The sequence below is a fragment of the Triturus cristatus genome, chromosome 8, assembly GCF_964204655.1.
Source record: "Triturus cristatus chromosome 8, aTriCri1.1, whole genome shotgun sequence".
Lineage (NCBI taxonomy): Eukaryota > Metazoa > Chordata > Amphibia > Caudata > Salamandridae > Triturus > Triturus cristatus.
In genome coordinates, this window is record NC_140591.1 from 153,481,577 (window position 1) to 153,553,665 (window position 72,089).

General features: G+C 43.9%; 1 long non-coding RNA gene across 1 annotated transcript; it reads left to right on the plus strand.

Annotated features, from left to right (window-relative positions):
- Window positions 1-42,422: 42,422 nt before the first annotated feature.
- Window positions 42,423-44,207, plus strand: LOC146801729 (uncharacterized). Its single transcript, XR_014967648.1, has 2 exons — window positions 42,423-43,061; window positions 43,773-44,207. It is a non-coding gene; the product is annotated as an uncharacterized LOC146801729 (long non-coding RNA).
- The last annotated feature ends 27,882 nt before the right edge of the window (window positions 44,208-72,089 follow it).

Consider the following 72,089-nt stretch of genomic DNA (forward strand, 5'->3'; position numbering starts at 1 on the left):
CTGGGTGACTGACTACACTCCAGCAAGGGCAACCAGCCTTAGTGATGCTGAATGTATTTGCATTACTCACTGCAACCTCAAACCCCACTCGGTTGTGAATACTGTGCATGATTCCACAGGATAAGCAGCTGGGTGTGTGCTAAGAGTCTGCTTCTGCATAAAAAAATAGCTCCCCCTTTCCATCTAATGCAACTGTAAAATTACCAGAGCAATACGCAATAAATCTCTGCCTGTAATTCCTCTTTGCACACAGAGTCATGTTTTCATATTAGTCAGAAAACTAAATTTCTTTGCCAATTTGAAAGCACACTTACTACTCTTTTTTTTGGCAAGTGATAAGTACTTTTACAGTCTGACACATTTTGAATCCACTTTTCATATTCTGAAAAAAGCACATGTCCAAACAGCTTTTTGAGACCAAGAACATGTGTAACCTGGGTGACTGACTACACTCCAGCAAGGGCAACCAGCCTTAGTGATGCTGAATGTATTTGCATTACTCACTGCAACCTCAAACCCCACTCGGTTGTGAATACTGTGCATGATTCCACAGGATAAGCAGCTGGGTGTGTGCTAAGAGTCTGCTTCTGCATAAAAAAATAGCTCCCCCTTTCCATCTAATGCAACTGTAAAATTACCAGAGCAATACGCAATAAATCTCTGCCTGTAATTCCTCTTTGCACACAGAGTCATGTTTTCATATTAGTCAGAAAACGAAATTTCTTTGCCAATTTGAAAGCACACTTACTACTCTTTTTTTTTGCAAGTGATAAGTACTTTTACAGTCTGACACATTTTGAATCCACTTTTCAGATTCTTAAAAAAGCACATGTCCAAACAGCTTTTTGAGACCAAGAACATGTGTAACCTAGGTGACTGACTACACTCCAGCAAGGGCAACCAGCCTTACTGATGCTGAATGTATTTGCATTACTGACTGCAACCTCAAACCCCACTCGGTTGTGAATACTGTGCATGATTCCACAGGATAAGCAGCTGGGTGTGTGCTAAGAGTCTGCTTCTGCATAAAAAAATAGCTCCCCCTTTCCAACTAATGCAACTGTAAAATTACCAGAGCAATACGCAATAAATCTCTGCCTGTAATTCCTCCTTGCACACAGAGTCATGTTTTCATATTAGTCAGAAAACGAAATTTCTTTGCCAATTTGAAAGCACACTTACTACTCTTTTTTTTGCCAGTGATAAGTACTTTTACAGTCTGACACATTTTGAATCCACTTTTCATATTCTGAAAAAAGCACATGTCCAAACAGCTTTTTGAGACCAAGAACATGTGTAACCTGGGTGACTGACTACACTCCAGCAAGGGCAACCAGCCTTAGTGATGAATGTATTTGCATTACTCACTGCAACCTCAAACCCCACTCGGTTGTGAATACTGTGCATGATTCCACAGGATAAGCAGCTGGGTGTGTGCTAAGAGTCTGCTTCTGCATAAAAAAATAGCTCCCCCTTTCCATCTAATGCAAATGTAAAATCACCAGAGCAATACCAAACAGCTTTCTGAGACCAGCAACATGTGTAACCTGGGTGACTGACTACACTCCAGCAAGGGCAACCAGCCTTAGTGATGCTGAATGTATTTGCATTACTCACTGCAACCTCAAACCCCACTCGGTTGTGAATACTGTGCATGATTCCACAGGATAAGCAGCTGGGTGTGTGCTAAGAGTCTGCTTCTGCATAAAAAATAGCTCCCCCTTTCCATCTAATGCAACTGTAAAATTACCAGAGCAATACGCAATAAATCTCTGCCTGTAATTCCTCTTTGCACACAGAGTCATGTTTTCATATTAGTCAGAAAACGAAATTTCTTTGCCAATTTGAAAGCACACTTACTACTCTTTTTTTTGGCAAGTGATAAGTACTTTTACAGTCTGACACATTTTGAATCCACTTTTCAGATTCTCAAAAAAGCACATGTCCAAACAGCTTTTTCAGACCAGAAACATGTGTAACCTGGGTGACTGACTACACTCCAGCAAGGGCAACCAGCCTTAGTGATGCTGAATGTATTTGCATTACTGACTGCAACCTCAAACCCCACTCGGTTGTGAATACTGTGCATGATTCCACAGGATAAGCAGCTGGGTGTGTGCTAAGAGTCTGCTTCTGCATAAAAAAATAGCTCCCCCTTTCCTACTAATGCAACTGTAAAATTACCAGAGTAATACGCAATAAATCTCTGTCTATAATTCCTCTTTGCACACAGAGTCATGTTTTCATATTAGTCAGAAAACGAAGTTTCTTTGCCAATTTGAAAGCACACTTACTACTCTTTTTTTTTGCAAGTGATAAGTACTTTTACAGTCTGACACATTTTGAATCCACTTTTCATATTCTGAAAAAAACACATGTCCAAACAGCTTTTTGAGACCAGAAACATGTGTAACCTGGGTGACTGACTACACTCCAGCAAGGGCAACTAGCCTTAGTGATGCTGAATGTATTTGCATTACTCACTGCAACCTCAAACCCCACTAGGTTGTGAATACTGTGCATGATTCCGCAGGATAAGCAGCTGGGTGTGTGCTAAGAGTCTGCTTCTGCATAAAAAAATAGCTCCCCCTTTCCATCTAATGCAAATGTAAAATCACCAGAGCAATACCAAACAGCTTTCTGAGACCAGCAACATGTGTAACCTGGGTGACTGACTACACTCCAGCAAGGGCAACCAGCCTTAGTGATGCTGAATGTATTTGCATTACTGACTGGAACCTCAAACCCTAAAAGTATTCCTTATTTATACCAGTACACCTTAATTTATGGTGAAAACATAGTCCATATTATTTTACATGTTCCTCACATTTAAATTTCTCCCAAAACACAAAATGATAAACACAACTTCAACAAAAGGAATTCCAATTCTATTATTCATTTCTTAATTTACCATATACATCCCCTCTCAAACTCTTAACTCACCTTTAATATTAGTTAGTTGTGAAAGAAATGTGGCACTCAAACAGCAGATTATCAGAGCCAGGATGTCTGTTCTGTACACCTCTCTCCTCTCAGCAGAACCAGATAATGGCAAAGTTTCCCTCTCTTTTTCCACACATATACATGTTAGTTTCAAATCTCAGTGCTTCCCCCTTTTTTTCAAATGTAATCACACATTTCTATTGGTTGAAAACCAACCCTTTTCCAACAGTACCCTTCCCCCAACTTGACTTCAGCCTAGTACCCTTCCCCCAACTTGACTTCTGCCTGCTACCATAGCAACTGCTCTTGAAACACTGCTGTGTAGAGTTAGGTCAGAAGTTCACCACACAATGTTTCATTTCCAAAGAGCAGGAGTGCTTGACTTTACAAACCTAACAGCAAATCCATAGTACTGTTCTATGGTAACACATTTTTCTGTACCAATACAAAACATGCTTCTATAAATTTACACATACAGCCTAGTTTTTAGTGTAGAATGGTATGAAACAGCCAATCAGTTCTTTTTTTTAAATAAAATATGTATGCCTCCATTTCCAAACTGTCTTTCATTTCTTTTTACCATTCTACTGAATTACACCTCCTGAGTGCACCCCGATCTACTTGGAAGATGTTCACAGTGTTGGTTGTAGGACACAGCTATGTCTTCTGGAGTGAAAAGTATGCAGAGAAAACAGGTATGGTGAGAGACCTTGCTTTGCCAAATGTAGACATTAAATGGATTGGTCAGAGAGGGTTAAAGTGGCACCAATTGATGCCATTGGTGAAATCCTTCATGCAAATCCAACACCCTGACCTCATAATAGTGCACTGTGGTGGCAATGACCTAGGCACTTTGACTGGGGTAGGTCTGGAAATGCTTATGAAGGACACCTTTAAACAACTGTTTTCACTTTTCCCTAAAACTGCCTTTGTGTATTCTAACATATGCCAAAGGCAAAAATGGAACTGGTCCAATCAATTTTGTCCGCAGATTGACAAAGCAAGAAAGCACGTCAACAAATCTGTTTCTGCTTTCCTCCGAGACTATGGTATGGGTTCCATTTACAACAACAACTTGCGTTACGACATGCAAGACATTTATAGAGGAGATGGTGTACACTTCACTGATGAAGGGAACAGAGTCTTCCTCTTGAACCTTAGACTCTGCGTCGGTACTTACTTGTAGGTACCACTAAAAAATCAAATCACTTCATAAACACAACGGCTCTTTTTAGAGCCCCCTAATATCTAAACACTTAAATCTGAATTTTATTTCTTTTTTTATTATTTTTTTCTACCGTACGCGTACGGTAACCTTACGGTAAGCTTACCGTACGCGTACCCCGCGATTTTTTTTAAAAATTAATTAATGTTTTTTTTGTACTTTTCTGTCCTTCTTTGACCCCCTTTCAAATGTTAGGGGGTCTGTAACTCTCTTCCCTGCCCCCTTTTCAAGTTATCACCCTTTTTTTTCTGAGTGAAACACACAAAATGGCGGCCGCCGCTTCCTGGTTTCGACCGATTCGAATGTTTACTAAGATCTAACAGCCAATCAGAATCGCGCTCGCGCACGTCATCGTACGCGTACGGTAAGCTTACGGTAAGCTTACGGTAAGCGCACCGTAAGCTGGCTCAGATATATATATTGATTTAAATGCTATTTTCTCAGGAACTACTGAACAGATTTACACCAGACCTACAAAAGGCACTTCCTTAACCTGAGGACTACCTCTCTGCCAAATTTCTAGTAACTCTGTTCAGCCGTTCGGGCTGTAGCTGTGTCTAAAGGTCCTATGGAAAAATGCATGGGAAAAACGCGTTTTGGGACCCCCCTTTTATCTCAGCCCCCGCTTGACGAATCCCCCCGAGACTTTCAGGGTAGGAGCGGAGCGTAGCGCCCCATTAGTTTTGAAAATTTCGCGAGGATTCGTCGACCGGCGCCAAAGTTATTCCAAATAGAATGTTGCGGTTTTCCTATGGAAACAGGGTCCTGAGGACAGATTGTGCGCTTCGTTGTGAAAAGTTAGCTTTTACATTTTGTTGTAACTATAACACCCCTGAAACCTATGGTTTTTTCAGTGAATTTCTGAGGTTTTTTAAATGCTAATTCCTATCTATAACGTGCCTGAAACCTATGTTTTTTTCTGTGAATATATATATATATATATATGTATATATATATATCAACGCTCGGTGGGTTGCCCAACATTCGAACCGCACTCAGACGCGGAGCCGCTTTCTCCCAAAAAGCATTTATTAGTATGGACAGCTTAATTATCCAGAAAAATGAAGCATATGACCGCTGCCTTACGCGTTTCAACAACTGTCTTCTTCAGAGGCTTTAGTGGTCAAAGAGAGCATGACGTTCTACATCTTTCTTATCAGCCATATCGTACGCCATCATTCAGACGCTCTGTATGAGCAGTACGTGAGGTTTCTGGGAGATGTAGCTCGTTATTATGTCCCAAATGGGTGCTCTCTGTTAATAGTCTGCCATATCAAAGTTCTCAATGAGCCCCAGAAAACGAAGTTGCTCTCATCCTTTCGGCCCACGTTCCACTAACCGAGCCCTGTATTCATAGAGCTCCGTGGCCCCCTGATCCTGGGGTGGTGCAGGCTCAGCGGCAGGACGGCCGCTTAATATCAACGCTCGGTGGGATGTCCAACATTCGAGCCGCACTCAGACGCTGAGCCGCTTTCTCCCAAAAAGCATTTATTATTATGAACAGCTTAATTATCCAGAAAAATGAAGCATATGACCGCTGCCTTACGTGTTTCAACAACTGTCTTCTTCAGAGGCTTTAGCGGTCAAAGAGAGCATGACGTTCTACATCTTCCTTATCAGCCATATCGTATGCCGTCATTCGGACGCTCTGTATGAGCAGTACGTGAGGTTTCTGGGAGATGTAGTTCGTTATTATGTCCCAAATGGATGCTCTCTGTTAATAGTCTGCCATATCAAAGCTCTCAATGAGCCCCAGAAAACGAAGTTGCTCTCATCCTTTCGGCCCACGTTCCACTAACCGAGCCCTGTATTCATAGAGCTCCGTGGCCCCCTGATCCTGGGGTGGTGCAGGCTCAGCGGCAGGACGGCCGCTTAATATCAACGCTCGGTGGGATGTCCAACATTCGATCAGGGGGCCACGGCTATGCCTTTACAAGCCAGTGCATCGGATCGAAACTCTGTGAGACAGTCTGTCGGCACGATCCGCTACACTACCGAAACACCACTGCACTACCCTAAATCCTAAAACACTATTTCCAGCACAAACCTTCAAACACTACAAAAACACACTGCACTACTCTAAATCCTAAAACACTACCCGCAGCACAATCACCTACAGTACACAAACACCACTGTAGTACCCTAAACCATAAAACAGTACCAGTCCTTCGGCTCGCAGCTGTACATGTGCGAGCCAGTCCGTTAGGTCATAGGTGTATCTCTGCTAGCAGGGCAGTTGGCCCGTTGCTGTCCCATTGCGAGTTAGACCCAAGCTCTCCCTCTGCGAGCCAGCACGCTGCTGTGGGTTTGCGAGCGGATGGCCAGTAGCTCTCCTTGTGTGAGGTGAGCCCACGGGCCTCAGCTCTCCCTCTGCGAGCCTGCCCTTCAGCCTGCAGGTCTCTCTGTTGTAGCCGGATCGCAGCTGCGAACCGATATTGGCATTATAAGGCGGCTCTAAAAAGAGCCCTTGTGTTTATTAGTTGGAGCTATATATAAGTGTGGATACACAGCTTCAGGTTATTCAGAAAAACTTGATTTCCCTCATCTGTGAAGTGTACTCCATCACTTCTGTAGATATGAGCCATATCAAAACGTATGTTGTTGTTGTAGATGGACCCCATTCTATGGTCTCTGAGGTATGCAGACACAGCTTTGTTAACATTCTTCCTATATTTTTGAATCTGCGGACAAAATTGGTTTGACCATTTCCACTTCTGTCTTTGGCATATATTGGAATATACAAAGACAGTTTGAAGGAAAAGCACCATCAGTTGTCTAGAGGTGTCCTTCATAAGCATTTCCAAACCTATGCCAGTCAATGTGCCTAGGTCGTTTCCACCACAGTGCACAATCATGAGGTCAGGGTGTTGGAGATGCAAACAGGTTTTAACCAAAGGCAACAATTGGTGCCACTTCAATCCTCTCTGTCCAAAACATTTAATGTCCACATTTTGTAAACCTAGGTCTCTGTTCTGCATACCTCTTGCACCAGAAAACCTAGCTATGTCCTACGATCCACACTAGCATTTTGAAGGTATGGCTAGGAGGTATGGATAGATGTCTGTAGCTCATGCAGTCCATTTGTAGAATAAGAGATATGTTTAAAGATGGGGAAATACTTTTTTTGCCCATACAAAACGATAACTGATTGGGAGATGAAAAGCATTGTTTTTTAAAAGTAGGGTGCACATTCGTTTTGTGTAAAAGCATTTTTGTGATTGAAAAGAAAAAGCAGTTTAAACGTGGAGTACATATCATAGGATAAAATTTGCTCAACTCAACCACACCTGCTACTTGCATTTGGAAGGCACTGTTCGAACTTAAAACAATCGTGAACTTTTAACCTGCATGTGCCGTTAAATGTTCGATAAAATGTTGCAAAAAAATATCGTTAGGTTTAAAACAATTGATGAACTTTTAACCCGCACGTGTTGTAGAATGTTCTAGAAACTGTGTTGATAGAATACGTTGCACTTCTGACTTCCATGTGTCCTTGAATATTAAAACAACTGTTTATATGGAAAATTCAAAAATAACCAATAGAGAGAAGTTTTGCAATCTAAAAGAATCAAGGAACTATTCTAATTTGTTTTTTACATGTATTTATGTGTAGAGAAACAAAATTATATACACAACAGCACCAGGAAGAGGAACAAGCAGGGAGTGGGGGGACGGGGGAGATGGGCACAATGCCACACATGCACAATTAAGTACAGCACAACTACAGACAAACCATGGCCAAAATGAAACACACCAACAAGTAGCACAAGTCACACAACCCGCTAACATCACACCACTGAACAAGCATAGAGGTGAAAACCACAGTGCCTGAAAGGGAGAAGGGTGAACAAAACCTCATATGAAGGGACATCTCACACACAATGCAGCACACACACATAGGAAGCAGAGCACACCAACATCCAACACACTGTTGTCCAAACACAAACATTCGCACAATCGAACACAGGACACAAATGCACTCGCCTGTGGAGGATAAACGTACAAAAGCGTCAGAACGAAACAGGCACATGAGAATGCATAAGTACAAACCAACAATCCAGATGGGGTAGCAATTCACGTATGGCAGGCAGCCAGAGAGTCCGTGACACACATATTGGCATACAAATGAAGACACAACACATTTGGAGACAAGTAAAAATATGAAAACTTTATAAAAAGTGTGTGTCAGTATGGCCAAGAGTAGTGCCACGATATGCAGACAAATGCAGCAGCATGCCTGAATAAGGAACGTAGGAAAACATCCATGTTCACCTCGGGGTAGTCCATCACCAACACACGTCAGTGTCAAGCAGCGTTGGTTGTCCATGCCTCGGACATGAGTCGACGGCAATGCAGCCATGTCCACTGTCATCTTGGGACATGTGACCAGATGCACAACGTGCAATGAAGTGGCAGGACACGTGCAATGTGGCACATCGAGTCGTGGTTGCAGGTACCTTGTCACTCGTCCATGAACGCGAGTGCAGCTGCGTAAGCCACTATCTCTAATGAGTGATGGTTGGCCACAATATTTGACATGTCGTCGACGTAATCCATCAGCTGACCGGGACAGATGTGCTGACTCCAACCACTGTACGCAATGTGCACCAAAGCAGAATCAGGGAGTTGGTCAATTTGCTCACTGCATACTACCACATGTGCAATCTCTCAGGCCCTGTTCCCAACATGCATGCCAAACATCCATGCATGCCATAAATGGGCATCAGCAGGACACTCATGGTCGTGAGCCAACAGGGGGCACACATATCCGTCGTAATCCATGTCAGCTACCCACACGTTGGAGAGGCACACGTCCATGCACCACTCGGATAGGCACGTGCGACATTGCAACACAGGTTGAACGCAGGTGACGTTTGCAATGCGGAAGCTCAGCCGGTAAGTGATCCGCAGCACTGCCAAAGGCAGTGCACCCAAGAGACGCAGCAGACGTGCAAGGTATAGGTGGATGTTAATGGAGTCGACCATGTGTTCGGGATTCCCGCCATTGCGTCAGTGGCTCTGTTTGCAGCTGCACTGGCTTGACGTGTGCCAGTCTTGTGGATGAAATGCCACAGCTTGGTGCAATGAGCCAGGTCTGTGTGCAATGGGTACAGGGCAGGGGTGTGGTGGGAGTACGTGTGAAGGCAATTTCACACACGCTAACTACGACTAAGGACTTTTGAGTGTGGGATGTGTACTCGTTGTTCTCAATTCAATTCAATTCAATTAAGCTTTATTCGGTGCAAATTAATGACCATAAAAGCACAATACACAGGCATGATAAGAAAAAATACAAGGGCAGATTATAGTAGACATAACAATACATTAAAACAATAAATTAATTAATACTAATTAAAAAAAAAGGGAGCAATAGCACCCATTGTTAAAAACACATACTTTTCCTGGAATTGATGCATTTGTTTAAAAAGGTTGCAGTATAAAAACAAATATCCGCAGATTGCAAATTAAAAATTAGTTTCATTGCTTGCTCAACTGAACGTGTTCCATATTTAACAAACTTTGGTTTGAGAAGGGCAATGCGAAAATTAGAATACAATTTACAGAATAGCATAAAGTGCAATGTGCTTTGCATGGAGATCCCGTCACATCTACAGGGCCCAGATGGATGTTTTTTCATTGTTGGATGGCCCACCAAATGGTGCGCCATTCCAAATCTGAGTCTTGTTAACACAAATTTATGCGACGGTCTTGTGACCAAGGTTAAATAGACAGGAAATCCATCCGTAGATAAATATCTGTTATAAAACGTGACAGTGGACAGAGTTCCATCGGCAACAGCCCTCTTTCTCTCTATAAAGGCCAGAAAAACCCTTTTTAACTCGACTTTGGGGATCAGTGAAACTGCTTTGGGATCATTTACAATGTTCAGGTTAAAAATATCTGAAAAACACACAATAATGTATTTGATCCAGGGTATTGCTACAAATTTGTCTAGTTTCAAACAGTCCTGGATAATAGATCTAGTAAAAGACTTCTCATCCTTCAGCCAAATAGACCGCCAGGTCATCAAAGGCCTAAGGGATAAAAGGTCAAGTAGGTGGTTGACAGATAATTCTCGATGACTCAGAGCATTGGAGGCCGATGCGGGCAAGCATAAAAGTTTTTTAAGAAATCTTTTTCTTCCAGCTGCAGATTGTGGGCGCAACAATGACCCCAAATTCCTGCCCCATATAATGCAATTGTTATACATCTGGCCTGATAAATTTTAAGCATGTCCCCGGTCCTACGGTCCCCAACTTTAGCGGCAAATCTAAAGATGCCGTGGGCATTTCTAGCCATTTTGTTGCGTATGTTATTGAATTCATAAGTCCACTTCTTATCACTAGAGAAGGTAATACCTAGATAACAGAATTTATCCACTTGTTGCACCTTTACATTATCAATAAAATACCCTTTTATGGTCTGTTTTGGATTCTTGGGACCACAGGTCATGGTATACGTTTTCCCTTTGTTAATAACTAATTTCCTATCTTTAATAAAGGATGCAAAGCTATCCATCAACCGCTGCAATCCTACAGGAGTTCTGGATAACAATACAGCGTCATCGGCGTATAACAACACCGGCACTGAGACACCATTGATCCTAGGAGCATCTGCGTTCACTTCCTTTAAAATTGCATCAACTCCATTAATAACTAAAATGAATAAAAGAGGAGCTAAAACACAACCCTGCCTAATACCACGTTTGACACTAAAGTTTGGGGTACATTCTCCCTTCCTGCCAAAACGCACACAGGTTTTTAATTTTTCATACATCCTGGCAAGAAAAAATATTATACCCTCCGGTGCTCCCATATTCAACAAGGTTGGCCACAAAATTGAGTGGTCAACCATGTCAAAAGCGCTGCTTAAGTCAGCGAAGCATAGGTACATAAGGCCGGGTTTTGCGTCACTGTACTTCCCGATCAACAGTTCTAAATTAACACATTGATCAAGCGTACCACTGCCTTTCCTAAAACCATACTGGCTGTCTGCCAGAATACCATCCTGTTCCACCCATTCTTCCAGTCTTACAAGCATAATTCTGCTCATAACCTTTATAGAGGAGTCCAATAAGGAGACAGGGCGGTAATTCTTTGCATCAGACCTGCTTCCTTTCTTATAAATTGGGACGATAATAGACTCCCCCCAGGTTGGAGGGGGCTCAATACAGACAGCAGCATTGAAAACAACGGACAACAGGGGACCCCAGACTTTAGGTGCGGCTTTATAAACGTCAATCGAGACCCCGTCCGGGCCTTGAGCATTCCCGCCCTTACTCGCCCGAATCCCACTAACAACCTCATCCACAGAGATATCAAGTGGCAAAATAGGCCAACCAGATGAACCAGCATCATTGGTTTTGCCAGAGTCAAAAATAGTTGAAAAGTGAGTAATCCAGCCTTCGCTGGAGACGTTTGATGTTAGCTCGGGTACCTTGGTCTCTTTGAGGAATGGGGAGTTAACCGTTGCCCAAAATAATGTGCAATTAGAAAATTCTGCAGCTTGGTTAAGTGAATCCCAAGCTTGCTGCTGTAGAACCCCCTTCCTAGATTTGATAGCGTTTTTATAATCTAGCCTTAAGTTTATAACTAAATTTTTGTCCCTGGGCTTCATTGCTAAAGCCTGCTTGAGGCTAGTCAGAGCTGCCGAACAGGTATGATCAAACCAGCCAGGTCCAGTTCTTAAACAGCCCCTGTTACGACCGGTAAACTTATCATCAATGGCAGTGTTGATCCCTTTAAAACAAGATAAGACCCGCTCATGGTCGAATCTATTTTCTAAAATAAAAACAATGTCTACCAAATTCCCCTTTATTATAGATGTGGTCAATTCTGAAGCTTTCTCCCCCACCCACCTGAGTCTTACCCCATTGGCCCGGTAAGCTTCTATATTATCAATTGTTGTCCCCACCTCTACATCACCCTCCTCCCATAAGGACGTGGCCACGATAATACAATTGTGGTCACTTGCTGCCGATATTTCAATTTCCAGTGGGGCAAAACAGTCGACAATACTAGAAGATACTAACACATGGTCAATCACTGAATTAGAACGCCAATTTTTAAATGTAGGGATGGGCAAGCCGTTTCCATCCCTACAACAATCCAATATTTCTAGGTCATGACATCCCATTAATTTATTCAGAATTTCCCCATAAGTATCATGTCCAAAGTGCGGTACCTCCCATCCAGCGTTATTAGTGACCCCACATGCCTTTAAAGGTAACAATTCACACAACGTGGTATTAAAGTCCCCACACCAAATTATGTCAAATACAACGTTAGATTCCGAACTCAGAATATCAATGTTGTTGGCCAAATCTGTTACTATTCTACCCCTGGTGCTGTCGAATATTTTGTTATAATAGTTGATCAGAAGGATATTACGACCTTTGCCTTCAGAGATCCAGAACATCTGGACAAGGTCACCTACCGGTATATACTTTTTCACCAGTATTCTACGATGAACCGATATAAGTGTGAGTAAACCCCCCTTAGCTCTTCCAGGTCCGTCTCCCCGGGCTGGCAGGTTATATGACACGAATCCCTCATAATCAACATCTCCTTTGCACCAGGTTTCTTGGAAACACAAGATGTCATACTTGTTAATAAAAGTTTCCCAGCCTGGGTCTCTGCCCTTAGATTTTAAACCGGCCACATTCCAGCAGGCCAATCTGGAACATGTGCCTGTTCTGGTAGCAGGGCTAGTAACATATTCAGTAACAGTGGCCCCCCCAATAAATTGCCCCAAGTTACATGGATCCACAAGACCCTCGTGAACGATCTCTTCCTCAATCAAAAGGGGCGTGGGTGGTGCGACCGTAAATATAGTTTTATCAACGCAGTCATCTACACCAAAGCCTTTAGTCCTCACTGGGTACATCTCACTCTCTTGTAAAAGTCAATCATTAGAGTCCAGGGAGCTAAGGGCATGAAATCTATTTTGGGTTGGGATACCAAAATGAGGTCTAAAAGTAGCCGGGTGGGTAATAATTCCGCTACTCTCGCGTTGATTGCTATTAAGATGGCTATAGAAGAAACCTAGTGATCGAGCGCATACATTGACATCAGAGGTTGGAAGGGATGCAGCTCTTAGGAGGACAGTGGCAACATGTTGTGGATGTTTAAAGTTTACAATCACACAATCCCCCTTCGAGCTTTTCTTAGAACTCCCTATCCATTTAACTCTCCTGGTAGTCAGGACTTGGTCAGAGAAGTTTAACGGGAAACCGCATTGTCTATGCAACCATGATAAACTTGCTCATGTGTTTCTTGGTAACCCCTGTTTTCTAGTGGTGGGACATTTGTTAATACCACCACATATGGTGCACACTCGGGCGGGAGGTTAGTGATGTATCCTCTATTAATTTCTTCCCAGCTCTCGATATTTTTAGTAACAGTTATAACCTGACTGTCACAATGGGTTGGCACGTTAGGTGTTATGGGGTTAGCTATGACATTTTCCTTGTTGCCTGCAGCCTTAATAGAAAGTACACTCTGGGTATTACATTTACTATTGATTGTGGCAGTAGCTACTCTTCCTGGTTCCTCCAAGGCCTTTTTAAGAAGTCCACCCAGTCTCGCGACTTCTGCCGTTAAATCTTCGATCTTTGACACAAGAGGGTATATAATACCTCTGATCTTTAAGTCAATAATATCCGCTAAGTTCTTTGTCGTATCAACATCTAAACTGCCATTGTTCGACTTAGCAACCACATCTATTTCAGATTGTTCTAATGGTGAGGCTACCCGCTTCCTTGCGGTTCGTGTCCCCCCCCTTCTTATTTTGAGTTTTCCTACATGTTCTAACTGCCCGTGCTACTGGGGTAGGGGAACATTGTAGTACCTTATCAGGGCAATTATCTAGATCCACTAAAATGGGGGGGGTCTGCTCAAGATCGGGCAGTCCCTCAGATAAGATATCCACATTCGTGGTATTAAATCGACTGTTCTCATCCAATGATATAGGAACTGACGGGCCCTGAGTAGGGGTTACCGGTGGTGAAGAAATACTTATCCCTAATGACTGACGCCTTTCAGTATTTATTTTGCTCACCACCTGCACCAAGTAATTATCCATAGTACGTGGCCCAGAAGGAGCCTTCTGTTTCAACATACTGATAAGAGACAACAGCCCAAATTCAAAGCTTAATGAATTGTACTATTAATGACACCATCAACTGGTGGAGTTACATATATATAAACAAATATAACCAAAATAAAATAAAAACAATCTCCCAAAAGCAATATAATGTGTCACGACTCACTGAGTGTATCTATATTTCAGTCAGCAGTCTCGTAGGAACAGAGTCTCTGGGCCAGCCCAGCCTCCTCAGGCCTCTAAGGGCCACAGAGGGCCCGCCCTTTGCCCAGGCTTAGCCCGGCGCTGCCCGCGCGCATCCCGCGACGCGGAGGGAGCCGCGATCTTTTGTGCGCCTCCGGGCGCGTGGGTAGCGTCACCGGGCGCTCAGGCGTCTGGGAGTTGAAGTCCTCCTCCCGCAGTGGCGTCGGCAGCAATGGCGAGGGACATACACACACGCAGGCAACAGGACCCAAGAGCGACAAGCAACACGTAGGTAAGGCAGGGCAAGGTGCCGCTAGAGTCCACAAAGTCCCCCAAGCGCGAATGCAAACCTCTGCGTTTAAATGTTCTCAAATCGGGCAGTGCGTAGTGTGGGAGACGGATGCAAATATTATTGTACCTGTCAGGGGGGGCTGGCCACTTGCAAGTTCCTTCTCGGAGCAGCAGATGTGCTAGCGCAAGATAGCTCAGTCAAAGAACCTTTCATCCCTAAAATAACTTCTCCCATTGCATTCATACAGAATTTGTACAGAGGCCGGTCGTGGGTGTTGTGGGATGTCTGCGACCCTGGTCATCATGGATGTGATGCCTAGCACGTTGCACATGGAAGGGTTCACTGTGTGTTACGTTGCCAAACAGCTGCTCCTCACTCCCACGAGCCCCCACACTTTTGTGTGCTGCGCTGTTGTATCCCGTGCACTTCTACGGCACACCATTGTAATGTATATTTGCATATGTCCTGCGGCATTCCAACCACACCGTGACACTGCCCTTTAGAGGTGGTGCATGCCACTTTACAACATCGACTGCTGCGGCCCTTGTGGCGGCCACACCAGAACACAGAGACACACTTACTGCACTTCCTGCACACGGACATATCCGAGACACCCCGTTGCCCTTGCCGGATAGGCACACCCCTGCGCTGACCTGTGTATGCCGGACCAGCACATGCCGATTGTGCATACAGGAGGATGCGTGCATAGCTACATGTCCAGGCTCACTGCCAATGCTGAGGTGACATGGTAACGTCCGCTGAAGACAGCACACTGTGATGTTGCTGGGCCCGCGCCCATCATGCTAACACAATGACCACACGGACCCACTTGCTCAGATGCGGGTACGGGGGGCGTTGGCGGTCCTGGGGTTGCGATGAGTGTTGTGGCCCTCAAGGGTATCCGTCTATCATGCTCATTGACTCTATGGCACCTGTGGGTGTTCCGGTGTAGCTCTTAGCTGCGTTCCCTTTCATGCGTCCTGGTAGGTAGGTAGGCGTCCTGCTTAACACCAGCACAAAGCAGGTGTAAAATCCCTGGTGCTAACGCGGCTTATGGCCAGAATTTGTTTCGCATCGCAGTTTTTGCCTTTCGTTGTGAAAGTTGTGATGTGGTTTTTTCGTGTACAGAAAAATAAACAAACTGGGCAGTGTATCCCGTCAAGATCCAGCACCTGACCCACTATTCCCAATCAATATAAATACAATGAGATTTCTTCATTGATTTTGTGTGTACACTGTAAATGCACCCACTACCACAGTGCAATTATATACAGGATTTTAGTATTTAGAATAAATCGCAAAGGTGCACCTCGTGTGTTTTTGCACGGGAACGCCTGCTCAGCATCTCATTATCAGCACTTTAATGCAACTAAAGTTGAGATAAATCTTACACACTGTTCAGAAGCTGGTGCAAACTGCAGACATCACCAGTATTCCCGCGATAACTGCCACAAAATTTAACACCCTGGTGGACACCACCAAATAACAGTAATAAGAACGAGAAAGAGTCACACAGCACTTAAGTAACAACCAAAAACGTTATTGGAAGTTTAACAAACTCAACACAAAACAACAAAGCGAAAGAGTCCTGTTGGGTCCATCAATGTCGACGACACAGCCTGGAAAATAAAGCACAAAATAAGGACGTGTGTAATGCGCATATCAAAGGAGTGAGACACAGAGAAAGAGAGAAGGAAAGAAAAGCCAGGGAGCAAAAGAGAGGGAAGGAAAGGAAGGGAGTGAGAAAGGGAGAAGGGAGAGAGAGTGAGAGACAGAAGGAAAGGAAGGAAGAGAGAGAGTGAAGAGAGGGAAGTGAGAGAGAGAGAGAGAGAGAGAGAGACACCGCCGCCCCTGCGCATCCATGACCAAATAATTACCTGCTGCCACCGGAGTGTCTACCAGTGGGCACTCCACGTGCCCGTGAAAGCTCCAGGGCCTGGTCCCACCACCATGGCTTGGTGCATATTATATGGACCTGCACCGCGGCCCAGCAGATCCCACACATGTCGCTGAGTCATCAATGGCAGAGACCACATCAGCTTCTGGTGGCGCTAACCCAGCGCAATGTGGTGGTAGGCCACTGACGGTCATACAACTTAGGGTGCGACTAACCCTGTGCAACTCAATTCCGCACTACGTGGTGGTGGACCCCTGACAGGTACATCAGCTTCGGGTGGCACTAACCCTGTGCAACTCAAGTCCTCTCCACGTGGTGGTAGGCCCCTGACCGCCACATCATCTTTGGGTGGTACTAACCCTGTGCAACTCAAGTCCGCGCCACGTGGTGGCAGGCCCGTGACGGCCGTACAGCTCAGGGTGCGACTAACCCTCTGCGCAACTTTTCATGGACTCTATATGATTCAGACCCGTGGAGCGTCCGCCATCCAGTCACCACCGGCAATAAAGGATGTGACGTTGTCGATCCATTATATTTGCGTGGTCACATGGCCTGTGACGCATGTGCCGGATGGGTGTGGTGTGTGTGCAAACTTGTCGTCAGGGAGTGGCCGTGACATGTTGACAACTAGACCACTGACCTGCACACCAACAGCGAGTACGCCTGCGACAGGTAGCTATGTGGGGCCAACGTCGGAATGTAATCGGAGTGGCGTGGCATATGATGGAACAGGGCAGGGATAGCCACAATGACTCTGGGGCTCTGGGCATGGTTCAGTACATGGCCGGACAAGGAAGTGACTAATGTGTGTGTCCCCATTGTAGTGTTTACAGCACCAGAAACAAAATAGGCTATGTAGCATACTGTGACTGGCATCCCATTAGATGAGCATCATTGACGTAAGGTGAATCACTGTCTCTACATTCTTCCACATATTCATACATAAATTAGGTAACACATAACACAGCAGTGCGTCACTGAATGTTTATTGCACATCCAGTGGAGTTTAGCAGCTGGAGTGGTAGAGGGACAGGACAAGCACACTGCACAATATGGGATCGTGGAGGGCGAATCAGAGTCCATCCGTACATTTGAGGTGTCATCAGTGATGTCATCAGTGATGTCACTGACCATTTCATGAATGATATAATATGTGATGTCATCAGCAGTGCATTGTTGGGTGCGCGAGTTATAGTTAGCTGAACTAACTATAACAGGGGAATTGCTATGGTTTTGTACGAGTGAAATGTCCAACCAACTATAACATGCCTGAAACCTATGGTTTTTTCCGTGAATTTCTAAGGTTTTTTAAATGCTAATTTCTAACTATAACGTGTCTGAAACCTGTGGTTTTTTCAGGGAATTTCTAAGGTTTTTTAAATGCTAATTTATAACTATAAAGTGTCTGAAACCTATGTTTTTTTCAGTGAATATATATATATTTTATACATTTTATTTGTATTTATTGACTTCATACACAATCTTCTTATGACATTATCAGACAGTAAGCGTTGACGTGCGTTATGCACTAAGCATCTGATACATATATGCATGCATACATTATATCCAGTATTTTTAAAAGCATTACACCTGCCAGCTTAGGGTCAGGAACAATACAATAGGTGAGTATGAACAACTACTTACAATACTCTGGCCATTCAGCAGGTAGTACCATGTGGTATGCACTGTACAACCAATGCACACACAGTTTTACATATTATGAACATCGCTTACAAATACATCATGCCAGTCTGTTCCACGGGTGGGAAAATAGCTTAAGTGTAGAAGTTTAACCATCACACAATACAATAGGTAACAGTCAGCATCGGCTAGCCTATCAGTGTAGGCGCGCAAATTGAATCTGCCAACAGCAATCTAAAGTGCACCTCTTGCACTTGTGAGCGGGGTAGTCATGCCAAAGGTAGGGCCCTGCCTGTAGGCACAAGGATCTATCCTGTGAGGTTAAGTGCAAGTTAATTACTCCAAACCACCATCTTCAGGCTCAGCTGGTGTCTGGCTACGCAAATATTCCTCCAGTGGGGGCCATATGTCTCGCGGTCCTGACTGCGCCGGCATGAGTTCCTACTTGGTCATAACCTGTTCCTGGCAATAAGCAGCATCCTTGAGCCAGTCCGTGTCCCGGGGTAGCGTGCGTCGCCCCCACCTCATGGCCACCCTACATTTACCCAGCAGCGGCATGAGTGCAGCCAGAGGCACTGTTTACACAAATCCCAGTTGTGCTACTAGGGGAGTACACTCGAGCAGGAGCCTCAATATGACACCCAGTGTGGCAAAAACCTCTTCCCAATGTGTGGTAATACCCAGGCATGTCTAGGAAAGGTGCTGAAAATCTGCGCCAGGAGCGGAGCACCTGCCACATCAAGAGTCTCCTCCAAGCCCTATTTTGTGCAACCCCGCCAGAGTGCGATACATACGACGCAAACATTTAAAGCGTATGAGTTGAAGTCGGTAGTTTAGTGATAATACACGGGACTGTGAGCAGCAGTACTGCCTTTGAGCGGAGCGTCTGTTCAAGGAAACGTGAGATCCGCATCCCATGCTGCCTTACATTTAGGTATGCGCACTGGCGCGGGACATTGCATGTCGGCATCGAGTCTCATCGCGCAATAATCAGTCCACGCCAGGTACGTTAGCGTAAAAGGCCATTTTATTAGGACAGGGTTGGACAATCATAACCAAACATAGCACAAACCCCCCAACAATCCCCAACAACATAACTTCTCACTTACCATACTCTCCCAGACTCCAATTGCTCCATCCCCACTTCACACAGCACCTTCTCACCTATCCCCATTCGCTTCCTCACTTCTCTTCCAAACTTCTCCATCATCTCCATTCATCATACACTGATCTTACGCACCCCCACCTTTCACCAGTATCCCCCTCCCCGGAAGGGTGAGTATGCCCGTCATGGACTCCTCCCCCCTCCCCAATTCGCTCCGCACTCTCCCAACCCGTCCTAAACTGGCACGCTGAGAAAAAACTCCCCAACCCGAACTCAAGTCCCACAACTGTAGGGTGAGCGGGTGGCCAAAGCTCGCCTAACTGTTCCCTGAGGCGCTGGGGAAGGAAGAGGAAGGACTTCCTCTCCCAGCCCCTTTAACCTCTCCCTGCTGACCCCACCCCTAATCCCACCCCTTCCTCCCCTGTCCTTTCCCTTGCGCGAAATCCCCGGGGGAAGACTAGTCCGTTGACCTTTCTTCCCCCGGGGCCCGCATGATGACTCTACGGGGCAAGGGGGTAATGAAGAACGTTTCTAATACCAGTAATGTCGGGGGCATTCTGGAACTCTGCAAATAATGTATGAATAGCTGTGCACACTTGAAAGTAGGTGTCACGGAAAGTAGCAGCACTGGCCTGAAGGGTGTCCTGTGCTGAGATGAAATTATTGTTGGGGAATAGTGCCCCCACGGAAGTAGGCCCAAGTCCTTCCTAGGCCGCAGTTCCAGTCTGGTTCACGTCGTTCCGTTGTCAGGATGCCACTGCCCACGCCTGTACCAGCGCAGCATCTTCACTCACCGCAGCCCGCGGTCTCGGTGCCAAGCACAGGCCAGGCAACGCAGCTGCCGGGCCCGCTCTCGGCGCTGTCTCTACCGTCAGCACCGCTCACACAGCAGAGTTACCACCGGCTCCACCATCAGCACTGGTGAGCCCTGAGTTAAGGCGACCCACATCTGTGAGCATCTTAGACCGTGTTGCCCTGATTCTAGCTGCATCGTGATCTCGGCTGGCAGAGCCCTCTCAACAAGTGGCCATCTCGCTGCCCGGGCAAGCTACGCCCCCCAGTTAGTGGCTTAGATTTACATACCATTATAGGTCATGCACATTAGTTCAACTACAAAAAGTAAGACTTCTATGTGTTTCCCAGGGTCTCATATTTTCAGGACATGTTTGGGGTTGGTTTGGTCGTAATGTGCTTTTATTGCAATATGCATGATCCATGCAAGTCACACCTCCATGTAATTCCCTGGGTGAATAGTTTCAGAGGTAACTTGCATTATAAAGGTTCCAAGTATCACTGCATTCTCAGTTGGCAAGTGTCTGTACAATGCATCCACACAAATTGAGCTTGACATTGGGAGGTTTTGGAAGATTCACTTCTTATATAATGTTCTCACCTACATATGCATTGTATCGTTAGCCTATCGGCCCGGGGATGGTTGCTGCCCGCTATGTCAGTAACCTATCTGACAGATAAGTAAGGCCTCCATCTTCATTAACTAGTAGGGAGAAAAACAAATTTTCATTGCAATTCATTGTTAATGGACCATTACATATAATCTCATCTATATTTTCTTTATTGAAAAATTGTCTGACAAATCTTTGTTTCTTTCTTTAGAAAAATATAAACTGGTCATTCTATCTTTCACGAAAGACCCTCCAATAAAGTCCTAAATTTGAATATTATATATAGAAAAAATCACCAATTAGTAAAAGACAAATTCATCATGTACAGTACAGCCACATTTGACACGTGTAACATGGTAATGCTGGCTGATTTGTCACAGCTCTGAAGTAAAGACATCCTTCTCCGGAATGTTCTGAGGTAGCCTGTATGGTAATACATGCAATTTTATAGCAAATAAATCTTGTCTGGGCCCTACTGTAGCAATTGGTTTCTCACCTTTATTTCTGCATTACTTTCAGTTATCCTCCAACATACAATGACCATGTATTCCAATTCCTTCAAATTTCACTGTGCTCTGCTTGTTTCACTTATTCCTAATCTTCAGCATCAGATGAAGCCAAAACTGGAGTGACCACCATCTCACAGAATTTCACTCCCCAACCAGCTTGTGATGGCAGTGACACTGGCTTTTGGCTTCAACCAGGCAATTGTCTCCCAGAAAGTGGAGGCCAAGGACTTTGGGATAGTATAGGGATACAAGGTAAATCTGATAAATATAAAATAGCTATGAATTATACCTTTGAAGGTCCCAATTTTTGGGTTGTCTCTGCAGCAATGTATATAGGCATTCAAATATGTAGTTGTTGCAGTGGGATATGATTTACAGCAATCTTGGTGCAAACTAAAGTGCATGCTGATCTCAAGCAGATGAACCTTTAATCTCAGGATGAGGTTTAACATCAACAAACCAACAATATTTCAAAGACAGTGAAGCACATTAGGCCCCACAAGGTAGTAGATTTTCAAACTATGAAAGTTTATCAGCAGATTAGCAAAGTTACAATCTGAAAGTAGTTAAAGGTTATCAAAGATAAATGATCAGAAGATAAAGATCTTCGTTATATAATTCAAATCATAACTGATTAATACAAACCAAAAAGCTAAGAGTCAGCTAAGAGTCGTCATGGAGCAAATTGAGCAAATTCGGTTTCCCATGAAGGAAAAATTCCCTAAGCTGCAGGAAACCAGAAAAATTCATGAGAGAAGTCAAGCACTAGGCATCTACAAGTAAAGCTTGTAAAAGGCAGAATAAAATAACCATTCAGTCAGGGAAGTGAGAATGTATTTGCTCAGGTATCTAACTCTTTGAGCTCAAGCAGAGCGGTCTAGTCTCTAGAGAGTAGGAAGGAGTTTCTGGATGTAATTAGTTCAGCAATTTACAATTACATGATTTGTTCAGTGAAGAATGACTCCCAACGGTTTCCCTGAAGAGAACAAATCAGAATCTAAAATTTAATGATAAGACATTTAGGGGGATATTCTCAGGAACGTCTGATAACTATCGCAAAATCAGCTTAACGCACCTCTTCACATTGCAGTCTATCACGGGAAAATAACTCTGTGTCAACGTGGAATTCTCAACCCGGCGGTACCATGCGATAATCCCACGATAACGCATCAAATGATCGCAATAAAGTCAACGCCATGCTGCAAAAATGCGAAACACGAACGCAAAAAAAGCTGCAATGAGGCCAATCGCGATACAAAGATCAACGAAAACCAGCCACGGGCCTGCAATCCCCACGCGTCATGCGGGAAAATGCACCATAAAAGTCGGAAAAAAAAACACGGACAAAAGCCAAACAACAGCGAAGCCCAATGGAGGTAGCCGGAGCAAGTGCAGAGGACAACCAGAACCCCACAAGCCCCCTGGAGGACCGGCCTGGGACTTCGGGGTCAGGGAAGGGCAAGGACAAGAAGAGTAGGAAGAAGCGGTTCAGGCCGCAGGAAAACAGGATCCTGATAACGGAGGTTATAGAACACCATCAACTACTGTTCGTCACCTCCACTGTGTCACTGGCAACTAAAAATGGAATATGGCAGACCATCGTGGACAAGGTGAATGCAGTCAGAGTGCTAAAGAGGACAATGGAAGAGGTCAAGAGGCGCTGGAATGATGTTAAGCGCAAAACCAAGCAGAAACTCGCAAACAACCGGAAGGCAGCAATGCGGACTGGAGGTGGGAGCCCAGCGCCACGTGTGGGAGGAAATGATTTCCACAGTCATCAGTGGGGAGATGCTGGCAGGAGTTGGAGTTCCGGACACTGCTCAACATGACCGGACATAATAGCAACAGGTTGAGTAACAACCAGGAACTGGGGGGACAGGGGGAGATGGGCAGAATGGCACACATGCACAATTAAGCATAGCACATCTGTGGACACACTATGTCACAGACCCCTAACTCCCACCAAGAGACCAATGCACCCAAGTATGCAACATCTCAGTACTGTATAAGCACAGAAGAGGCACACTGCATGTAAGGGATAAGGGGCAGCCAAATCAGAGCTGCAGGGGCGACTCCCCCAAAATGCGGCACACACACATCACATGCAGAGCACATCAACATTGACAACGATGTGGCACAATCCGCAACATGTCCACAACAGAACAGAGGACACAACTGGTGCCGCTTGTGTGGAGAGACTGGCCAATCACATATGGCATCGCAGGGAAATGTGAGTTGACAATGTACAAGTACAAACACACATCCGTGATACTGTCGAAATGTCCACTGTCCCTCATCATATAGGCAGCTCCCCACAAACAGTTACAATGTACACTGTTATTCAGCCTGAATGTAAACATGTACAATGCATCAACATACATGTGAACACAATGTTAAACTGCATGTCCCCTTCACATTGCAGAGGGAAATTCAACACCTCCTGCAGAGCAGTCCCAACCTCTCTTCTCTGATGACGAAAAGGACCACCACACCTTGGATTCCGATGCCCTCCAACCTCTTGTGGACAGCCTCCGCAGCCCACTTCCAGGAGCAGGGCAGCCCAGCTGCTACGAGGAGAACCCAACTCCTGCACAGAACACACAGCAGGCAGCACCCACCACCACGGCTGCTTCCCAGGACCCCACGACGAACACATGGCCTTCCAACGCCGTGTGTTGGGGTTCCAGGAGAAGCTGGCTGAACAGGTGCAGGTGGGGTTCGACCGCATGGCAGCCAAACTAGACACCATACGTGGCTGTCTATGTACCATCAGGAACAACTCACAGTCCCTAACGGACACCGACAGTCCGCTCCATGCCCTCCAATGAACCATGGCTGACATTGCCAGAATCCTGACTCTGAGACAAGAACGAGTCTCAGTGGCTCCAGAAAGCTCGCCCGGGAGTTGGGACTCATGCGGAGGCTCATGGAGAACATGGAGTGGACGCGTGCAGAAAGAGCGCCTTCCACGGCTGCACACCAGCGAGAGGTAGCTGGGTCCCTCAATGCCATAAAGACCCTCCTCATGGCATTGCATCCACAAGGCCTGGCGCTGATGCATGCTGCTACTACCACTCCATCCACATTTCCGGCCCCTGATGTGTCGATGCCACACAGTGCTGGAGACAGAACACCACCACCCACATGTGAGGCACATGAAACAGCAGAGGACAAAGATGCGGATGAATCTGCCTTGGTGGTAAGAAGGAAGCGTTTGCATTCATCTCCACCCTATGGCCTGTTTCTGCTTGGTTCTGCCCTCTGCATCATCACCTTCCACTGTCACCCGATGCACTCTGCGACACTCACCTTGGACCTCGTCATGGACTGCCATATTCTGTTTGGTGACCAATGACACAGCTATCAGACTGCGGACTGAACTCCTCCTCTTCTGATGTACCTGTCATTCCCTGAAGGACTCTGGCTGGCCCTCAACGGGCCAACAATGTGAAGTGGGGTTTGCATGGCCGTGTACTGCTCCAGCATCAAAACTCCACTGAATGTGCAATAAACATTCATGTTCACACCGATGTGTCATGTCTATCATCTTTCCAGGTTGGAAGTATGGATGAATGTAGGGTCAGTGATTCCCCTTATTTACATGTTGCTCATGTTGTGGGCCTTGGGTCACAGGTGACACATTGCCGATTGCGGCACGGGTGGCGCAGACATTACAACGGGGGGACACACATTAGTTACTTCCTTGTCCAGCCCATGATGGACCACGCCCAGCACCCCGGGGTCATTGTTAACACCCTTATGCTGAACTGGCATACGCCAGGCAGCCCACTCGACTTACACTCACAGGGGGACGACAACTCTACATGTCCCAGGTCTTCCCTGTAGGGATCTGCTGCTCACAGGTCTATTTGTCAGCATGCCAAAGCCACTCCCTCACGACTGGCTCACACCCACACCACACACATCCAGCACAGCCGTCACACGACATGTGACCCTGCCAATTAAAAGGGCCTGGCGCACATGCTGGACGCCATTTCCACTCTGTAACTGGGTGTCTCCGTGTGGTTCTCATTTATGCATGAGGGCCTAGGGCCATGCCACAGCACATTGCACAGTGCCGGTGGTGACATGATGGCATCCGCACCATGAGACTCAATAATTAAGGGTCCATGGCTTGCGGTGCACAGACTTGGTGGCACCGGATACACTGCAGCAGGCACAGGCACACCGCCACGGGATGGTGTCTTGTGGTACAGTGAGATAGGGGCACCTGAACTGCTGAGTGGATGTGCAGCCTGCGATGATGCGCCGTCCGGGTGGTCCGGACTGGTGGGGATTGGTGTGATCCTGCTGGACCGCAGTGTAGGCCTGAGCCAGCTGGCAGTGCAGGCCTTCCAACACGCAGCGTCTCCTCGCGGTTCACAGAGTTAGTGGCACCTATAGGGCTGAGCGGGTGTGCAGCCTGCGATGATGCAGTGCGCACTGATATGGTCTCTGCCATTGCGTAATCAAGACCCAGAATCAAGTGTGTGACATGGTGGCCCCGCGGTGCGGGGCTGCATGATGTGGAGGGTGCCATGGTTGCGGGCCCCGGGCTTGGTGCTCCCACCGGCATGTGGTGTGCCCTCTTGGAGACACGACGGTGTCGGAAGATGAGCAGTGAGGCCTGGTTGAGCAGGGGCGAGCAATCACTGCTGGGCGGCAGGAGGGGCTGGGGTGCGGCAGCTTGTGTGCTCAGGGGCAGGCAAGCGATGATGGCGTGTGCAACTGTAAGGACTCTGTCATTCATGTCTCTGTGAACCTTTCAGATAAGGGACCTGGGGGACTGCTGATACCGACACGTGGTTGGAGACACACCGGTGGCAGCAGGTGAGCAGTGAGGCCTGGGACTGCAGTGTCTGCACTCTCTCTCCCTCTCTTTCTTTCTCTTCTTTCTCTTTCTTTCTCTCTCCCTCTCTTTCTCTCTCTTCCTCTCCCCATCTCTCTTTTTCTCTCTTTCTCTCTCTTTCTCTCTCCCTCTCTCTCCCTCTATTTCTCTCCCCCTCTCTCTCTTTTGATCTCTTTCTCTCTCCCTCTCTTTGAAGTACTGGGTATTTCAGTCCCAGCGGTGCAGGGGCACACACCCTATGACTTCTGGGTTTCACCCTGTTCCGGACCTACAGAAACACAGAGTCTTCTGGGTGAAGTCAAAGAATCGTTTATTGGCTGCAGACCAATTACAGGTATCCTAGAAGTACACCAGCGTGTATGTTCTCAGGAGACTGCTGAAAATCATAGGAACAGGCTACATCTTAAATAGGCCTTTTCTGGCCCCAAGCATACATTCCTGAGTTTTATGAAACGGCAATATACAAGGATATGTTACAAAGAAAAGGCAGAGTCATGATGACCATCCCACATTCCAGTTCGGCCAGCCCACGATGATTTACACAACAAGGTTCAGATCCCACATTAGATTTACAGATCCCCCCAATAAACATGAGCATCTCCTGTTTTGGGAAGCAAGTCATAAAGCAGGAACAGCCAGGTGTGAAAGAGATTAGCCAGGGGCTTGTGTAGGATGAAAAGGGTTTTATGACGGGCCAAGCCCTGATACGAATCACAGGTGGAGAGAGGAAGGGGAGCTCGTGAGACCAGTTTGACCCGGGGCAGCAGAGCCAGCTGCCCAGGTCACAGAGAAGTCAGAGAGGAAGCCCATGTACTGTGAGGCCCGTATTTGCTCCATTAAAGCCTATGTGAGGGCAATGACAAGATGGCCACTGCTTCCAAAATGGAACCCGCGTAGCGAAGCAAAATAACGTGTACGCAGTGCATTCATAGCTAGAACGATATATAAAGCACTCGTACGTGCCGCATTTACCATTTGCGGTTCGCTAATACCAAGATAGACAGAGGTAGGGCCCTGTTCCCTACGCGGTCCCGAATATTAAAGTACGACAGACCCTCCTTTTGCCCTTACATAGGCAATCACTATACTCATCTTAATCCGAGTCTAGGTCAATGTTCACAAAGTCATGGAGATGTTGCTGTAGCATCATCCTATTACTTAGCTCGTCCCTCGATACAGGTTTCCTTACACATAAGGTAGCACAGAGGCCACATATCGCAGGAGCACACTGTATGCATAGACAGAACAGGAAAAGAATGGCTAAGATCATTCCAATGACCATTAGAACTTTCCAACCCCAGGCAGATATCAATTCCCAGAACCACCCCACCAGTGACCAATCTCCCTTATCCACGTGTATGGATTCAGATATTTTATGGAGTTTGGAGATGGCTTGATACACTGTTGGAGCATTATCTGGTATGAAAATGCAGCAACTGGATTGGATAACCCTGCATACCCCACCGCGGTCTGCAAGAATAACGTCTAGGACCATGCGGTTCTGCAAAGTCATAAGGCGATCCGCTTGGAGCTCAGCTGTCAGATTACCAAGGGCACCAGCCGTTACATTGACGGTGGATTCAACCACACGAGTCAGCTGTCTCAGGTTCCTACTATTGACCATAGGTCCCCAAAACGGCAGGAAACCCAAGAAGAAATCTCCTGCTTCCTGACCGGCAGTGTCCTCCTTACTAATCACGCCTCTCACAACTCTGGTCTTGTGATAGTCGGAGGCAGCAGTAAATGTAGGCGGTAGCAGATTCGCAATATAACATGTGCCCGAGAAATCAGGGGGCAACCATGTATATGCTCGATCATTACAGATGAAATATGTACCCTTGGCAGTCAAAAACGCAGGGGAAAACTGTGACGGAAAAGTGTACGTTTCAGTACAGTCACTTCTTCCCAGTTGAGCTCTAGGATTCTGACCATTACCCTGTAAGCAGAACCGACCCATGTGGGGTACGACCCAGATTGGAGATGAGATTTTTCGCTGTCTTTCACCCAGACTAATACTATACCCCGTCGCGTTCCATCCTACATAAGGTCTCAGCTCTTCTTTGGGAATGGATGAGTATGCATCAATATCCCTACTCATATCGGCAATTCCTCTCACTAAGGCTTTATTATTTGTACCAGGTCTGATGGAACGCGGTTGGCGAGGGGAGTACGTATCTAGAGCATAGAGAAACATGGTCTGGAATGCCCATGACGATCCATTGTAACTATATGGCAGCACCAGGTAGGGAATACCCTTGTTAATGGTATGTGGCATTAACCCACACACCCAGCAATTGGTCGTGTTCACTACTAGTTGGTGCTGGTGCAAGAGCTGGATGAACGAGTTATTTACGAACTCTGATCGTCTGGTCTGTTCGTGTTCAGGCAAAGGGTGAAAAGAGTGAGAGGAGGCAGTAGAAAGGGGTATAGGCTGTTCAGTGGGTGCAATGGGCTTTTGAGCAGAGAAAAACACACATCCTACAATAAACATCATTATACTACACAGTGCAAAAAGGCACAAAAAGACAAAACATTTACTTTTTACAATTCTACACATCCTTGTTTGAAAGTTCATTTCCTCAATCGGTCTCTCCATCTTAAACAACTCCATCCTCTACTCGGGCCGCTCGCGGCGGATGAGTTTCTTCTGCTAAGGAGTACGCCTGTCAGTCCAGGGAAACGCCCTAGACCAACCAGAACCGTTGACCTAACGTCCTCGGCCTGTACCCCAAAGTCTTGGCACCGCGACCCTGCGGCAGAACCCGGATGGTGGTTCGAAAAACAAAAATCAAGAAAGTCCTTCAGATGGGAGAGCAAAAAATGTCAAAAAGGAAAGAGTAAGGAAAATCTTTATTTGTCCATGGGCCTTGGTCTCAAATTATAACGGAGACGGCCAGGTGCCGTTTGGTCTTGAAACAAAAGTTCAGGCTCAGTGGTGTCCAGTCGATTCGATGGCGGCACAGCTTCCTGCAGAATATTGTCACTCTCTTGGACTGAAGCTGTGTCTTTTAGGCGTGCGTCACTGAATGGTACAAAACGAAGCACAGTGTCTGTCTCAGTGTCGGCGATACCCTCTTTGACCCACTGGTCATATGGCAGAGGCAAAGGGACTATTTTGCAGTGGGCACCATGAATCCAGTGCTTCCTCCCTTTTACTCGCACCGCTGATCTCGTTGACAGAAGCACAAGATGAGGGCCGATCCAGCGAGGTTCGTCGTTGCCCTTACGCTGGAAATTCCGGACCAGGACCCACGAGCCAGGGTTGATAGGGTGTCCAGGAGGTTCAGAAGCTTGGGGAAGAGTATCATGTACCTGTTGGTGCAAAACACGCAGTTTAACAGTCAAATCATACAGGTAATCGAGCAGTACTGGATGCTCTATTTCACTGAACTTCGTAGGCCTTGGCACACCCCATACGTTGGCCGGGCGGCCAAAGACTACTTCATAAGGACTAAGTCCCACTCGTGAGTGTATCGTCATTCTGGTGGACAGGAGTGCTAAAGGCAGAGCGTCAGGCCATTTAAGACCGGTGCTCGCCTGGATTTTGGCCAGCTTGAGCTTTAAGGCTCCATTGTAGCGTTCAACTAGTCCAGCTGATTGGGGGTGATTTGCAGCGTGGAATTTCTGCCTTATGCCTAAACCTTCACATACATTCTTCATCACTTTACCCACAAACTCACTTCCATTATCACACCATACCATTCTCGGCATTCCAAACCTGGGGAAAAATTCCTTCACAAGGGCTTTGGCTGTGGATAGGGCAGTGTTATCTTTCAGAGGATAAGCCTCTACCCATTTGGAGAAAGCACAAACAACCACCAGTACATATTTTAGGTTGTTGCATCTGTCCATGTGAATAAAGTCCAGCTGCAAAACTTCGAATGGACATGATGGGGGTGCAAAGTGACCGGCTGGAGTTGGGGTTCCCCTACCAGGGTTGTACTTCAAGCATACCATACAATTCTTGACCACATTCTCTGCACACTTGGGAATCCCAGCATTCTGCCATACTGGAGCCAACAACTTACAGATACCTTTCGTACTGATATGTGCCATTCCATGTGCCATAGTAACCACTGGAAGCACATATGCATCAGGCAACAACCATCGCTTATGTTCTGTCAGATCAATCCAACAACCATTCTCATCCAACTTACCCATACTCTCTCTCCACTTGCTTAACTCTTCTTCTGTAGCTTCAGCCTGAAGCGACTTCACACTCTCTATTGTGTTCTCGCACATTCCCACATCATTAACCCATCTTGCGGGGCCTGCAACATACATTCTAGTCTTCACATTCTGTGCTGTCTCTTTCGCGGTCTCATCAGCAAACGCATTCCCACGTCCAACATCATCTGTGACTTTCCTGTGCGCACTGCATTTCATGATCGCAACTTGCAACGGTAGGGTCAGTGACTCAAGGAGATCATTCACCAACTTGCCATTCTGGATTTTAGCTCCATGTGACGTCAGGAACCCACGCTCTTTCCACAGTCGCCCGAAATTATGAGCCACGCCAAAGGCGTACTGGCTATCTGTGTATATATTCACTCTCATTCCTTCAGACAACACGCATGCTCTCGTGAGGGCAATTAATTCTGCTGCTTGGGCCGAATTATGTGGCACTCGTGCAGTTTCCACGACCGTGTGTAAAGTCGTGATAGCATATGCAGCAGTCGTGTCACCATTAGGGAGTTTGAAGCATGAACCATCCACCCATAAAGTACCATCACACTCAGTCAGGGGAGTATCTTTCAGATCCACTCTCCCTTTCGTTTCTTCTTCCGTTCTGAACAGGCAGTCATGCTGCTCAATCTCATCTGAGTCTGCTGGAATCGGCAATAACGTGGCTGGATTCAGCGTATTGCATCTTTTTATGTGTATATGATTCGCTAACAGTGTGAGTTCATACCCTGATAATCGCGCACTAGTCAAGTGTTGTGTCTTGGTCCTATTTAATAATGTGTCTACAGCATGTGGAACCATAACGATCAATGTGTTGTCCATTACCAGACCAGCAGATTGTCGGATAGACATTGCTGCAGCAGCTGTCGCTCTCAGACAGCTTGGCAATGCCCTCGCTACAGGGTCCAAGGTGGATGAAAAATATGCGCATGGGCGCGGTCTGTCGCCAAAAGGCTGTGTTAACACTGACAACGCACATCCATCTTTCTCGTGAACATACAATGTAAAAGGCTTGCTATAGTCAGGAGTGCCCAACACAGGTGCTGAACACAACGCATTGCGCAATTCCACAAAACTTTTCTGGCACTCTTCAGACCATGGGATAGGATTCGGTGTGTCTTTGCATGTTAATGCTAATAAAGGTTTTGCCAACAAAGAAAAACTTGGGATCCAATGCCTACAGTATGAAGTAATGCCCAAGAAAGCACGCACTTCTCTCTGTGTTCTTGGCACACTCAACTGTGCGATGGCTTGAATTCTTTCTGGGGTCAGTCTCCTTCCCTCCTTCGATAAGAGATGACCTAAGTAGGTCACTTCTTGTCGACAATATTGCAGCTTAGAGAGAGACACTTTGTGATGGTAAGCGGATAAATGGCGCAACAATGACAATGTGGCTTCTTTACAGATCTTCTCAGTATCCGCGGCGATTAGTAAATCATCCACGTACTGAATCAGGATAGCTCCACTAGGTAAAACAAGTGCATCAAGCTGCGCTTTCAAAGCTTGACTGTATATGGATGGACTCTCGCAGTAGCCCTGGGGAGCGCGTTTGAAGCGGAAGCTTCGGCCTCCCAGACTAAAACCAAAAATGTCTCTGCTCTCTTCTGCAATTGGGATGCTAAAGAAAGCATTCTTTAAATCTATCACTGAGAACCATGCAGCAGAAGCTGGAATCATCGTTAACAAGGCAGTTATATCAGGGACAACCGGAAACTGTGGCACAACAATCTTATTAACCTCTCTAAGATCAATCACAAATCTGTAAACAGGTGGCTGTGAAGGGTCCGTTCGTTTTAAGACAGGTAAAATCGGACTATTGCAAATGTTGCCTCTTGTCTCTTCAATCACACCCTTATTAATCAAGTCGCTGACAATGTCTAACAATGCTTTCTGGCCTTCATTAGAGATTTTGTACTGGGGAATACGTGGCAGTCTGACATTAGCCTTTAAAGTCACCACGTATGGCGGTATCTCCAAGAGGCCCACATCATTGGGACCAGTAGCCCAAAGGGCATCCGGAAGGGATGACAATTCAGGTGGCATTGTATTTTTAGACAAGTACATAGGGGAAATCACTTTTTTGCCTAATGTAAGTTGTACTCCTGAAGGAGAACAATACAGTGTAGCGTGCAATCTTTTCAACAAATCTAATCCCAGCAAATTCTCACCACAACCTGTTGTTAGGATCAGGGGTGCTTTCAGTTCGCAAGGTCCAACAGAAAGTGACATGGGACTAGAAATCGGGTTCCTAACTGGGGCGCCAGAAAAACCTACTGAAACATTTATATCGCCAGACAAAGGTGCGCCAGGGAGTTTGGAATGCATTATTGAACTCTTTGCAGCACCAGTGTCTAGCAGGAAAGGCTCCGTTACATTTGCTGTAGTCACATCAACATACGGTCCACTCTGATCCACTGGCACTGAAACAACTCCCTCTCTCTGTCTATGGCTGTCCTAGTAATCATTATTTTCTGCATCGCCATCCTCCACATAATAATCATTATTGTAATACTGGGCCGTATTACTAGTCGCGTTAGCTTGCTGATCAAAACTATTAATGGCGCTTTGGGGCGGAAGAGGACGCGCGTTTTGGGGAACACTTCCACGCCCTCTGCCTCTAGGAGCTTGCTGACCACCTCTACCTCTGGCGCCATACGCATTACCGTTCCGTTGCATTAATTTAGGGCAACTATATTTAAAATGACCTTCCTCTTTGCAGTATGAACATTGGTTGGGACCTACAGGGACACGTGGTTGATAATACCCATTCATTTGCTGATTAGTCTGAAACTGTTGGGGTTGGTGATAAACACCTTGGGGTTGCCTATAATTATTCTGACCTCCACGTGGTGGATAGGCCTGCTGTAAAAGGACCTTTGTCTTTAATTCCTTCGTTTTCTTTTCTGTCCTATCTTTCTCGTCTTTATCTCTGTTTTCATAATACTGTGCAGTAGCCAGTATTTGCGCTGAAGAAGAAACAGCCCAAGAACTCTCTGAGTCTTTCAACTTTTTACACAGGTCAGGAAGTAAATTCTGCACAAATGTATCCACAAACAGCCGTTGGCCACCCTCAGTACTCATATCCTGCCCACTGTGGTCAATAAACGTTTCCTCAAACCTAGTAAAGAAGTCTGACACTGTCTCATCTTTCTTCTGCTTACATGCAGATAACTTGTCCCAATTTACGCGCATCGCAGGCATTAGTGTCTTCATATACGTGATTATTGTACCAGGCAATTCAGCTACTAAAGGCTCAGGTTTCGCGCCACCAGTTTGTCTTGCATCAGCAGCAATAATGTTAGCCCATGTATCCCCTAGTTCTGCATCGTGATCTGTATTACGAATTGACCCCCATAGAGGCTGTGGAACAACATTACCAAACAACATGTCTATATCGGCCAGGTTCATAACGCATGACCCTGCCGTCTGTGACAACTCTTTATAATAACCTGCTGGGTTTTTACGGGGATCAGGCAATGTCTGTTTAAGTGCTAACACCTCAGAGCGCTTCCATGGAACATGCACCCAAACACGTTGGAAATGCGCTGGCACAGCGGGGTTATTGCCGACAGCTGCAACTGCTTCCTTCCATACCGGGGGAACTTCTCTCATGGGATATTGTCGCGCTTTTACCTTTTTCCCCGCAAGGACATCTTGCTCAAACAATGACTGATGACAATCATCATTCCTAAAGGAAAATACGACCGCAACTGCTTTATCTATATCGCGGTCCACAATTACACCAGTTCCGAAATCAAACCTCACTCTACACAATTCCTGCGGGCTCGGATTTTTACCACTATCCTCCAATTCCTCACAGAGAAATTCGCACATTTTCTCAAACACATATCTCTGTTTTGGGGCATCCCACTGATGGAAGACATTGACAACTGATTCCACATCATACAATGAAGGGAAAACAATCCATCTACGCGCCATGCTATCTATTACCCTTTTCTCATCAGGGTTAGGCAACTGACTACGCAATTGCTTACGCCGTAAACCAGGAGTCGCACCAGATGACTCAAAGAGAGGCGACATTAACGTAGTAACCACATTAGCTAAACGCTGTCGCGCTGAAGGAGAAGCTGAAGCGGAAGCAGGGGGAAAAACAGAGGGAAGAAAAGAGGATGTAGAAACGGGTACTGGAGTGGTGCAAGGAAGAGTGTTAGGGGAGGCAGCTGCTGGATTAGGCAAAGTCGCAGGAAGTGCGGGGGCAGTTGGAAGCACAACTGGCAGCCCTTGAGAGGGTTGCGTTACATGGATAGGAGCCGGCTGCACAGCAGCTGGCGGTAACGGCAAGGCTTGTATTATATCAACTGGAGGTGGCATATTCACAAGCTGGGGAGGTGCTGTGGCATTTTGAGCATACGGAGGTGGTGAACTCAACAACTGTGACATCAGGGGATCTTTTTCCTTTTCTTCTAACTCATTCTGCTTAGAATGTGGTAAAGCTGGGTAACATTTGTCAATCCCTAACTTACGCTGCCTGTGCATTTGCTCGCTCATCTGCTCCTCCTCATTGTCTTTAAATTGTACAGCTGCTTGCATTACTGACATACCTCTCTCTCTTTTATTCTTCTTCGCTAGCTTAATTTCCTTCTGTTTGGCTTCCTTTCGCCATAAGCGGAAAGAGTCAAACATCGCCGGCCGGGCTTTCTTCTTAAACAATTTAATTTCCAAATTATCTAAAATATCGGTATCAAAACTACCATTTTGGGGCCATTTTAAAACACCGTCTTTCCTGGTGTAGTGGATCCACACTTCATTATATGCAATTGGGCCTACGCCATGTTTTACATAGAGCTCATAAGTTGGAGTTCCAACCGGAGGAACCGGACATGATTCTTCCAGCTGGAAACCTTTTCCACAACCCAAACAGAATAATCTACCAAATAGTCCAGAACCAGGCATCTTCGCTCACTAGTCTAGATCCAAACGTCAGAGGATTATCGATTACGATATTCTCGTGAATACACGAGTCCTCTGGCTTTGGCGTTTGCAAACACCAAATCACCAAATTACCAAATCAAACCAAACGATCCCGAAGGATACCAAAACAAATGGGAGACGCTCCACTTATACTTAACTGAATATTGCTGATCGATGACGTCACCAGAAGACTCTCTCGATTGTTTCGCTCTCTCAAACTCGTCAAGGGTCCAAAACAGGTCGATTAATCAGGGCAGCAGTCCTTCGTAGCCGTCGGGACGCGGAGAACCTCGCAGAAAAGACTTTCGGACCACGTCGACATGCAGGGGTCGATGAAGTGGCGGCCTTCCTCCGGAATTTCCACACGAAGCTCCTCACGAACCTCTGGCTTGGACTGGTACCGCTGAAATCGTCCCGAGTTGGGCGCCAAACTGAAGTACTGGGTATTTCAGTCCCAGCGGTGCAGGGGCACACACCCTATGACTTCTGGGTTTCACCCTGTTCCGGACCTACAGAAACACAGAGTCTTCTGGGTGAAGTCAAAGAATCGTTTATTGGCTGCAGACCAATTACAGGTATCCTAGAAGTACACCAGCGTGTATGTTCTCAGGAGACTGCTGAAAATCATAGGAACAGGCTACATCTTAAATAGGCCTTTTCTGGCCCCAAGCATACATTCCTGAGTTTTATGAAACGGCAATATACAAGGATATGTTACAAAGAAAAGGCAGAGTCATGATGACCATCCCACATTCCAGTTCGGCCAGCCCACGATGATTTACACAACAAGGTTCAGATCCCACATTAGATTTACAGATCCCCCCAATAAACATGAGCATCTCCTGTTTTGGGAAGCAAGTCATAAAGCAGGAACAGCCAGGTGTGAAAGAGATTAGCCAGGGGCTTGTGTAGGATGAAAAGGGTTTTATGACGGGCCAAGCCCTGATACGAATCACAGGTGGAGAGAGGAAGGGGAGCTCGTGAGACCAGTTTGACCCGGGGCAGCAGAGCCAGCTGCCCAGGTCACAGAGAAGTCAGAGAGGAAGCCCATGTACTGTGAGGCCCGTATTTGCTCCATTATAGCCTATGTGAGGGCAATGACAAGATGGCCACTGCTTCCAAAATGGAACCCGCGTAGCGAAGCAAAATAACGTGTACGCAGTGCATTCATAGCTAGAACGATATATAAAGCACTCGTACGTGCCGCATTTACCATTTGCGGTTCGCTAATACCAAGATAGACAGAGGTAGGGCCCTGTTCCCTACGCGGTCCCGAATATTAAAGTACGACATCTTCCCCTTCTTTTTCTCTCTCTCTTTCGCTCTCTCTCTCTGTATTTTGTCGGGCGCATGTAACACCTTTTTATCTCTATTTCTGTCTTGCAGGCTGTGACTTACAGAATGCCCAGAGAAGACCCGCCGTGCCTCTTCAGAATTGTTGTTTTTTGTTTAATCGGCAATAAACGTTTTATTTGGATTATATGATGTGAATGTATGCTTTCCCTTTTTCTGGCGACACCTGTATGTTAGGTGTTGTGATTGTGTGACTTCAGGCGATTTGTTTGGTCCATGGTTTTGTGGAGTTGATGTGCATTCTCTTTGTCCAAACGGGTTCCTGGGGGTGGTGGCGGTGGGTGTTGTTGCCCTATTGGGGCTCCGAGCTGCTTGTTCAGTTGCTCAGGTGCATCTGTTGTTCTTCATGTTTGTCTATGGGCTGTGCTCCCTTGGCTGCTGCAGGTCGTCGTCTGACTTTACACCAGGTCAGAGCAGGTGTTAAAATCCTACTGCTAACGCACCTTATCACCTGTTTTGTGATTTTATCGCCGATGTGGCTGGTTGTTGAGAATGTTGCGGAGTGGTGTTGTTGCTGCTTTTTGCTCGGGAACGCCTACTCTGCATCTTATTAGCGATAGTTGCCGGCGTCATCTGTGGTGATGTTTTTTGTGGCTGCTATCTCAGGTAAACTGGTGATCTGGGCTGTTAGCACCAGCTTGTGAATGGTGCGATAAATTAATCGCGTCTTTGGCTGCGCTAAAGTGCCGATAACTCGGCGATAGATCCTTGAGAATATGCCCCTTACAGTCTTATTTCCATAGATCTCACAATGGAAGTATTCTACTGCAGGGCATTCAGGAAATATCTTGTAGCAGGATGATAGATCATGGTTAGCCTGTCCTCGGTATTTGTGCAGAGTTTCCTTATTCTGCAGTTCTACTTAGCACAAACTTTGCCTCGGGACACAAAAGCTCTTCATAACAGATCCAGACTAAGCGGGTAATTACGAGTTTCGCTGTCCGATGGATCGCCAAACCTGTGATGAAGTTGTGCCTACCACCGCACCGGTGGTCTTACCGCCATATTGCAAGTTTGCCATTCATACTGCCATAGGACGACTGCTACAGACAGGGATCCGCGATCCCTGGTGGTCTTGCAGTGGTCTGCGGCCAGCAATATGCTGGCGGTACCACCAAGCATATCACGAGTTTCCTCACCACTGCAGTTTTCATGGTGGTGAGCCTGACATGAAAAGTGTGGCAGTGAGAAAACTAAGGGGGCCCTACTGGGCCCCCTGGTGGCTCTGGACCAGTAATGCATGCAGGGCCTCAATGCACCCGCTATTCTAGCACGCCATGAATTTCACAGTCTATGCCGTGGAGGAATGAGCTGTGGCAGTCCCACAGTGCTGCCTTTCACATACGAGCCTTTGAAAGACACCTATGTGGGCCAGTCACAGGACCACCTGCCCTGGATTGTAATCAGAATATGGTGGGCGACCAGACTACGGGTTTGGTGGTCTTGGAGTGGTGTGCTGGTGTGGTGGCCCGCTCCAAGACTGCCAAACTCATAATCAGGCCTTAAGTTACAGGTTTCATTTTCACCAAAGGAAGATTTGCCAAGACTGATGGGATACAAACCTGATTCCTTATGTTCCTGAGTCGGCAGACTTAATCACTATGTTGCATTCCTACAGAGTTTGTTTTAGGCTCAAAGTCTGAAGAGAATCTCGAGCTGAGCCAGAGTCAGGCATCTGGCGTGAGCCTGGATTGAGATTTCACTGGCTCGCCCATCTCTCTCTGCCACAAAGGTTATACATGACATATTGTAGGCAAGAGCTGCACTGTATTGATGCCTAGTTGTATTTGACCGCTTCTCGTTCTAACAGATGAATGCTTGTTGTAATTAGTTGCTGTTTTGCATTTTCTGAACCTTTAATTGCTAAAAAATTAAATAAGGTTCTTAAAAGATATTAATAATAATATAATCTTATTCTAGTGCCCTGACCTTTCATTCTAATTGCACAGGAGTCAAAGCATCACCTTGCTGATAACACCATTCAATTAATATGGAACTTTACTTTAGAACCTCCCTGTGCATTGCCTTCTTTATGTTTTGCTTGTATTGGTATGGGCATTGAAATGCTGCCTACCTCACATGTCGCTGCAAAAGGAATAGAGTGCACTGTGTTGTCTGCTACCTCATGCACAAAACGGTCCTTGTGGCACAGGCTCAATTTGCATGAATCAAGACTTGCCAGACCCAAATGGCGCCTAAATAACTTCCTGCCACAAGGAGGCAACCTGAGCATTCTCCTGCCTACCTGGTTTAACCTGTCTAGCCACCATACTCCCATGACTTAACCAGTGTCCTACCTGCTCATAAACTGGTCTTATTGTCTAGTCTGCATGTTCACGGCCCGAGGTCGCTTCCGATGACCATCTTCTGTTGCATGCCTGCTCATCACCATACCAGCCTATACATTTGCCTTTGGCCTTAATGAGGCCCTTTCTACACTACAACCTTGGGATAGGGTATATCCTCTATCTCCCAAATCTTGACTATATCCCAACTGGTCCATGCAACCACCATCCCTGTGGCCTGGCTCTCTTAACTGTGTGTACCTTTCAGTGCTTAATTTGAGCCACTGGTTTCTGTTGCTCAGTACCGGCACTTAATCATCAACACCTGCGCTTTTCATGAGCACCAATTAAGGACACATTCATTTACAGGGAGATTAAGTGAATTGTCCAAAATCATATGATGTTGAGCCGAAGCCGAAACTCGAACCTGATTACCCAGCTCCTCAATCAACAGCTCTATCCATTACACAACATCCTCTCCCCACTTTCATGGTTAGTAGTTGGTTCTTTTTTAGGCTGTGCTAAAAGAAGAAATGGGCTGGTCCAAGCTGCCTCCTGATAAGAGCCCTGGCACTTATCCTTTTTCAAATTAACCACTGGTACCTTCAATGTTCAGGCAGACAGGCATGGTGTATCTCGATGGGGAGGAGGAGAGCGAGGAGTCTTAGCTAGGTTTTTGTAGGGGGCTAGTTGTGGTTATGGTGGCAGGTGTAGCAGTATAGTCTTTGCTCTGAGTACAGTGCTCTGTTTCATAATTCTGCAGACTTGAGTAAAGAGGTCATGAGAGAGTAGCAGCTGTCTTTGATTGAGTTGACACAGATTGTATCTTGTCCGAGAACCCTTCAGTGTGTCTGTTTTTATAAGGTCGAGGGAGGAAACAAGCATGGCAGATCCTGCCAGTGGCAATGTGTTGCAGGCTGGCCACAGAGGATAAGGAGTTACTCAGCTGCCCCCAGTGGAATTGTTGGGTTTGGCAGGTGTGTGGCTAATTAGACAAGGTAGTTTCTGGAAGGGATTTGAGGTGACTAGGGATAGTTACAGCTGAGATCAGGGTCTGGCAGATTGCTGCTGCTGAAGGATTAAGTAATGAGTCCATGTGAACTGTGAAAATATTCAACTGGTGCAGGTAAAGTGGGAAGGCCTTGCAGGTGACAGCTGAGGCGGTGGTTTAGTCCATGGCAATTGTGTGCTTAGCCTCTTCTGTGATACCAATAGACCTCAGTTCTCTTTGGAACTCTTTGGAACTCCAATGCTGTGTCAGACGGTGCCTGGGTTTAAGATATTGGTTTATTTGTTGAAAGGGGAGAGAACACACTTCAAGAAATTATCCTAATACCCGTCAGGGTGAACAACTCAAGTCACCATATAAACCTGTGTGTAACCCTTTGGTAGCTTGGTGCAAAGAAACTAGTCTTAATTTAGAGGCAATGTGTAATTTTTGAGGGAGTATTCAAACAGCGTTAACGTGTAAACACAACACAAGAAAAACCCTAAACCAATTGAGGGAAAATAGAGAATATTTTAATAATAGAAGGTCACCAAAATGACAAAAATCCAGAAGGCAGAACTGGAGATTTGAATTCTTAACGTTTTAGGTTAAATCTGTGTTGAAAGGCACTCCAGCCCTCAATAAAGCACGGAGGGATTTAGGACCAGGTTTGTCCTGCTAGGAGTTTTACCTTCTAATTTTGATTTGAGGTCTGTGGGGCATGGCCCTGCAGGTCTCTGTGTTAGATCCAGTGAGGCTCTCAGTTGCGAGTTTTGCATCTCAGTGGGGTTCTGCGTCACTCAGCGTTGAAACCAGGGTAGCCTTTGGTAAGGAGCTATGCAGATCCGTGGGGTTCATCCTCAGATCCAGTGAAGCCTTTGGTGAGAAGCTGCATGGCTTGCGGGGCTCTGTTGGCTTTGTGTCGGATCCAGTGAAGCCTTCAGTGAGGAGTTGCGTGATGCAGCGGGATACGTTGAAAACTTCACTTAGGCAGGGAAGGGTGAACTCAGACATCATCCAATGGTCCAAAACATTCAATATAGAATTTGGAGGACAGGACTCACTCCCAGAAAGACTAGCAGTGGTGACCAGGTCAGGTCGAGCTTGTTTTATCCCTATAACTCAAACAGAAGGTAAACCAGCTTGGAGTCACTTTTGGGGTCCTGGGTAAGGGTGGGCGGAACTTGTGAAATTGCCTTTCGCAAAATATTGCAAAATGGCAAAAAATCTCCGCGAACATGCGAAATTTCGCGTATTCGCGGAGATCTTGGGCTGATTTAAAAGACCGAAAATTCCCAAGAATGAATAAACATGTGCACGTAATTTGAAGAAAGTGTGGTTTAATGGCGGTTTGAATTTGTTTTTATAGCACTCTGATTCCATTCATGGTAACTTTTGTTCTATATATGTAAAAAATTATAGCAAGCAAATAAATGAGGAGTAGAACAAATACTAGGTGTACAGTAAAAAAGTAACCATTCTCAACGAACACAAAGATTAGATGGGGAGATATATAAAATATTTATTTTTCATTTTTCATTTTTTATCTTACTAATCATATTGATTATTCTTTTTTTGCGTATAATTGATTAATAATTATTTATACAAACAGTGTACGCATTTTCAGGCACATGCATCAAACCTTTTTGCGATCGCAAACGGTGCGAATCGCAAAAATAGGCCGTTTGCGATCGCAAAAGTCAGTGTTGAAATGCATCAACTGTATATTTGCGAAAATCCATTTTTTCGCAAATATAAGGAATCGCAAAACATTCTGCGAATCAAATAGCGAATCGGTATTAGCGTGTCCCAATTAGCGAATCGCAAACAACGATTCGCTAAATGTATGCATGACAAATCGCAAATAGCGATTTCCATGAAAATCGCAAATTAGCGATCGCTAAATAAGAAGGATCACAACCAGGTGGTAATCATGAGTGCAAATCACAGACAGGTGAAAACCAACTGAAACCCATTTAAACACACCCAGAATGAGCCAGCACTGTTCACAATGGCAGGGATTTACCTGATGGCGAGGAGGATGAGGCTGCAGGCTGCCGCACAGAGACGGAGGCGAATGAATGAGCGCATCTTCAGAGTCCGCATAACTTTGCTAGGCCAGCAAGAGGATGAGATATACGACAAGTATAGGCTCAATGCAGCAATGATCCATGATCTAATCAATGAATTGGACCCCATAATGCAACGACAGACACGTAGGACCAATGCCATCCCAACGCATGTGCAGGTCCTATGTTGCCTACACCTTCTGGCGTCAGGCAGTTTTCAGGGGGTCATTGCTGTTGCGGGAGGTGTGTCACAAAGCGCACTTTCAAGAATATTGAAAGCATTCCTTGATGCCATGATGGCCGTGATCGGGTCTCATATCAAGTTCCCTACCACCGCGCTTGACCTTGCAAAAACCAAACAGGAGTTCTACCAGATAGCTCGTTTCCCACATGTTGTGGGTTGTATTGATTGCACCCACGTTGCAATATGTCCCCCTGCAACACAGGAATATATATATAGAAATAGGAAATGTTACCATTCCCTCAATATTCAGGTCGTTTGCAATGCCAAAAACATTATCACTGACATTGTTGCGCAATTTCCAGGGAGTGCACATGACTCTTATATCTTCAGGCAAAGTGGCATACACACCCGTCTTGTCAGGGGAGAATTTGGAGAGGGACATCTGCTTGGTAAATATGTGTTATAGTTTATCACTGTCATTGTACGTATGTCAATGTGAAGCTGCCACTGACTCTTTGCTCCATTACATGTAGGTGACAGCGCATACGCCTTGCGTAATTACCTAATGACGCCTTACCTCAATCCCACAACTGCCAATCAACAGAGGTACAATGCAGCACATATTTCGACAAGGAACATCATAGAGCGCACATTTGGGCTGTTGAAGAGCCGATTCAGATGTCTACATAAGACCGGTGGAGCACTGAAGTACAACCCTGAACAATGCTGCAAGATAGTAGCGGCATGTGCCATGCTGCACAACATAGCGACAAGGGGAGGAATGGACATCGAGGTGTCTGACAGCGATTCGGAGGATGGGAACCAGCAAGTGCCACAACACCATGCAGCACAAGGGGCAGGCGCAGCAGAAGGGCGTAGGAGAAGATTTGACATCACACAAAATTATTTCTGAGGTGAGTAATGATGACACAGAAACTGACTATTGCTATCAAAGTATTCTTTAATTAAATAAAATTGCCATGAGTGTTCAAGCACACTTGTAATCTGACCAGTGCAATGGACATAAGTGGTTTGCAAATGTCAATTCACTTGTCAGTCTGTGAAAAGTCAAATCCAAATAAATGGTTACGTCACCATAGTGGAATGCACTTGTACATGCCAGTCTAGCGCTTTTTCCCACGAACACCCAGACGCCTGTCAGACCCAGCATTGTCATCCGTTATGTTGGAAGCGGCGGGGGTACTGCTGCGTGTGTTGCGTCTTCCTGCAGTGCGGACTGGAACTGCCACACTACTTAGGCTTGAGCCACCCTCACTACCCTCTTCGGGCGTCGAATTGTTGGCCGCAATTGTGGAAGCATTTAGCAAATCAACTGCATTGGTGACCTGGTCCAGTGCTTTAGCCACATCGCCGCTCCAATGGCACATTTCAGTTTGCATGGTCACAGACCTACGCGCCAGCAGTGCAGTTGTCGTGGCCAATCTATTGTTTGATTTAGCAAACATTTTCAATTGCAGCATTAGTTGACGATGCTGTCTCTTCTGGGATACATTTCCCTCATGCATCACCTTGCTCAGTTGCTGCACACTTTCTGACAGTACTGCTATGTTGCTAGCCATCTTGCCAACTTGCAATTGTACTAATCGTGTGTTTTTTGTCTGCAGGCGCTGCATACGGAGCATCTGTCCCTCAAGACCACCCCAGACATCACTTGGTTGCTCCTCCTGCTGTGTCCTGAGTGCTCTTCCTCTCCTACGCCGGGCTCTGTGATTAGTTCTGGGGACCTGTGGTTGTGTTTTTGTGATGGAAGTTGTCTGGCCATGGCTGCCACCTGGTGTTGCATCAGCCTCATCATCTTCACACTCCATGGTGACTAGGGATGGAACAGTAGCCCTGCGTGACTTTGTTGGACGTGAGGGATTTATTTGCACCACAGGTGTGTCCATCTGTTCACCTGCGCTGGTGTCCTGCATGTCTGGGGAATCGCTATCCACATCTTCTACACGTTGCGCATCTGTGAGGTGAAACAGTGCAACACTGTATTATTTCATGTCTGTGATATTAATTGCACAGTAATAAATATCTGCCTTTGTAAATGATTTTATACTCTATTAAGCTTTTTTGGGTTGTTACTCTGAGATTTGACATTTTAACTGCTTGACCTGACTACATCTCCCATAATGCCCCTCACCTACTGAACGCATTGTGTAATGGATGTTCAGGGTCTGCACTTGGGCTGTACTGTGGTCGAGTTCTACCTTTACATTTTGTAACACTAAGAAAACATACATTCATCTTACCTTCAGATGTGTTTGCTGCTCCGGACGTGTCCAGCTGGGTCACACCAACAACAGCTTCTGGCTGGATGGTGGATTCAATCAAGTCCTCCATGGGAGTGTTCCCAGTGTCTGTTGGTGTTCCCCCTCCTGTCTTCTTTGCCTCCTTCAGGCGGTCAGCTATGCGCACCTTAGCCCGACTGCGCAAGTCGTACCATCGTTTTTTGAGTTCTTCAATGGTGCGGTGTGTCACCCCAATGGCATTGACCCTGTTTTGGATCCGGAGCCAGATTTTCCTTTTCTCCTGCTCTGCCACTTTCAATGATGCCTTTCCAAACAGCTTGTCATGGCTGTGGACTACTCCCTCAATGAGGGTGTCAATTTCTTTTTCTGCAAATTTAATTTTGCGTTTCCTGCCTGTTTGGCTCTCCTCTGCTGTTTGTGAGGCTTCCATTTGATATCACAAGTTTCTCTTCTGTCTCTGTCACACTCCTGTTCTGCTCCCAGAGCCAGCTCCTTCCTCTCCCTGACACTGTGCACTGGAAATGAGGCTGGTGCTGCTCACTTCCTGGTTGTGATGTCATCAGGATGCATCAAAAAGCGACTTCGGTATTAGCGATTTCGCTAATTGCGAAATCGCTAATAGCGAGTTCGCAAATGCCGAAATCGCAATTTATTTAGCGATTTTTAGCGATTCGCAATATTCTCGCAATGTTTTTGTTGCATCGTGTTTTGCGAGTCTTTATTTGCGATTCCTTAAAATTCGCAAATAAGGACTCGCAAACTCTCTTTTTGATGCATGTGCCTGATAGAATTTATAGGGTCTATACAACAGATAAAAAACATCAGACAATCATATTGACAAATTTAAGCATATAATGTTGATAGAGGCAATGCGGTAGATGGAGAACTACGTGCGTTTCGGCTATGTAGCCTTCGTCAGGAAACCGTCTATTGCTTAAAGCTGTATAAAATATATAAGCAACATACAAAGTGATGGTTACATTTATATGTATGTGGTACAAATACACCTAGATTTGAAACTTTATAATCTTTTTATATTTTCAACTTATGAGACACATATATATATACACATGCAGGCTATACATAATGACGACCAGTACTGAATACTACACTTTAACAAAGGAAGACATAAACAGAAGGAAAAGGAGAGAAAATCACCCTAGTATATGGTCATATATAGCTTATTTCTAGCTGTAAACTAATACTACATAAACACAAGTAGAAATAGAATCACACTACACAATCGATACATGAGTATGTACAATATTTACATCCTGTCTTTTACAATTTATATACTTTGTTACATTGTATATAATTTTATATTGATACATGATGTTGGGACACAAACAATATAATGAAATTTAGATAAAAATAGTGTTAATAGAACTGAAGAGTATTGACAAACAAAATTTAGGATATATCTAAAGTACATTAGAGTAGTGGGAATAATTGTGAAGAGCAGAATTGTGATAAGATAAATAGCAAGAGAGGACAGAGGTAAAACATAGAGAAAGTATACAGGCAGTGACCGAAAATAAGATGCTGAACAATACATCAAGAGTAGAGATCCATGTACTATTGGTTACAGTGTAGAATTATGATTAAAAGTCAAAAAGGAAAGAGAAAATTATCTCAAAATACTAGATTAGATGAGCACATTTCTACCCCTATATATTATGGTATTACTCACTTGCTCTATATAGAGATATAGAAGTCCTAAAGCCGGAGACGTTACCGATGATGTCTCAAATCTTAATTGCTCCAGGATGTAAGTTATGCAACACAGGTATATAGAGGACCTCCTACATGCACAAACGGTGGGGATATGCGAGGAACTGGTAAAGAACAATGCGTGATTGGGATAAAGAGGTATATGCAGCAGAGAGAGAAGGTGTATAAACGATAGTATGTACTTACTAGTTGGTAGTTATATGTTAATGATTCGTATGGTTCTGCCAGAAACCCGAGATCTATCTTTATGTTGTGTATCTTGTTTAGTTTGACGATTTTGCGGGATGAGGTACCATAAGAAGGTAATCCTGGGCACTATATAGAAAACGAGAAGGATAAAAAATATATATATATATAACCAAAACCATCCACTTAGATCGTATCTTTACAGATAGTTGACAGATAAGGAAAGCCTATATTAATGCATCTGTATTAACTTACGCAAGAAAAGACACCTAATAGGCTCCGGTATATGTAGAAAGTCCGTAATTGATAGCGGTGTGATGATCCTAAGGTGGGGGTTTTAGAATAAAAAGAATAGTGCAGCTATTACCACCTAAATATAAAGAACAAGTAGGCATATGTATATGAACAAGATGTTGAAGTATAGTGAACCAAGGGCCGTGTTCCTAAAACCTCACATACTATAGCAATATAAACATACCTTATTCTCTAATTAGATGATTGTAAGGATGGCTCCGAAGGATGTGGAACGGGTGCTTCACCGAAAGGAAGTGCACATGAATCCGTCCTATATATATATCTCGGCTGATTCGCGCGCCAAAACGGGTGCAATTAGAGTGATTGGTAACATACGATAATGGTAAAAAAGGTAACAGAAACAAAAAGCGGACAAGCGTCACCTTGGTAAACAGGTCATAGCTCACGCCCGTAGATGAAGCAAAAGTGTCCATTCAACAATATCCCAAGTATATACTACAGGGTAACTACATGTGCGTTCGTATTGTTAAAGGGAAATCATACCGAACTATAGTGAGTAAATTGTCGGTAGTGAATATTTAGGGTAGAAACAAAGTGACTATAACGCATAGAACGAACTTATGGTAATTTTATAAAAAAATAAATATAAATAAGAATACCAACATATAGTTTTTTGCCGTATATGGGACGCATAATTCAGCTGTAGGTAGCACAAATAGACAGCAATTTATATAGAGGGAAATTTGAGTCCAACAGATAGATGGATAAAGGCAAAGCAAAGATGGCGCCTATCCAGGATATGCTGATCGAAAAACTACAGGCTGGTCAAAAATGACGCGTCCGTATTACGAGAATAACAATTACTTAAAGTCTCAGGTATAGACACCAAATATAAACATACAGTTCATACCGTATATACGACGTATCTATCAGCTGCAAGCAGAACAAACAGATGGCAATCTATGCAGTCGAGAAACTCAATCCATACACTGAATGTACAAAGGTAAGACAAAGATGGCGCCCATCCGTGTCAAGCCGATCAGAAAGTTGTAGGCTGGCCATAAATAACGGACTATATGGTCATGTCTGTGTTGTGAAAATAACCGTTGCTTAAAGTAATCCATAAAAGAAGCCACACATTGATTTAATAAGACTAAGTGGGCATTAGATAAGTATATGCATAGAGTTAGAAAGGGGGCAAAGAGGCCATTTATTTGATCTATAATATAGAGATTATGCATGCCCAGTGTTGGCCAATGTATGGGCAACAGAATATATAGTATAACAACAGCGCAATCTTGGTATTGCAAAAAAGTAATAATACTAAATGTAGGGAGGTTGCTATTATGGTTCAGAGTTTGTATATACCTAATCCAGATACGTTATGTACTACAGGATATATGATAGGTCACTGACGTTGTCTGAAATAGATAAGATATGTAATGATGTTTTAGTATTAAGGCTAGATAAATAAACAATAAAAAGATATAATAAAAAAGAATAAAATAAAGTGAAGAGAATTGAAAATAAGAATAAGTGAAAATATTATTAAAAAGAGTATTAGTTCCAGAATTTCTCCAATAGACATACCCAAGTATGTCAAATCTTATCCAATGTGGATGCTAGCCACTTCAAAAGATTATCAAGGGGAGTATGTAAATTATGGTGAACTCTATATGGGTGATTCATTGTATAGAGAAACACATACAGGGCAGTATATATATCTGGACATCTTTACATGATAGCCTGATCCCAGGGTATCTCCAGATTTAATCCTTTTTTTACTGTATCAAGATAAAATATCCAGAACACTTCACGCTTTTTTCTTATTTTTTCTGAACTGCATCCTTCCTTATTAGTTATTTTTTCCAGAATATACCAGTGGATATCATCCGCACTGAGATTGTTTTCTAAGAAATTTACAACCATGGGGGAGGTTGTTTTTTTAGTTCTGATTGCGGATCTGTGTTCGGTCAGTCTGGTGTTAAGAGATCTGGCCGTCTCGCCCACATAGCCTTTATTACATGGACATATTAGTAGATAGATAATGTTTTTGGTCTTACAGTTACACATCCCCTTGGCCACAATTGTTCGGTCATTGAACAGAAGTTCTTTGGTTTCAATTGCCATAGGGCAAACTATACATGTACCACATTTATAGTTACCCTGAATAGGTAGCATGTCTACAACACTTCTCTGTATTGGCTTTTTCTTTATAGGCATGCGAGATCTGACAATGAGATCTTTGAGATTTTTATTTTTGCGATAGGCAAACATGGGTTTTTCAACAACGTCAGCCTTAGTTTTATTGACATTGAGTAGGTGCCAATTAGAGCAAATGATTTGGTGAATCTGCTCATTCAGTAATGAATGACGTGTAACAAAGACTAGGTTGGCCTCTTTTTTTTGATTGTTACCCTGTAGCAAATGCTGGCGATCATAAAATCTGGCACGTTTATATGATTCTCGTATGAGTCTATGAGGGTAACCTCTGTCAAGAAATTTCTTTTTCATAAGAATCGATTTCAGATCATAGTCCTCCAATTTGGTACAATTACGCCGTAGGCGCAGAAACTGACCAAACGGAATACTACTTTTTTGTTTAGTTGGATGAAAGTTTTGATAGTGCAACAACGTGTTGCGAGGAGTGGGTTTTACAAACAAATCCACAAACAACTGGCCACATTCATGCTTAATTAGGATGTCCAAGAACTCGATGTGTGTATTGCTTATATGGGATGTAAATGTTAGGTCTGGATCACAGAGATTTAACCACGTGATAAATTCACTCAGGGTGTCTTCATTATCATCCCATATAAAAACAATATCATCTATATAGCGGGACCAGTGTAATATAGATTCGAAAAACGGAGCTACTTCATTAAAAATGCATCGTTCTTCGAAGTGGGCCATATAGATGTTTGCTATTGTCGGGGCGCAAGAAGCGCCCATGCTTACTCCTTTTATTTGTTTGTATAAATCCCCTTGAAATTCAAATATATTCTCATAGAGAATAATTTTCAGGCAATTGATGACAAACTCTGTGTTGCAATCGATGTCATAAAGATCTATGAACCATTTCACTGCTACAATAGCTCCATCACATGGTATGTTAGAATACAAACTTTCCACATCCAATGTGACAAGCCATTGTCTGTTGCAGTTAAATGTAGTGCCCTCCATAAGGTTGATTATCTGACGAGTATCTAAAACATATCCAGGAATTTTATGTATAGATGGTCGTAGTATTAGGTCTAAATACTTAGAGATAGGTTCAGTAATGGATCCATTAGTGGTAACAATAGGTCGAAAGGGAGGATCAACATCATTTTTATGTACCTTAGGGGTACCATAGAGGCTCGCTAGTCTAGGATTATCTATGTTCAGATAGTCGAACTCTTTTTCACAAATATGACCTTGTTGTAAGGCTTTGGCGGTTAGTTTATAGATTTTGTTTTTAATCATCTGAGTAGGGTTTCTAGTTATTTTAATATAAAACCTACTATCCACCAACATGTCCTCAATTTTGTTAGTGTATTTTGCTGTATCTAGAATAGCTATGCCTCCTCCCTTGTCACAACTTTTGATCGTGATTTCGGGAGAATTTTTGAAGTTGTTAAGGGCTTCATATTCTTCAACAGAGATGTTAAAAGGAGTTTTTGGAACATATTTAGTGGCTGTAGTAAGTTTGTTAAATACTACTTGCTCAAAAATCTTCACCTCTGGGGCGATTTGTTCTAGAGTGGGGGTAAATGTAGATTTAGGTGCTAAACCTGACCGATTGATATCAGGAACTACACCTTCTACATCAGCAAAAAACCATTTAAGACAAATTTTTCGAAAGAAAGACATCAAGTCATTAAATAGCTCAAATTTATTAAGGCCCGAATGAGGCACAAAGGATAGTCCTTTAGAGAGGAGAGAATGGGATGCTTGGCTAAGGATGCAGGTACTCAAATTAAAGATTGGAATTTCTTTCATTGTCTCCAGTACCGTGCACTTCGGGTTTCTAAGTATTGGTTCTGATTTGCTGGTTGATGGCCTTGAAATGGTGTCTGATATTGTGTTCGTGGTTGGTATTGTTGTTGGGGTTGATATTGTTGTTGGGGTTGGTAGTGTTGTTGGTTTCGAGGTCGCCAGTTCCCTCTGCTCTGATTGCGTCTCCCTAAAAAAGGGCGATAACTGTGATTAAATCTTGGGGTGTACCTATTTCCTCTATTATCAGATGGTGGTGTAGTTCCATCACTGTCAGAATCTGTTGTATCAGAGAAAGTAGTAACTTTTCTATTGAATGGTCTATATGGTTGTTGGTAAAGATTGGGATCTGATCCGGAAAGGTCAGATTGGGAATAATACCCATCTGCAAGATATGGATAGATGTATTCCTTGTTAAAGTTTTTAATATCTTTTTTAAGCTTATCTGTTTTGCGCTTCATGAGGTAATCATTGTAGGAACTTAATTCATTATCCAGTTCCTCAAGTTTCTTTTTCGCATCTTCAATAGCCGTAGTTGATTTTATTTTGTTCTCTAAATCTGATATCTCATTAAGTAGCTGCAAAAGCATTTCCTTAGCTGTCTCGACTATCAACATCATGAGATCCCTTGAGCAACGGTTGGCAATGAGGGACCATTTTTCCAAAAACTCTTTAATTTGGACAAACAGGCCTGGGATGGTCTTAACCTGTAGCCCAGTTGGAATGATTCCGGCCCGTAGGTATTCCAACATAAAGTGGCCATGAAGTTCTATCCTTTTAGTTTTCTTTTTGAGTGTTAACAACTTCTGAAAGTCTTCATTGTGATTAATGTTGGGCACAGTTCTATTATCAAAATTCATGGCAGCTCCTACCATAGATACAAAGTCATCATCAGAAAACCCAAAGGTTTTCAGATTAGACATTATTGATTTAACAGTGGCAAGATAGACCTATAATGTAGAGCTGCGCAGAAAAAGCAGGATGTAGAGACTACCAAAAATGAAACAATACTCGTGTAGAGAAGAAGAAAAAGACAGGAAATTTCCTATGTTTTTCTTCTTCTCTACACGAGTATTGTTTCATTTTTGGTAGTCTCTACATCCTGCTTTTTCTGCGCAGCTCTACATTATAGGTCTATCAATAATGTCTAATCTGAAAACCTTTGGGTTTTCTGATCATGACTTTGTATCTATGGTAGGAGCTGCCATGAATTTTGATAATAGAACTGTGCCCAACATTAATCACAATGAAGACTTTCAGAAGTTGTTAACACTCAAAAAGAAAACTAAAAGGATAGAACTTCATGGCCACTTTATGTTGGAATACCTACGGGCCGGAATCATTCCAACTGGGCTACAGGTTAAGAACATCCAAGGTCTGTTTGTCCAAATTAAAGAGTTTTTGGAAAATGGTCCCTCATTGGCAACCGTTGCTCAAGGGATCTCATGATGTTGATAGTCGAGACAGCTAAGGAAATGCTTTTGCAGCTACTTAATGAGATATCAGATTTAGAGAACAAAATAAAATCAACTACGGCTATTGAAGATGCGAAAAAGAAACTTGAGGAACTGGATAATGAATTAAGTTCCTACAATGATTACCTCATGAAGCGCAAAACAGATAAGCTTAAAAAAGATATAAAAAACTTTAACAAGGAATACAACTATCCATATCTCGCAGATGGGTATTATTCCCAATCTGACCTTTCCGGATCAGATCCCAATCTTTACCAACAACCATATAGACCATTCAATAGAAAAGTTAATACTTTCTCTGATACAACAGATTCTGACAGTGATGGAACTACACCACCATCTGATAATAGAGGAAATAGGTACACCCCAAGATTTAATCAAAGTTATCGCCCTTTTTTAGGGAGACGCAATCAGAGCAGAGGGAACTGGCGCCCTTGAAACCAACAACACTACCAACCCCAAGAACAATATCAACCCCAACAACAATACCAACCACGAACACAATATCAGACACCATTTCAAGGCCATCAACCAGCAAATCAGAACCAATACTTAGAAACCCGAAGTGCACGGTACTGGAGACAATGAAAGAAATTCCAATCTTTAATTTGAGTACCTGCATCCTTAGCCAAGCATCCCATTCTCTCCTCTCTAAAGGACTATCCTTTGTGCCTCATTCGGGCCTTAATAAATTTGAGCTATTTATTGACTTGATGTCTTTCTTTAGAAAAATTCGTCTTAAATGGTTTTTTGCTGATGTAGAAGGTGTAGTTCCTGATATCAATCGGTCAGGTTTAGCACCTAAATCTACATTTACCCCCACTCTAGAACAAATCGCCCCAGGGGTGAAGATTTTTGAGCAAGTAGTATTTAACAAACTTACTACAGCCACTAAATATGTTCCAAAAACTCCTTTTAACATCTCTGTTGAAGAATATGAAGCCCTTAACAACTTCAAAAATTCTCCCGAAATCACGATCAAAAGTTGTGACAAGGGAGGAGGCATAGCTATTCTAGACACAGCAAAATACACTAACAAAATTGAGCACATGTGGATGGATAGTAGGTTTTACACTAAAATAACTAGAAACCCTACTCAGATGATTAAAAACAAAATCTATAAACTAACCGCCAAAGCCTTACAACAAGGTCATATTTGTGAAAAAGAGTTCGACTATCTGAACATAGATAATCCTAGACTAGCGAGCCTTTATGGTACCCCTAAGGTACATAAAAATGAGGTTTGATCCTCCCTTTCGACCTATTGTTACCACTATTGGATCCATTACTGAACCTATCTCTAAGTATTTAGACCTAACACTACGACCATCTATACATAAAATTCCTGGATATGTTTTAGATACTCGTCAGATAATCAACCTTATGGAGGGCACTACATTTAACTGCAACAGACAATGGCTTGTCACATTGGATGTGGAAAGTTTGTATTCTAACATACCATGTGATGGAGCTATTGTAGCAGTGAAATGGTTCATAGATCTTTATGACATCGATTGCAACACAGAGTTTGTCATCAATTGCCTGAAAATTATTCTCTATGAGAATATATTTGAATTTCAAGGGGATTTATACAAACAAATAAAAGGAGTAAGCATGGGCGCTTCTTGCGCCCCGACAATCGCAAACATCTATATGGCACACTTCGAAGAACGATGCATTTTTAATGAAGTAGCTCCGTTTTTCGAATCTATATTACACTGGTCCCGCTATATAGATGATATTGTTTTTATATGGGATGATAATGAAGACACCCTGAGTGAATTTATCACGTGGTTAAATCTCTGTGATCCAAACCTAACATTTACATCCCATATAAGCAATACACAAATCGAGTTCTTGGACATCCTAAATAAGCATGAATGTGGCCAGTTGTTTGTGAATTTGTTTTTAAAACCCACTTCTCGCAACACGTTGTTGCACTATCAAAGCTTTCATCCAACTAAACAAAAAAGTAGTATTCCGTTTGGTCAGTTTCTGCGCCTACGGCGTAATTGTACCAAATTGGAGGACTATGATCTGAAATCGATTCTTATGAAAAAGAAATTTCTTGACAGAGGTTACCCTCATAGACTCATACGAGAATCATATAAACGTGCCAGATTTTATGATCGCCAGCATTTGCTACAGGGTAACAATCAAAAAAAAGAGGCCAACCTAGTCTTTGTTACACGTCATTCATTACTGAATGAGCAGATTCGCCAAATCATTTGCTCTAATTGGCACCTACTCAATGTCAATAAAACTAAGGCTGACGTTGTTGAAAAACCCATGTTTGACTATCGCAAAAATAAAAATCTCAAAGATCTCATTGTCAGATCTCGCATGCCTATAAAGAAAAAGCCAATACAGAGAAGTGTTGTAGACATGCTACCTATTCAGAGTAACTATAAATGTGGTACATGTATAGTTTGCCCTATGGCAATTGAAACCAAAGAACTTCTGTTCAATGACCGAACAATTGTGGCCAAGGGGATGTGTAACTGTAAGACCAAAAACATTATCTATCTACTAATATGTCCATGTAATAAAGGCTATGTGGGCGAGACGGCCAGATCTCTTAACACCAGACTGACCGAACACAGATCCGCAATCAGAACTAAAAAAACAACCTCCCCCATGGTTGTACATGTCTTAGAAAACAACCACAGTGCGGATGATATCCACTGGTATATTCTGGAAAAAATAACTAATAAGGAAGGATGCAGTTCAGAAAAAATAAGAAAAAAGCGTGAAGTGTTCTGGATATTTTATCTTGATACAGTAAAAAAAGGATTAAATCTGGAGATACCCTGGGATCAGGCTATCATGTAAAGATGTCCAGATATATATACTGCCCTGTATGTGTTTCTCTATAAAATGAATCACCCATATAGAGTTCACCACAATTTACATACTCCCCTTGATAATCTTTTGAAGTGGCTAGCATCCACATTGGATAAGATTTTACATACTTGTGTATGTCTATTGGAGAAATTCTGGAACTAATACTCTTTTTAATAAAATTTTCACTTATTCTTATTTTAAATTCTCTTCACTTTATTTTATTCTTTTTTATTATATCTTTTTATTGTTTATTTATCTAGCCGCAACACTAAAACATAATTACATATCTTATCTATTTTAGACAACGTCAGTGACCTATCATATTTCCTGTAGTACATACCGTATCTGGATTAGGTATATACAAACTCTGAACCATAATAGCAACCTCCCTACATTTAGTATTATTACTTTTTTGCAATACCAAGATTGCGCTGTTGTTATACTATATATTCTGTTGCCCCTACATTGGCCAACACTGGGCATGCATAATCTCTATATTATAGATCAAATAAATGGCCTCTTTGCCCCCTTTCTAACTCTATGCATATACTTATCTAATGCCCACTTAGTCTTATTAAATCAATGTGTGGCTTCTTTTATGGATAACTTTAAGCAACGGTTATTTTCACAACACAGACATGACCATATAGTCCGTTATTTATGGCCAGCCTACAACTTTCTGATCGGCTTGACACGGATGGGCGCCATCTTTGTCTTACCTTTGTACATTCAGTGTATGGATTGAGTTTCTCGACTGCATAGATTGCCATCTGTTTGTTCTGCTTGCAGCTGATAGATACGTCGTATATACGGTATGAACTGTATGTTTATATTTGGTGTCTATACCTGAGACTTTAAGTAATTGTTATTCTCGTAATACGGACCCGACTCTATGGTCCGTCATTTTTGACCAGCCTGTAGTTTTTCGATCAGCATATCCTGGATAGGCGCCATCTTTGCATTGCCTTTATCCATCTATCTGTTGGACTCAAATTTCCCTCTATATAAATTGCTGTCTATTTGTGCTACCTACAGCTGAATTATGCGTCCCATATACGGCAAAAAACTATATGTTGGTATTCTTATTTATATTTATTTTTTTATAAAATTACCATAAGTTCGTTCCATGCGTTATAGTCACTTTGTTTCTACCCTAAATATTCACTACCGACAATTTACTCACTATAGTTCGGTATGATTTCCCTTTAACAATACGAACGCACATGTAGTTACCCTGTAGTATATACTTAGGATATTGTTGAATGGACACTTTTGCTTCATCTACGGGCGTGAGCTATGACCTGTTTACCAAGGTGACGCTTGTCCGCTTTTTGTTTCTGTTACCTTTTTTACCATTATCGTATGTTACCAATCACTCTAATTGCACCCGTTTTGGCGCGCGAATCAGCCGAGATATATATATAGGACGGATTCACGGGCACTTCCTTTCGGTGAAGCACCCGTTCCACATCCTTCGGAGCCATCCTTACAATCATCTAATTAGAGAATAAGGTATGTTTATATTGCTATAGTATGTGAGGTTTTAGGAACACGGCCCTTTGTTCACTATACTTCAACATCTTGTTCATATACATATGGCTACTTGTTCTTTATATTTAGGTGGTAATAGCTGCACTATTCTTTTTCTTCTAAAACCACCACCTTAGGATCATCACGCCGCTATCAATTACGGACTTTCTACATATACCGGAGCCTATTAGGCGTCTTTTCTTGCGTAAGTTAATACAGATGCATTAATATAGGCTTTCCTTATCTGGCAACAATCTGTAAAGATACGATCTAAGTGGATGGTTTTGGTTATATATATATATATTTTTTATCCTTCTCGTTTTCTATATAGTGCCCAGGATTACCTTCTTATGGTACCTCATCCCGCAAAATCGTCAAACTAAACAAGATAGACAACATGAAGATAGATATTGGGTTTCTGGCAGAACCATACGAATCATTAACATATAACTACCAACTAGTAAGTACATACTATCGTTTATACACCTTCTCTCTCTGCTGCATATACCTCTTTATCCCAATCACGCATTGTTCTTTACCATTTCCTCGCATATCCCCACCGTTTGTGCATGTAGGAGGTCCTCTATATACCTGTGTTGCATAACTTACATCCTGGAGCAATTAAGATTTGAGACATCATCGGTAACGTCTCCGGCTTTAGGACTTCTATATCTCTATATAGAGCAAGTGAGTAATACCATAATATATAGGGGTAGAAATGTGCTCATCTAATCTAGTATTTTGAGATAATTTTCTCTTTCCTTTTTGACTTTTAATCATAATTCTACACTATAACCAATAGTACATGGATCTCTACTCTTGATGTATTGTTCAGCATCCTATTTTCGGTCACTCCCTGTATACTTTCTCTATGTTTTACCTCTGTCCTCTCTTGCTATTTATCTTATCACGATTCTGCTCTTCACAATTATTCCCACTACTCTAATCTACTTTAGATATATCCTAAATTTTGTTTGTCAATACTCTTCAGTTCTATTAGCACTATTTTTATCTAAATTTCATTATATTGTTTGTGTCCCAGCATCATGTATCAATATAAATGTATATACAATGTAACAAAGTATATAAATTGTAAAAGACAGGATGTAAATATTGTACATACTCATGTATCGATTGTGTAGTGTGATTCTATTTCTACTTGTGTTTATGTAGTATTAGTTTACAGCTAGAAATAAGCTATATATGACCATATGCTAGGATGATTTTCTCTCCTTTTCCTTCTGTTTATGTCTTCCTTTGTTAAAGTGTAGTATTCAGTACTGGTCGTCATTATGTATAGCCTGCATGTGTATATATATATGTGTCTCATAAGTTGAAAATATAAAAAGATTATAAAGTTTCAAATCTAGGTGTATTTGTACCACATACATATAAATGTAACCATCACTTTGTATGTTGCTTATATATTTTATACAGCTTTAAGCAATAGACGGTTTCCTGACGAAGGCTACATAGCCGAAACGCGCCTAGTTCTCCATCTACCGCATTGGCTCTATCAACATTATATGCTTAAATTTGTCAATATGATTGTCTGATGTTTTTTATCTGTTGTATAGACCCTATAAATTCTATATGCGTACACTGTTTGTATAAATAATTATTAATCAATTATACGCAAAAAAATTATAATCAATATGATTAGTAAGATAAAAAATGAAAAATGAAAAATAAATTTTTTATATATCTCCCCATCTAATCTTTGTGTTCGTTGAGAATGGTTACTTTTTTACTGACCACCTAGTATTTGTTCTACTCCTCATTTATTTGCTTGCTATAATTTTTTACATATATAGCTTCTTTCCTTACATATAGCAAGTCTATCAATTAAGTAGGGGTCCCCTTCTTTCCAAATAGTAACTTTTGTTCTATAAAAATGAAATTAAACCGCAACTTAAACAACGAGAGCAAATAAAAGTTGCAGACCCTGTAATCTGAGTAGGCAAAAAAGTGGTGTTAGGCAGGTGTACAGAATACGCATGGTATAGATATGCATTTGCACAGGTGTTTGTGATGGTTAGAGAGCTTGTTAATGCACCCTAGACATGACTGTAACATGCAAGACACCGCTCTGGATGCCGGTGTGGCCTGGCTCAGCCTTTCATCATTCTGAAGTGGAAAAAATGAGTATCGATTGCAATAGATGATATTAAGTTGGCTGCAGGAGGGATGTAGAAAGGGTGCATTGGAAGCAAATGAGAGAGGAAGACATAGACACAATAACATTCATAAGATCGGGCCAGGGCGTGGTGGAAAAAATACACAGTCTGGGTGGAGGGGGCAAATTCTGTCTGTGATAGGCATTTGGCAGTGAGGTAAAATGCTATGGACAAGCAGGAAAGAGAATCCTGGAACGTGGGGATATACCTTAATGGGCGCTTGAACACTTTAAAGATGCCATTAATATACCGTAAAAGAACAGTTCATTCATATACACCCCTCCATACCTCCTTGAGATGCCTAATCGGTTTTCTGATTTTTTCACAGACAGGAAAGTGTGAACAAGAAGCTGTGCCTTTGACTTTCTAAAGATTTGATTTCTTTTTAACTTGGTGAAAGATTTAATGCGTTACTGAATTTGAGCTTTAACTGGGGCACCTGCTTTATTTATATCTGTATGTTCTTCCTGTTGATGTTTAATTTTTTGTCACAGGAGCATCGTACCAGAATGAATCCTGCCCTCCATATTTCCGTTCTGCCGTGGATCGCGCAAGTTTTGAAAACGCAGAATTTTCGCAGTTCTGCGAGCGGAACGGAATTTGTCGCCCAGGGTTAGTCCTGGGTTCAACACAAGCAGGTTCAATTTCTCTTCAGGATCCTCAGACAGCAGGGCAGTCTCCTTCTGATCTTCACAGGTCCAGGAGTGTTCTGATGTTAGGTTCTGAAACTGACACTTTGTCTATCCCAAAAACTAATTCTGATTAGTTCTCCCCTCTTGCCTGGTTTTGTTGTAACATGGCTAGCGAATCAAATGGCAGGAGCAAGACTGGTGTCACGTCACTTTGTGTGTGCTGAGGCAGATCCTTTTAAAGTGTAATCAGGGTAGGGCACAGCTCTCCCCCGGCCATTCTATCAGTAAGATTCACTCCACTCCACATGTAGGCCCTTTGTCCACTCTCTGGCTCCAATACACATTTCCCAGTGGGGGAGTCATGAACAGCCCAAGGGCAGATGGACACTCACAAAAAAGCCCCATAAACGTTAGGTAGGGAAATGACATCTTTCCAAAGGCTGATTTTATCATTAAATAAGATTTTTAATTACAAATAAAATGAGTGGAAAAAGTGGTTCTCTCGCAGCTCTCAAACCATATTCAGTATGTATGAATGTATTAAATGTTATGTGATAAAGCAATGTTCGCCTATTGGAGGGCAGCCTTGCCACAATGAAATAATAACTTTCCTTTTTTTCTGCCCGGACATGTAAAATGTTAAGGGGCAGATTTATGTTACCTGGCGCATCCCTGCAAAACAGCATGGATGCGCCAGGGAAGATGCGTCACGCAAGTTTGCCCTTGCGCCACCGCTGATGCGCCGCATTTACAATGCTGTGCATTGTGGCGCAAGGACAAGCAGATGCGTGACGCATCTGCCGGTGTAAGGTTGGTGCAGTGCTGAAGTTGTGTCGCAAGCGTGACGCAACTCCAGCACTGTTCCAACCTACCCTATCCCTAACATGGTGCGTCAAGCCTTACGCCTGCTTCAAGCAGGCGCAGGGTTTTGACGCATCAGCGTTGGGAAAGTGACTCAGTGAAATCTTATAGATTTCACTGAGTCACTTTTCAGGGGCGTTCCTGCGACGGAACTCCCCCCCCCTGTGTTGAAACGCCCACATGAAACCTGACGCAGGTTTCACGTGGTGCAGGGCTTTACACCGTGACGCATCTCCATAGATGCGTCACGATGTAAATAGGGCGCAATGTGGCACAGGGTTTATGCCGCCGCTGCGTCACAAAAGTGATGCAACGGCGGCGTAAAAGGGGCGCAAGTCCCACATAAATCTGCCCCTAAATATACATGTCCTGCGCCACCTTTTCTCACAGCCTGTTCTCCAGTCTTTGCATCAAATGGCAGACTCACTTACAGATAGCACTCTAGGAGGATGACTGGGCTGTTATCCTGGAAGCCCTGGAGAAGGACGCTCATGGCATGCTCTCAAAGTTATGCCTCTTCAAAACGCTCCATGAATGGCATTGGACCCCTGCGAAATTGCAGTGTGGGGCTGCTCCCCCACATAAATTGTTGTAGATGTCCGACCACATGACGTGATCTTACCCACATCCTCTGCGAATGTCCCTCAATCCAGTCCATATGGATCCCTGTCCCCCACCCTCTCTGAACCACTTTTCTTACCTCTCCCCTTTTCTCTCTTCCCACAGATCCCTCCTCTCCCTTCTTGCCTCCTAGTTCTCGCCCTAACCCCTCTTTCCTTTATCTACACCTATACCATCCTCTCCCTATTCATTCTTCTTTTCTGTTTCTCTTTTCTTCTCTGTCACCTTCCCTCTCTCCCCCTCGGAAACGCCTCAACCCCTTCACATAACATAGGCCTCCACCACCTCCCGTTCTCTCTATTGTTTCTTGCCCCGGGTATCACATTCCACGTGCCCGTGGGGTGCACTAGGCTGGAGGCATGGAACGACTCTCATTCCTTACTTCCTTTCTTCCTCCTCACTTCTTCGTCCACCCCAATCCCCTATCCAGTACACCTCCCTTACCCTTGATGACTGGTTGACCATGTCATTTTTCCCAACGGCGATGCCGGACCGCCAACACCTGGCGACTGAAGATGTACAAATTATGGTTGTTGTTAGCACTACATCCACTGTACGATTACCCTCATATCCCGCCTCCATCCCCTCCCCCTCCCTCACCTTTCCACTCCCTCTTCTCCTTCCTGCCACTCTAATGTGTACTCTGAACTGTATTGTACATCTATAACATGTTCTCGTTTCCATTAAAGAATTGCAAAAAAATAATATATATGCATGTCCTACCTATTAAATACTGTGTCCCTTGCCCTATGAGCATGCAGGCCCTATCTTAGGGGTGAATTAGAAGAATTAAAAAGGAAAGTTGTGCCTTGGCAAGGGGGTTATTTTGTCAAGTCGAAATGGCAGTTTAAAACTGCCCTACAGGTTGCAATGGCAGGTCTGAGACATTTTTTAGGGAGCTACAATATTGGGTGGCACAATGACTGCTGCAGCTCGCTATTAGCATTTAATATACAGGCCCTGGGTACCTGTATTACCATATACTAGGGGGACCTAGAAGTAAATTTAAAGTAGCAATCATCTATATGCAATTTGCATCATGTTTAAAGAGAATAGCACACACAACTTACCACTAGATGGCAGGAGGGAACTGCACAGAGTCCTGATGTCAACAAAAAATGGTTCAGCTACAGAAGGCAACAATCTGGGGTGACAATGTAGAAAGGGAACATTTCCAACATTGGGCTTGCTGTTCTGTGTGGGGGAGGGAGCATGACTGTTGGAGATGTGCCGTATAAATGTATGTTGTGCTTAAGGAGGGTGCAAGCATGTTTCCGCAGGAACAGGTGTGCCTGTTCCATGGATCTGGAATTAATCCTTCAAGATTTAGAAAATTGGCCTAGCATTGGATTTATGTGTTCACTCACAAACCCTTTGCTACAGAAATACTGTTGCAAAGTCATCCTGTGCTCTGGGCACCCCCCAACTTTTTCCTGAATGGTACTGGTGGTAACGGACTCTGACTGACCCTGGGCTTTGCCTAACCAGGCCCAGAGCCAGTGCTATGCTGAAAACACTTAGACTACAGTGAAAACACCTACATACACTAGGGTACACTATGGGTTGGGGTACCCCTGTGATTGGCATGACCTACCCTATGAGCCCCTAGTATACAATAGGGCAGGGGGATTGAAACTACTATTAGTCCCTAGTATATAGTAGGGCATGGCAGTTGAGAGGCCAACAGCCTTTTCTGCACTTGCATGTGTGCACTGCTGAAGCCTGAGGTCAGTTTAAAAGCAGCCCTGGGTTCCATGACTGCTCTTAAAAAGTAAATTGTGCCCAAACTCGACTTTATTGTTGGGGGCACTTAAAAATGGATAACGTACAATGTTTGGCATATTAGGAACCCCCAGGGTCTCCCCTAGGTGTCCCAGGGTTGGGGGGGTCAGGTATTTATAAGGTTGACCCTTATAAAATGAGTTTTATATGACCTGGATTAAGTGAAATATCACATTTAACTCCCCACATTGTGATAAAGTACTGCCCAAATTCGACTTTCATGCTAGGAGCACTGTGGAGGGAGTATCTGCAATATTTCTACAGATTTAGAACCTCTAAAATGTCCCCTAGGTGTTCCATACCTCAACAGCCGCCTCAACTTCTACGCTCCCACACGCCAGCTTCGATGAACCGGCCACGCCCTCGCCGCTGTCCCCCGCATCCGAAGAGCCACCACAGGAGGAAGGTCCTTCTCCTACCTGGCCGCCAAGACTTGGAACTCCCTCCCGACCCACCTCCGCCTGACCCAGGACCACCTTGCCTTCAGGAAGCAGCTCAAGACCTGGCTGTTCGAGCAGTAGCGGACCCCCCTCCCCTAGCACCTTGAGACCCTCCGGGTGAGTAGTGCGCTATATAAATGCTTTGATTGATTGATTGATTGATTGATTGATTGATTGATTGATTGATTGATTGATGGGGTGGGGGTTCTGTAGATATAGGCGGGGTACTTATAAATATGTTTTTCTAAGGCCTGGTGCTGGAAGAATGGCCCAAGTCCATTTTACCATTGCAAATCCCATGCCACATAGGTTAACATGGCAAGTTATTAACTAAAAACTCCTGAAAGAAGAAGGATAGAACTTCAATTCAAAGACTTTCCAGAATGGTAGTGATACATCCAACAATATCATATTGTTGAATTCCTCCTAAAATATACAGAAAAGAAGTTATAAGACTTTCTTGTTTGTAGGTCCAGATTAAGCCTTCCAGTGGTCTGTCCTGATTGGTCAGAGTTAAGTGGATTAGCCAGGCTTCTTTGAAGAGGTGATAAAGAGCCCCTGGCGTTAACCAGCTCTTCTGGGAGGGCAGTGTGCTGTTCCACAGGAATGCCAGGGCAGGGGGATGAGTCGTAAACCATGGTCTTCAAAGAGGAGGGAAGAAACCAGTGTCATTTACAACTCTAAACTTTTCAGAGTTTAGAGAGAAAGTACATTCACAGTGAGTATTCTGGGATGTTTCCCATCCACGCGGATTCTGAGATACTTGGCCATGGTTGCGAGATGTGTGAAGTGAACTTTCCGCATGGTTTTCATCCAGTAATTTCACTCCCTGCAACTACAAGTGTATGCATCTCATGCAGTTAACTGGTCAAAATTACCATGCACTAAATCTGCCTCTGTAAAAATGGCAAACTGCAAGGATCATGAGCTGCATGGTGACCAATTCCTTGTGAGGAATTAGCACCAAACAACAATTCTGCCAAGAGCAGGTGGCATTTCTACCAAAACATCAATAATCAATTATTTTTCAGTATAATATCCCGCAAATCATTAAAAGTGATTGAGAAAACATAATTGCACATTAAAAACAATGCAACGTCCATTCAAAACAAGCAAGCATTGGCATAGCCAATAGGTCTCGCCTTTGGGACCTTATAAGTGTTTAGTCATGCAACAGTTGATGTTGTTGCACCAAGGATATTGTGCTGCATAACTAAATACTTATGAAGTTCCAAAGGCGAGACCTATTGGCTATGCCAATGCTTGTTATTATTTGTTGTGTCCTAATTATTTACTGAATTGGTGTTTTTAAATGGTTTACATACCTGTCTTTGAAGCGAATCCTGCCTGCTTGCAGCCAAGCTACCAAGGGTTGAGTATGGGATTAATTTTCTATGACCTATGCTGAGTCCTATCCTATCATGTGTTAGTGACCTTATTACCAATGGCAGACCTACATTTGCCTTTACCAATAATCCACTTTCCAACAAATACTCTGTCACTTCTCGTTTAAGTAGCAAAGTAAAAAACAAATAAAACCTAAATAAGATGCTAATATGTACACAGGTTCAAAATGCCCATGTTGTCCCTATTGAGTGAGGGAGGGAATCTTGCTTACCCCTAACCCAAGTGGTTGGTCTCCTATGAGTGGGAGAGAAGCTTGCATGCTGTACCTGATGCTGTGCCTGTTATATTTGGAAAAGAAGCTTGCACTACTGATAATGTGGTACCTGATATGCGAGGCAGGTAAGTTTTAGGCCTGGGTGGTGAACTTTGCTCCATTTGCGGAGTTTTCTGCACTCCGTGGAGCTCGCGGAGTGCAGAAAATTCCGCTTTGCGATGTGCAGCAGAGTTATTTCTCTGCTCACGATCACGAGCTGTAAGTTCGCGATTTAGAACGGTAAGTTCGCGAGTGCAAGCTGCCGCTCTGATAGAATTTCTACCCGAGCAGCAGGAATACCAGCACAAACTGCAGTTTGCACTGCACTCCGCCACTCGCAGAACTTCATGGAGTTTTTTTTCCAACTTCACGGAGTTCCGCATTGCAAAACTTCGCGAACTACGCCCAGATCTAGTGAGTTTGCTAATGCTTTGCTGCTCCTATTCTTTGAGGGGTAAGGGAGTACTGCTGATTTCCATGATGTCTTTTTTATGTGTGTGGAAATGAAACTTGCACTGCTGATTCCCATGCTTCTCCAAAGGGAGCATGTACTTTGAGGGAGGGACACTCTAATAGAAGTCTCCCCATGTTGCATCTGTTCTCTGAGAGGATGAAGATTATAGGGTTCATGCCATGCTGTACCTGTTCTGTAAGAGAGATAAACCTTCACTGCTGATAGCCTACTGAATTTGTTGTGAGAACCTAGACAATTTGAAAGAACACGTGAGCTCCACAATGTGTGGTGAAGGGAACAAGAGGCGCTGGGTTCTAGGAGCTAGCAGCCTCCAACAATAAATGTAAACCACGAAAAGCTGCTCGTAAAGTGGTGACCACTGTGAGGTTTGGGTTGTGAGTGGAGACATCTCACAAAATGTAACGGACTGGTCTCACACACCACCTGGTGTCATGCTTCATCATTGAGCAGTCCTCGCCCTCTAAAACCTTGGTTTGATAGAGGGCGGGCATACACATGATGACAGGGATGTACTTCTAAACTAAGTGGGGGCCCGTGAACAAGTGAGTGCGGTTAAAAATCATTATAGTTATCATAGTTGTGTTTTTTTAATGTAGAAGGTAACTATATGATATTAAAATCAGAAGATGGTATGTGGGGAAGTTAATGTCCCCTAACCGTTATGTGAGAGGTCGACGTGTTTCTGCCGTGTTGGCCCAGGTTGGTCCAAGGCATTCATCAGGACCTAAATATATAGAGGGGGCTCCGTTCTTCCCAACTGGTGGCAAGGGAATACCACTGGGTGGGCGTGATCAGTGTCACTCTCCACAATTAGATGGCTTCTAAGTTCAAGCCTGTAAAAGAAAATATTTAGAGAAAAAACATATATAACAACAAACCTTGGTCGTGGTGAAGTACTGAACACAATACATGCACTGTTTCAGTAATACGTGAGTGACTACTCGTGTGACATGTGACACTCTATTTGTGTACACGATTTCAGAGATGCAAATAGTGAGAACAAGGGTCTCACTGTTCTTACCCCAACTACCAAAGTCTTAGCGTGTACAACAGATACGTGGGCATGACCACCAGAAAAATCAAGGTGCGTATCAGCAAGCACCAGAGCACCATCTAATGTAAAAAGACTAACACCAAACTGACACCATTTCACTGAGAAAAACCATAAGGACACAGACCTGAGATGGTCTATTCTGGAAGTAATAAAAAAACACAAGTTTGACCTGATAAAAGCTCTACATGTAAGGGAACAACGATGGGTATATCGCCTACGATCCTGGGAGAAAGGTTTCAATGAGGAAATCCCATGGCTTCAGATGGGACAATGAGAACCTCCACCCACCACCTGCAGATAAACCCGCACCACCATACACAGCCAATACACACTAGGCATATCTGCTATACAAACACTTAGCAATTTGAACCCACCTCTACATACAGTGGTGTTTCCCGCCTCTTTGTTTAGACTGAATAATAAAAAGCAAGTCATCTATCCATTCAATGACCTGCACTCTGCGATGGTCACTTAATACACTCCGGAGAGAACCAGGTCTCACGTTTACACACCGCTGTCTATACCTTCCACCGACCCTCATATGGGCTCCGTAGTGGCCCTGGCTGAATACAAACTTTAGGACATGCCCCATGAAGCGCAGCCATCCCTTTACAAAAACAAACGCAAACTGTGCCTTCCAATTTTGGCATATAAAATAACTTTCTCGCGCCCATTTTGCCCCTCTAATTAGGGTTCATATTGATTGTGTGGAGGCATTGCCAGACATACTTTGGCATAGGATACGCACGACCGGACACTAGCAGATCTTGATCACATTTCGTCCCAGCGCACATGCGCAGCCACGCCCACATATGGGCATATCTCGGCTGCACACAGATGTAGCCCATTGGCTTACTCGCACCGAGCAAGCCACTTCCTTGGTTACGTCACTACTACCCGCCCTTTACTAGCAAACGCAATCAGTGGGGGCTTTTCTATCTATGCGCTCACTACGCAACATTGAGCATCGGCCATTACCTAATCAGGCTCTCGCATAAAGGACACAGGAAGTCGCGCAACTGATAATACCTGCCTTCAAAAAACTCCCACAACCTAAACATAGTTAGCTCACTGTACCGCACTGAACATGCGTGTACACCCGCCATTGTTAGATCAGGCTTCCCGATACAGGGACACAGGAAGACGCGCACCTGGTAACACCTAGCATCACCACAGAACCACTTAACACTAATTATCTCAAGTGGATACACTATATATTGCGCAATGACTTTCTCCTCATTCCTACATCGGGGAGGAACGGGAGCAGTCACCTAGGAACTACGCGTGAAACTTTCCTTGAGGCAGTAAGGGTTTGAATGAAGGCTGAATGGATGTATGGTTAAACAACCACCCTAGGTTTAAAGGTGGATGAATGCTATGTGAGTTTTTCCTTGTCACCGACCGCATTTTTCACGCCAATTGTGGTCTGTGTTTCTCTCCACAAGGTTTGACAATAGGGGTTTCCCCTCCCCTCCTCCCATTGGGCAAGTAGCTTTGATACTTAGGGTAAGAACAGTGAGATCCTTGTTCTCACTATTTGCATCTCTGAAATCATGTACACAAATAGAGTGTCACATGTCACACGAGTAGTCACTCACGTATTACTGAAACAGTGCATGTATTGTGTTCAGTACTTCACTACAACCAAGGTTTGTTGTTATATATGTTTTTTCTCTCAATATTTTCTTTTACAGGCTTGAACTTAGAAGCCATCTAATTGTTGAAAGTGACACAGATCACACCCACACAGTGGTATTCCCTTGCCACCAGTTGGTAAGAACGGAGCCCCCTCTATATATTTAGGTCCTGATGAATGCCTTGGACCCACCTGGGCCAACACGGCAGAAACATGTCGGCCTCTCACATGACGGTTAGGGGACATTAACTTCCCCACATACCGTCTTCTGATTTTAATATCATATAGTTACCTTCCACATTAAAAAAACACAACTATGATAACTATAATGATTTTTAACCACGCTCACTTGGTCACAGGCCCCCACTTAGTTTAGAAGTGCATCCCCGTCGTCAGGTGTATGCCCGCCCTCTATCAAATCAAGGTTTTGGAGGGCGAGGACTGCTCAATGATGAAGCATGACACCAGGTGATGTGTGAGACCAGTCCTTTACATTTTGTGAGATGTCTCCACTCACAATATAACCCAAACATCACAGTGGTCACTACTTTAGGAGCAGCTTTTTGTGGTTAACAACCTAGACAATTTGCACATAGACAAAAGTCTGCTCTGCTGGTACCTGAAATGGTACTGGTTGTGTGAGAGAGTAAGGCCTGTGCTGCTTTCAATGATGCACCTGGTCTGTCAGTGTGAAGGACACTTGTGTTGCTGATACCCCTTGTTTTCCTGTTCTGTGATAGATGGCATTACAGGTGCTCATGTGGTAACCTTTCTATGTGGTGAAAAATATTGCATTGCTAATGTATTTGTTGTACCAGTTCTGTCAAAAAGGAAAACCTTCTCTTCTGATGTCCATTCTGCATTTGCTGTGGTAGTAAGGGGAACATGCATTGGTGAAGCCAACGCTGTGTGTGTGCAAGAAAAGTGTTGGAATGGGTAAATATAATGTCAATGAGTACCATGATTTGTGCAGGCCCGACCACGGCAATACCAATAAATGCAATGCCACTGTATGCCATAACCTGTGCCCATATGATAGTGTCCATACTCATAAATACAATGTCAATGTATGTCATAATCTATGCCTGCACAACAGCGATGATACTGGCAGTAAATATCAATTTATGACATAATCCATGTACAAACAACAATGTTGTTACCAATAAAAGCAATGTCAATGTATTTCATGATCTAGGAATGCCTAACTATGTCAATATTGGTAAAAATGATACCAATGTATGCTATGACAACTGTACAAAAGCTATTGCGAATGTCGATAAAAATGACACCAGTGACTGCAATATTATTTTTAAAAGTTCATGTGAACTTGCACCATTGCTGTCGGATTTACCCAAGATGACCTCCCCATCAAGCCAGAGTCAGAGATTCGTGATCAGACAGGCCCTGCAACCCGCACCCACTCCTATCGAATAACAGATTATGGCTGGGGTCTCTCTTAACCCAAAAATAAACGCACGCCAAGGGAATACCTTGATCGATCCCACAGATAGATAGTTGCACCACAAACAGGTGCACAGCAATTGGCCCCACTAAAACACATTTGGCCAAAGGCTCACATTCCACATAAATACCACAAAGCTAGATGCCACATGTAGGAAACACTCAGCCAATCAGGACACCACGTGCACACCACACATAGTGATCAAGCGTGCCTCATGTCAGACATATCGTCATATACACACTGGCCCACACTAGCTTTCCCTGAGGTGGAGAGTCATCTGTGTCCAAACTGTTAAAACTGAAATGCTTTTGAAGAATGCATAATTCTTTTTATGGTTCTTCACAAGATGTGTATAAAACCAGCCAAAACGTTGTACACCAAGAGACTTACCTCAGACATATTCTTTTGAAACTCTCCTGGCAACTGGGTTTAATGAAACCAATATGTTCCTATTTTGCCAAACACCTTTGTCTTTTCATTTTTTAAAGTAAATTCATATCCGAGCAACAACAGCATGGCACTGGTGATGACATGGTGTGCCTGTTTTCTGAGAGTGAGTAACTTGCATTGGTAGTGGCTGGGTGCTACCTATGCGGTGTAGGGTGACTGCTGTCCCTTCTGTAATAGTTCTGTGAATGCTACGTCAGTTATGAAGCTAGGAAGGCGTGCACTCTAATGCTGCCCTTAGCCTATTTTTTAAGGCAGAACAGCTTACACTACTGATTGCACTGCTGAAACACATTCTGTATCTGTCCCTGTGGTGCATGAGCTCTGAGAAAACATCAGTTCATAGTACCTAACTAATTTACGTTGTCAGTGCTTGTTGTAGTTTATTTTTTATTTTTTTAAAGCCCCATCTACCACCCAATAGTAGTAGCCTTTGTGAGCTTGCCAAAACATGAAAATACAGCAACAAGCCCACAACAGGTGAAGCAGTAATACAACACAGACCAGCTGATGAACAAAGAGTATCTAATAAAAATCAGTGGCCATGGTTGAGCTTTTAGTAATTAGTTAAAATTTCAATAGGCTCCTGCGGAAGGGAGTCTGTAACTATTTTGAACTGGTTCGCCCTTATGTCTGTGCATAAGACTTAGAGCCTGATTACAATCTTGGTGGACAGGGTTACTCCGTAACAAACATGATAGATATCCTGCCTGCCAAATTACAATTCCATTATATCCTATGGAACTTGTAATACGGCAGAAGGAATATCGGTTACGTTTGTGACAGAGTATCCCATCCGCCAAACTCGTAATCAGGCCCTTAGTCTTTGAGCTTAGCCAGGCTACAAAATGTGACTTTATGGGAATGGAGTTTTGGTTCACTTTCATAGACAAATTACATTTTAGGAAGGAGTTCGGTTTGGTACCTGTTAGACCTGACAGTCCTTAGGGTGGCTTTCCCCCAAATGTTTTGCTTTGCCCACTCCTATTTTCGGGAATTCATTTTTGTTGACTGCAGGACTCTGTGCAATTTACCACTGGAAGCAGTACCAAAGTGCTTGTACTCACTCCTCTAAACATGGTAAAACTGGCTTACACCCAAATGGCACATTTCATTTACTTTTACTTCCCTAGTAAAGTGGTTCAACATGCACCCAGTGCCCTTAAATTCAATTCTACTAGTGGGCCTGCAGCCCTTACTGTACCTCCTACTTAAGTAGCCCTTTAAAACATGTCTCAGGGCTGTCACTGCAGCCTCTGTGGTGATTTGAACTGCCAGTTTGACAAGAAAAAAATTGCCAGGTCTAAACCTCCCTTTTTAACACATATAAGTCTCCCTTAAGGTAGACGGTAAACAGCCCATAAGGCAAGGGGCAGTGTATTTTCAAAGTTGGACATGTATATTTAAGTTTCACATGTCCTAGTAGTGCAAAATCCCGGGTTCATTGTTTACTACTATGAGGCCTACCTCTCCCATAGGATAACATTGAGTTTCCTTATTGTATTTAATTAATGATAACATTTGATTGGGAGCAGGTAGGAATATCATGCTTGCACTTAAACAGTTTAAATTGACAATCCTCTTTAATGTTAAAGTTGAATTTTAAGTCACAATTGTGAAAATGCTACTTTTAGAAAGTTGGCATTTTCTTGCCATAATCAATTGGTGCCTTCCACCTGTGTACTGGGTCACATGAGTTAGCCTAGTTGCCAGTTGGTCTTTGTGCTTTCCTCCCAGACAGTGAGACAAAGGGAGACTAGGTGTTGCCAGGGGATGTATGTTGATACCTCGCACGCGATTACAACGCGTGCTTTTACGACGCGTTTAAAGCATCGCAACCACCATTACATCGTCAATTATCACAACGCACAGCGTTGCAACGCAGAAACAGTGATTCCTATTGCCAAGTACATGACATCGCAGACTCTAAAAGCGCAAGTCAATACAACGCATAATGTCCATCTAAAGCCGTTCTTTGTGCGTCCTACCACAGTTTATGTTTCATTTTTGCCAAAAGCGTGATCCTGCCTCTAACCACCGGCCCCCACTGCCCCCCACGCCCTTTCCACGACGCTGCTTCTTTTCTATTTATACTTCCCAATTTTTTTTTTCGTTTTTGTAAATAAATTGTACAATGGCAAATCCTACATTAATTAAATTTAAAAGTAAAGAGCTTCTACATGACAGTAACGGGAGCGCGCCAGACTGTTGCAGCGTTTCTTCACACCGTGAATACTCGTTGGAGGAGGCTGCTTTACCCGGCTGCTCTCTTTACTGTAGACGGGGCGGTCTCCTGCCAGGGAGTTGGTTGCCCTTCAGACTGGACTGCTGTGTCGGAATTCTTTCATGTGTCTCTTGCAGGCAGTAAACGTAGAAGGTGGTTGGTCTGAGACCCAGTGACTGCCACTCCACATTCCTTGGACAGCACCGGAGAATTG